This window comes from Mytilus edulis, chromosome 4 (assembly GCF_963676685.1).
Source record: "Mytilus edulis chromosome 4, xbMytEdul2.2, whole genome shotgun sequence".
In the NCBI taxonomy this organism is placed as follows: domain Eukaryota; kingdom Metazoa; phylum Mollusca; class Bivalvia; order Mytilida; family Mytilidae; genus Mytilus; species Mytilus edulis.
The window spans coordinates 9388462-9440758 of NC_092347.1; the positions used below are offsets into that span (position 1 = coordinate 9388462).

The 52297-nt window shown below is 32.0% G+C and overlaps 2 protein-coding genes across 2 annotated transcripts; both read right to left on the minus strand.

The window, feature by feature from the left end:
- Window positions 1-5319: 5319 nt before the first annotated feature.
- LOC139518893 (cytochrome P450 4A4-like) lies at window positions 5320-20866 on the minus strand. Its single transcript, XM_071310568.1, has 11 exons — window positions 20621-20866; window positions 18547-18694; window positions 17393-17574; window positions 16234-16358; window positions 15790-15852; window positions 14170-14293; window positions 12994-13123; window positions 12029-12155; window positions 10683-10961; window positions 9082-9147; window positions 5320-5669 (listed from the first exon to the last, which is right to left on the minus strand). Exons 1-11 carry the CDS (start codon window positions 20801-20803, stop codon window positions 5567-5569), a joined length of 1530 nt encoding a protein of 509 aa, XP_071166669.1. The 5' UTR covers window positions 20804-20866; the 3' UTR covers window positions 5320-5566.
- A 6566-nt stretch (window positions 20867-27432) lies between these two features.
- On the minus strand, window positions 27433-47356 carry LOC139518894 (cytochrome P450 4A4-like). Its single transcript, XM_071310569.1, has 11 exons — window positions 47119-47356; window positions 45052-45199; window positions 43883-44064; window positions 42073-42197; window positions 41626-41688; window positions 40464-40587; window positions 39417-39546; window positions 36205-36331; window positions 31952-32230; window positions 30338-30403; window positions 27433-27776 (listed from the first exon to the last, which is right to left on the minus strand). The coding sequence occupies exons 1-11, from the start codon at window positions 47299-47301 to the stop codon at window positions 27674-27676; spliced, it is 1530 nt and encodes a 509-aa protein (XP_071166670.1). The 5' UTR covers window positions 47302-47356; the 3' UTR covers window positions 27433-27673.
- Window positions 47357-52297: the final 4941 nt, after the last annotated feature.

Sequence of the window (52297 nt, forward strand, 5' to 3'; positions counted from 1 at the left end):
TCTTATTTTGATAAACTGCCCTTTCGATAATTGAACTTAACTCAAAGTTAAACATTTTCACTCGAAGTAACATATTCTGTATATTGATTGATTGATTGATTGCTAAGTCTGAATATGATAAGGATAAGGATACTCTTAATGTAATGACAGTAAAACCTTGTCATCACTTGGGTTTATTTTTTTTCTTTTGGAAATCGTGTGTGTCCTTCGACTTTTATTTTTTGATATTTATTTCCGATATTCTTTTCACCTACAGACCTTTATAATGACATTATATAATTAGTTTGTCTTTATTCTGCGAGTAGCAAAAACTGTTTTATTTCATTTAACTTAATATATGATAAGCTACTGTAAGTTTTAGTTTAATGTTTTATGTTCTGTATTGTCTTACACTGCTACCTGGAGGTGCAATAACTTTCTCAATTTTCTATTGTTTCCTGGTTGGATTATCTTGAATCTTTATAGTTTAAAAATATAAATCTGCAAGCAATTTTTCATGGTACACATTATTGATTTTTTCACAATAAAAGCACAATGTCATTATTTAAACTGTTCAAACTACTAATATGTATTTAGGATATTAAATCACAGTAATGTTTAACATTTATTAGTAGCCGATTCTTCAACATAAATCAACATGATAATTAAAACGTATAACTGGTAGAAAAAATGGGTGATTAAGTTTCCATTTAGATCAAAGAAAAAAGCTCTCTGGTTTTCAGATGACTGCATTTAAATTATTTGTGCACAGAGAAAGGATGACGAAGAAATAATAAATATCCTAAAAACGCCAATATAAGTTAAACTTGTATTTCAAACTAGGAGGATATGTGGACTGCTTTGAGTACCTATAACAATCTTAAAAATTTAACTTAACTCTCATAACATAATGCGCAAGGTTTGGGATATCTTTTAAATGATGATAAAAAAACAGGTGAAGTATTTTAGGCGTTATAATATTCTTGCATAGGAAAGAAAATACGGTGTATCGAATATATAAAGATCTCCTTGTTAGAATAATATCCATAAAAATAAACATTAAAATCTCAAGAGATCACTTGGGTATATAAATATGGTTAACTGGACTGTTCCTATATCTGAACCCATGCTAAAAGAATGGCTTCCAATTGAATCTGTGGCTGAGTAAATACGTCTCATTTTCCAATTAAATACTATGTCTTCATTAGAGAGAGTGCCGCCACGTGTACATTTTGGAAAAAACAGTGCATGTTGGCTAATTATTGCTCATTTTATTCAGAATACCAAACAAGGCGATCATAGATCGAGCATTAACTAAGAATTTCGGTATACTCATCTGAAAAAAAGAACTGATATATTTATAATAAAAAAGATATGTATGCTCTTTGTTTGTATTTGGATAAGGCAAGGACTGTTGCTAGTTTAAAGGTAGATTTAACGTATTTTTTTCGAGCTGGTAAAGAGCTTAAATAGTTATCTGACATCCTGTTTTTATGCTTTCAACCAAGAACTTAAGTTCTTCTACAAAAAAATGTTTATTGCAATTTTCATTGGAACCTTAGGGGTCAACAACGGTACGGAATAATGGATGTTGGATCAGATTACTCATGTAGAGAGAGTGACTTTTCTCTTCAAGTTGAAAACAACTATATGAGGATAACATAGTTAGCTTGTTGCAAGGAAACATTCGGTCCCTCTCTAACTTTGGAGTTTTCCCGTGTCACTCCGTCGTAATTCATGTGGACCTAATTGCAGAACCGTCATTAGTTTACATGAAATAGTGACTACCGTAAGTTAAACAGAAAACAACAAATCTATCAATCAATTTGGTCAGTCTTTAGTTGTGTTTTTGTACTACCGTTTGTCTGATGGTCTTTTATTTCTTTTTTTTTACCACGGTGTTGTCAGTTTATTTTCGACTTTGCTCATTGCTGAAGGATGTAGTGACCTAACATTCTTAATTTTTGTATCATTTTGGTCAATTATGGAGAGTTGTCTCATTGGCCATCATACCACATCTTCTTTTTTATATTATGAGTTCGAATGTCCCGCTGGTATGTTTGCCCTTGTATTTAAGTGCTGGCTTTCAAATAAGAATGAGATTGTAAATAAGACCACTTTGCACTAGAGTTAAAATGACGTAGATACAAGCAATTATATTCCACCGCATGAGAAAAACCCTCTTGCATTTTGATGTAGGAAAACGTCAATACATTTATTATTTTAATCTTGTAAATGTTTAATCAAATTGAATTGTTTTTTCTAATAATGGCATTCGGAAGCAATATTAAATTACAACATCCACATGTCTTTTGCGATAAACAAAATTGTATCTGAATTGACTTCCAATCGAGTTTTAATGACAGAAGATTATTGTAATTATACGAATGTAATGTTTGAAACACTGCTTGAACAAAATTTAAACTCCCTCGACAGTTTTACTAGCTCACCTGATTGACGGAAATGTATCAGCTGTCACTTTGAAACAACCGTCTATTTAACCAAATCTATTGTATAAACTTGTTCGATTTGAACTGCATCATTTAAAGTAGGTGACTCTAGTTTATGAAAGATCTACTGGTCTTGAGTAAATTAAATATGTTACAATCGCAATTAGTTTTATTTTGATACGATATCATAATTTGTTTTCTTTTGAATTATTTTGAAGTGCAATTTTGTTGGCATAAACAAAAGTACGAAAGTAAGACGCTCTATGACCTATCAGTAAAGAACTTTTCAACTTTGGGACTTCGAAAATCCATTTGGCATAATGTATTAGGGAGGACCTTTATCGTCTGTTAGTATGCAGGCCTTCTTCTCTAAAATTGTCATTCTCCGTTTCTTCTTACGTTAAATCGGGCTTAATATATCGTACAATGAAAAAAAGTCCGTTATTAAATGACAAAATCAAAAGCTCAAACACATCAAACAAATGGATAAAAATTGTCATATTCCTGGTACTTGATAGGTTTATAGCGAGATAAATCTGTCTCTTTCATGACAATTGTATAAAAGTCCATTATACTAACGATGTGCGAACAAAACAAACAGACATAAACAAAAACAAATGTCCAAAATAGTGGTAAAGCGGTCAACGTTGTGTTATAATCTTTATCTGTGAATTTTTTACTATAAAAACAAAAAAAAACAAAAATATATGTAACGCAGAAATGCAAAAAAGCTTATTGACAAAAAGGAAAAACAAGAATACAAAAAATAATAATAGCACAAAGACGGGATATATATGTGCAGAGTCATGTTATTTGTAAAATAGAAACACAAAAGGCATAAAGACAAAGTACAGTATCGAATATGAAAGAAAAGAATGCAAAATGAAATTTACCTGATGAACTATTTAAGAAAAAGGACGAGACGTTCTTTGACACACTCTTGGTTCGTCAACTTTCTTCTCAGACTGGTGACGTTTAAATTTTGATTTCTTGAATACCAAATAAGATTTGAAATATGTATCCCATATGCAGGTGAAGATAGTATATTGATACTAAGGTGAAGTAACAATTAGGGTTATGTTATTAGTTACACAGTTTGCAATTGTCCTAATACGAGAATTTATCGGGTCAATAAAATTCATATCGGGTGAGGCAAAGCTAAACCCGATATGAATTTTATTGACCCGATAAATTCCGTATTAGGACATTTGAACACTGTGTAATGAATTTATCCTGAATTTGTTATATTACATATTATTGTATAGCAATATAATATTTCCCACAGAACGTAACCAAAAATTAGTGTGCAATAAATTCTAATATTGCACTAGTGCAATAAATCTTCAAAATTTATGACGTCATCAACGTTTAAATCTTAGTTTAAACCAATTTTTACTTTCAAATATTATATTGCTATACAATAAAGGGGTTATTGCATGAATATTGGGGAATATTGTCCCTTGTAGAATATATATTGCACTCGCAAGCTCGTGCAATATAAAATTCTACTCGAGAAAATATCCCCCAATATTCATGCAATAACCCTATTTTATTATATTTAAATTCAATATAAAGACAATATCAACCGAATATATTTTAGATATTTAATCTAAAACTGTGAAAAATTCTAAATATTAGGACTATAAAGCAACTCATTTAAAAAATATATATTAGGTCAATGGTATAATGGAGATAATCCCAATTGACGTAATAAATAAGGGAGATAATTCCTATTGATATAATAAAAAAGTGTACTAAAATTTATTAGGACAATATCAGCCAATCAAATTGCGAGAAATTACTCTAAATCCTGATAATTTAATTATTCACGACTAGTTAAACATATGCGTAATCAATAATACTATTAATAATTATATTTGCATGAAGCAATTATGATAACTCATTACGAGTGATATATAAAGCTCTATCGGGTAATTTCAGTTACAAATGCTACTATTTAATTGCATAAATATTCTGAACAATTTTCAGAAAGAACATATTATTTCATTGTATTCCCTTACACCTGAGTTCATCCTGGCGTTCTATGAAAACAAAATATTGTTGTCTGTCCTTCTGTCGTTTCCACTGTTGAACAAGGTTATGTCTGTTTTAATTGCATATACGTATTTTAGATATTTAAACATTTGTTCACGTAATGTTTTGTTAAAATATCTAAACAACACACTACAAATTTGAAGCGTCCGACTATGTTTCTGACTTAAGTTTAATCAGAATGCCCAAACCCCGAATTTAAAAATCAAACATATAAAAATTATTTGACCAACATTTGATTTCACATTGAAGGTGTTTTTTACACAGTGATTTTTCTAATTTAGGCATTCATTCAAAAATAAATTTACAATGAAGGATTTAATTTCATTAACAAATAAAGGCAGTAATAGTGCACCAGTTTTCAAATCTCATAAATCGATTGAGAGAAAACAAATCTGGGTTACAAACTAAAAACGAGGTTCCTGAATTAGGGAAAAGAATTATTCTTTGTGTCATAGACATTAAACATTAACTGCTGTTAAATGATCCTTTCCAATGATTCTTTAGTATATGTCTAAAGGACAGGATCTGCTTAGCCTTCTGTGCCGCATGATATCACTCAGGATTTGTGCTAGGCTTCGTTTTGTCGATTTGTTCGTTTTTAATGTATCTTATCGTTTTGTCATTTTTGCCAAGGAACTTTCAGCTCTGTTTTCGAATTATGAGTTTGAATGTCCATTTGGAATTTTTCGGCTCGATTTTAAGTACAGAAACACTGACTTCTGGGCTAACGACACCCTTTGGAACTGAAAGTTTACCAGCATCATAATTGAATCAGTGAACATAGTGTGGTTGTTTTGGTTTTTTCTTTTTTTAAATAAAATCAAATAAGTAAAAATAAATCCAACACAGACATTTTTATTCGATATATACATGATTGTATGATTGTCAGTGTTTTTAGATATCTTGATATAATTGTGATATCACAAAAGAATACTTTACAATACTGTTTATAAAGAATATTCAGTCATAATACATCGTGGTAATTTTTTGTTATTTATATTTCAAAATATCGTTCACTTGTTTTGTTCTTTTAAACAACCATAATAGGTATATTGGCTATAAAAGGACGACACACATATCTGTTATTTCCGCCTACTAGCTTTGCAATGAATACCATTTTGAGCTCTCATCACCAGTGTTGTTTGTTCTTCCGCGGTGTGGTTTGGGTCGAGCTTCAGTGTATACCTGAGAGAGATCAAAGGAATATCATGGTAGGATCTATGGCAGTATAATTGTGTTATATAGGATTCAATACGTTTTTCATTTTAATAACTTTCAAGTTAAAGTTACCTACAAAATGCTTTTATATTAGCAATTGTCCTTTGTTGGCTAACCAATCAGGTTTTTAATGGATATGTATATTATACAATACAGTTAAATATCGTCCCATTTCCGAGTAGGCTGAAACATGCACATTTTTCAAATACATTTTCTGTTCTTGTATGAATTGTAGAAAAACATATGCCTTAAACTTTTATATTTACTAACTCGTACATAAAGTTGAAATTTAGCTAAAGAGATTTGACAAACATTAAAAACTATTAAGCGCAGTGGAAAAATGATATGTTTCTATAATGGAGAATTAATCTTCGTTTCCAAAATAATTACACACGACAAAAGCCTTCAAAGAGTTTTACAAGAAAATTCAAACAAGTATTATTTTATATAACAAAACCTTATGCGTGTTTATTTTTACAAAATTTCGTGAATAACCGATGCTTATTTTTACATTAAATCTCTATGAAACAAACATCAGCTGATTCCAATTTACCAATACTTGAAACTTAAACTGTTAACAGACACTCCCTGATTGAGAACATGATAAACAAAACATAACAAATAAAACTATAAAAGATGTCTAGATAATAGTATGATGTTGTTTGTAGAATAAAAGTGTCAATCCAAATGCTGTGAATACTAATGTCTATCGATGTTTAAGTCTAAGTCTGAGTCTAACTTTAGTGTCTGTATATATATAGTTGTCATGGAAATCTCTAGAACATTCTATAAATTGAAAGTTCAAGAGAACTATAAATGTATAACGGAAGTTCCTGGAATAATGTAAAAGTATGAATAACACATCTTTAATTAAGATTATTATGGAATCATTATGCAAGTCAAATGGAAAGTTCCAATTATTCTGTGATTGTTTCAGTGATTTCTAAACTGCACAGCTCTAAGAATATTCTGTAAACAATTATCAGGACACACAACTCAAATCAGGCCAACATAAATAAATACAATAATTACAATATCATAATAACCTCTATCAAGAAAATCATGATAGAAAATGCAAGCACGGGAATATCATATTAATTGGGAGATATATACTCCGTATGCAGGTGCTGCTAGAATGTTGCTTCTTAGGAATGGAAAGTCCTCACAATTGGAAGCTAAAATCATCTCTTTTGTGGTTGCAACCGATCCTTATTGTCAATTTCTACATGTAAGTTAAGATATGAGGCCGACTTAACTGTATCTGTAGTATCCGTTATCTGTAGTTCGATTGGATGGATGCGTTCCACATAGTCACCAAATTTTGAAATATATAGTGAAAGAACATCATCTATATAGCGGAAGGTAGAGTTAAAGGATATTGCCAACTTCTTGTCCTTCTTCCTAAGAAATTCCTGCCAGCCTCATAGTAATAACAACACATGTTGGCAAGAAGAAGAGCACAATTTGTACGCATTGGAATGCCGACAGTCTGTTGTAAACACGTCCTCCGAACGTAACAAATATGTTGTCAATCAAGAAATAAAGCATCTTGATAATGTCAGTTTCAGAGAATTTTTTGTTTGAATCAGAGTGATCCTTTACAAAGCAGAATGTATCCCTCCCTAAGATAAGATACTGGTATCTACGTTGGCCATTCCTTTTTATGAAACAAAGCAATGCTAACTCTTTCAATTTGTATTTTAGTTTGGGATGTGGAATACTTGTGTAAAGTGTAGAAATGTCAAATGTTTTATTACTATTTCACGAAAAAGAGAGTTAGATTGTATGTACTCTACAAGATCTTTAGAATTTTTTAAGTAACTACATCTGATTCACGCCTCCTCTAGAATAGGCAGTTTCACAATAACTTTGAAGCCCGTCTTTGATTGCTGATAAAAATAGATGTTAATAATTTAGAAAGAGGTTTCGTGGAGCACTTGGAAGACCCAGCAATATACCGTTGTTTCTAAGGACAGTTATGTAAGAAGAGACATTTACGAGTTAATAAGATCCTACCAAACATGACATTCTGTTTCCTGCGGCAATATAATTTCCGGTTCCGGTGTCACCATTTTATAGAATGATGAGAAATTTCGGAATCTTTCAATTTGACTACTGTTAAATTGATATACTTCAATTTCGTACTTTGGTTAGTTTTCTTCTTTTATTCGGGCACCATCAATTAGGTTTTTTGGTGACGAGCACAAAAGTCTGGTATCTATGATGTGAAATCGTACGGTAAAACTTTGAATATCAAACAATTTTTTCGAGTAAGCTTGTTTTAAAACGCTTATGTTTTTTGTGTTACTTTGGGGTAATTGCTTTTTAACTTGTGATACGTTTTAATCGCTTAAGTTTTGTTTCAAGGTCCACTTGAGAATAAATTTTCGAAATGAGCATATAATGTATTACATGGTTTTAGGCATCTCTTGAAATAATGATCAATGAAATAGAAGCTAAAGAAGGAAACACAACATCATGATCAAAATATAAACAATAGTCCATAAAAATCACAATACAGAAAAGTAAATATTGAGCAATATAAGCCTACAAAATCAAAGGGGAAAGAACTTTCTGTTTCAGTATCAACCGTTATGTGGCTCATGACTAAAATATATTCCATGCTACCCATCAGAATCCCATTTGGTGATATTCAAAAACGATGAAAGAAAAGAAAGGATTCTTACTGTAATTAATAAAACATATGAAATATTCTAGTATATATGTTATCATTAAAAGCTATGGTTGTAACGCTAGAAGGCAAGGTTAACTCGGTTGTTCATGGTCATACCAATTTAATGGTTATGAGTTCAGAAGTTTTTATAATTATAAAAAAAGAACATGTGGTATGATTGCCAAGAGACAACTCATAAGCAAAAAAACTCAACTGTAAAACTATAAGGGCATACACTACAGGCACTAGGGACACATTGTACTGCATGCACACAGCACGAGTAACAAACCCTGCAGTAAATATAAAAATAAAGATGTGGTATGATATCCAATTAGAAACACCAAGTTTGACTGCTCAGACTTTTGATCACAATTATACTTGATGACTTTAATTACAGAAACACGTATTGTGGGCACTTAAATCATATACAAGTATTTACAACTATGAAATGAGAGAGGTGACCTCTAACGAATCACTTATGTGCATTATGTAGAATGAAGATCAATTCATTTTGTGGTCTTTGATTGCATTTCCAGAAGAACACACATACTCACATGATGACTACGTTATATAAGTATGTCGTATTTTGAGTTCTTACACATCGATTGGTTGACTGTTTTAAAAAGTTTTATTTGCACAGCCAAAAAGATCTGTTAATTAATACACAAGATGGTCATTGGTCTTTTAAAAAGATACTATACGTACCTTTCAAGAATTCTAGCAATCACAGTTTTTTCTTCATTCATAGCAAAATTTTGTCCAATGCAGTTTCTAAAATAACAATAGTTAATTCTACGATTAAATAGTACGAAAATCTATAGATTTTTTTCAGAAGGGATGAAAATAATTGAAACATAATGAATATAAATTTACAAGTAATTACTAACATCTTTTAAAGTGTAACGACCTCTGTAAAATCTTCAGACAATTTGTCAAACCTTATTGTTAATACAGTTCTGTGAGTGAGTCTTCCTTATCGGAGAAAAAATGAAACTATAATTGTAATGATCTCCAAGAACAGTTTTATTTAGTCAATTTCAATACAAAAGACTACTACAAAATTATCCCGACAACAACAATAAAATGTTTAGGCAAGTACAAAATGTATTGAATACGTTGTCACTGAAATGCAAAAAAAAAGCTTGTTCTGAAATAGGAAATTACACACAAAAACCTACAAACAGCTGCGATGGTCCGCCTTTTATCGAATTTAAGTATCAAATCTTTACAACAATAAATACGAAAATATTCCAAAAACGAAAATATTTACAAAATGAAATGGAATTTCATTGTTTGGTGAATAAAAATAGATTTATGCATTTAACAGCGAACTTTATAAAAATAGTTAAAATAGATGAAAAGAACTTTTTACCATTAGAGTCTTATAATTAAGGAAACTCTCATAACCTCAAGTGGCTTTCTTAATGAACAAAACACTGTAATATAATCAGAAAGATCGAGTTGCTTTGGTTATAATGATCTAAACTAAATATATTTTTTCATGTATTCCAAAGGACCCATACCGCAGGTACGCCAAAAACTTAAAATTGTGTCAAAATAAATACGAACCGCTTATCAGACTGTCTTTCTTTATACTTATATGTTGTTGAAGAACTATACAATTACTTTGATATCCATTTGACGTGGCTCTGTACTTATACATCCCGTAATTGTGTTATTGTTCTATTTTATGATAAAAAAAATATATTCTTGTCTTTCATTGTTTGCTAATGTGCTTTGTCTATATGCCTTGTTGTTTCTTTGTTTCATATGACGTGGCTCTGTACTTAAATATCCTGTCAATGTGTTATTGTGTTAAGTTGAATTTTTGTATCCTTATCTTTCATGTTTGCTAATGTGCTTTGTTTACATGCCTTTTTGTGTTTCTTTGTTACATCATTGTTTGTTTTAATGGAAATTTAGTTTATAAACCAATGTTGACTGATGTACCCTTTTTTGGCATTGTTAACTATTATGTCTGTTTTGTTCACACATCGTTGTCAATATAATGGACTTTTATGAGTCTGTCAAACCGTAAGAGGTTTAGTTAGCTATAAAACCAGGTTTATTACATTATGTTCTACACAAAAAAAATGATTGTACCAAGAGAGGAATATGACATGTACAGTTGTTATACGTTCGTTTCATGTGTTTGAGTTTTTGATTTTGCCTTTTGATTACATATTTTCCGTTTTTAATTGAACGTGGAGTTCGGTATTGTTGTTTTTTTTTACTTTTTAAATCAACTCCCAATGTACAAAATGAATTATGTTACAAATGTTGAGACAGCAAGAAAACGTCACTACCTTGGTCCAGCTGAAAATGGTATAAAGGAATACGAGTCCAGCACTGAGTCTCTGTCCTTTGAAAAACGACTTGGATCATAGGTCGTGTGGTCCTTCCATACAGCTGGATTATGGTGTAAACCGTATATATTGACAGAAAATGAAGTATCTGGAGGAAATGTCACGCCCTCTATAGTCACTTCCTTTGTTGATTGTCGTGATACGATAGGCACTGGTGGGTGTATTCTCATTCCTTCCTTTATACACTGTGTTAAAATATCAAATTGGCTTAGGTTTTCCCTAAATAAAACACAAATGATATATTTCTTTAACTGGTTAAGCATCGCTTAAAATTATTCCCCCGAGTTAAAATATCAAATTAGTGAAGGTTTTTTTCCCGAAATTAAAAACAGATGAAATATTCTATTTATTGGTTAAGCTTCATTTAAAATTATTCCTGTGTTAAAATATCAAATTGTAGCAGGTTTCAAATATTTTGGCCACGAGCATCACTGAAAAGACATGTATTGTCGAAATGCGCATCTGGTGCAGGAAAATTGGTACCGTTAATGTTATTATTTTCCCTAAACAAATATAATATTCCTATATTGGTTAAGCTTCATTTGAAATTAGATTTGATCATGTAGATCTGAAAATATATTGACTACATAATTATATTTTCGAATATAAACATAAAAATCAAATATATTGCTTTTACAATTTCACATGCGTGTACTTAAGTGATACCGGTTTACACCACTGACGAGAAATACATGTTCAAAATGTGCTTTCATGCAACAAATTAAATCCGTTTTGTATTTTAGAGGAATGGGTCAAACTTTATAACAAATAGTTAAGATATTTCAGTTGACAAAAAATATGTTAGACTTGATGAATTTAAATGTTATATCTCCAAAAGGATACTAGATTTTTAGTTATATGAGTCACCCTGTTTGCCATGTTTTACATTCTTTGCTTTTTGACATTTTTTAACCTTGATTCTTTTAAATAACTATTCGGTACATATAATTTTTAACTTGGTATCTTTTTTGCATATTCCAAATTATGTGCTTTTGTGATACGAAAGCAGAGTGGTTCATGACTTGGGGTTCTTTTTCCGCGTTCTGATTGCATACTGAGTATATAGGAATTATATAAGGAATGTTATATAGGCACATCACCGAAATGGACTCTGGAGACGAGCCCTTTCGTCATCCGATAATATTATTTCAAGGAAGAGATCCACATTTTCTTTTGTTAACGCCTATCATGGTTATTTTAGTTTATTTAAATAAATAAAATGTATGAAAATGTCTATTAAATTTTAAATTACTGTAAAGTGAGTTACTAGTTCATAAAGTACTTACCAAGTAACAAAGTCATTACTGTCCCTCAGCACATTATCTACCTCTTGTTGACATAACTTTTGATATGACTGATTTTTTGCCAATTCATATAAAATCCATGATATTCCACTTGTTGTTGTATCATGTCCTAGAGGATTTAAATTAGAAAAATGTTAATAAAATCTTGTCTATTGAAGGTAGCCGATTGTTGCTTACATCCCTCCCCTCCATTTGAACTCCTTTAAGAAGTTGTCACCTAAGCAATAACGTCATCAAAAACTACCTCTACCAAAAACTTTAACCTGAAGCGGGACATACGGACGGACGGACAAACGAACGGACGGACGAACGAACGGAGACACAGACCAGAAAACATAATTCCCATAAATGGGGCATAAAAACAAGTTAACATACACTGAACGAATAAATTTTATCTATGACACAATACATAATTGATAAATAAATGGTTGAGATGGGAAAATACAGAAATTACATTTGTGGGATTTATGTGTTCTACTGTTTTGTATTAAATCATGGTAAATTTGTTTTACGAAACAGGTTAATTTTAAAACAATGGAAAGATCAATAAAATGCACTCATTATTCATATTTCAAAACACAACATGTAAATAGCGATCATAATGCATTATTGGAATTTCCCAACACTACATGTAAATGTAGATCATAATGCATTATTTGAATTTCCCAACGGTACATGTAAATGTAGATCATAATGCATTATTTGAATTTCCCAACGTTACATGTAAATCTATTCCTATTTTTATTATTTAAAAAGGAACAGATAGGCATGAAATACAATTATTGAAGATTTAAATCATACAAGCTAAGTAAACATAAATTACATTAATTTCCATTTTCCATTCCTGTTGATTGCATGGTATTCTTTGTATAGAAGTTCAGTTATATATCACTCGACTTGAATTTGTAAATTTCAAAAAGTCATCTCTTAAGAGAAAAGATACGAACCTTCGAACATGAAAGTATCTACTTCAGCTCTGATATCCGCTGGGGAAAGTCCTATTCCTGTCTCATCTTTTGCAGATAATAGTATATCTAAAAAATCTAAATATTTCTTCTTTTCTTGTTTTCCTGCTGCCTTAAAAAGCCATGGTAAAACTGATATTACTAAATGTGATTTCAAAATTTAATCATCGTCGAATTATTTTTTATATTTTCGGTTTGTTCCGTAAAATTGAAAATGAACACTATATAAAAAAGAAGATGTGGTATGATTGCCAATGAGACAACTATCCACAAAAGACCAAAATGACACAGACATTAACAACTATAGGTCACCGTACGACCTTCAACAATAAGCAAAGCCCATACCGTATAGTTAGCTATAAAAGGCCCCGATAAGACAATGTACAACAATTCAAACGGGAAAACTAACGGCCTTATTTATGTTCTGTTTTAAATTTGTTTTTTTGTCGTGCATACACTTAGTATTTCTTTTTGAGACCCCAATCTCCGTTAGCCATACACATGTGTGTAACGTAGTACTGTCATTAACTGTATAACGCTTTAGATGACAAATGTGTATGAAATTGCGCGCTTATGCCCTGTTGGGGAACACCACAGCGTGAAGTTTAAAGTCGAAGTGATTTTGATTGTATTCTTTTGTTTTAATACTATAATTATTGAGTCAAGTTTTTGTTTTCAATTTTACTATTAAGTTTTATTGGTTAAATCCAACCTCCATAACTAGTCTCCAACTCTTATGTTTTAACTAAATTGCAATAATTAAAGCAGTTATTTAAAATTAAAAATCATATAAAAATCAATGATTGTTTGTTCAAAATTTCATGTTTTCTGACTAAATTATATGCAAGTTTGAGGAGCACGTACTCTCACAACACTGTCCAAACTTTAGCAAATTTCAGGAATTTCCCCGTGCATGGCTATATATGAGTTAGAACTGTCTATTAAGACTTAAAATTTGATGTCTGCAAATACAATAATTAGCCATCACCTCGTAAAAGATAAGTGATTCAGACATTTTTTTTTATGTTTCGGACGTTGGACCATTTTTGAACGTTTATACTTGTGTAATAAACAAAAGAACTTTAAATACATTAAAAAAACTGAATATTCAATATGTGAAAACATAAAAAGCCCTTTCTCTAAATATTTCACAATTACCAAAACCTGTTTCCTACTTTCAATCACTTCATCAGCAACCCCATGTATATAATCACAGTCTTTATTGAAGGATCTCCCTGGTTTACTCATATTCCATATGAAGTCAATAACATACAATACATTTCTGTAAAAAAAGATAAATTAGGAAAACAGCTTGAAATTCAATGAATATATATATACAATGTATAATATGTATGGGTGACCAGTTCACAAGTTTTAAAATAACTATTAACTTACTTGATATCAAGTTGTATATAATTAACTAATTCCTACAACTGCGTTCAAATTGGACAGTTGGTTGATAGGTGACTTATTTTAAGGGCATACAATACAGTTACAGAGGAGTTAGTGACGTCAAACTGTGACGTATAGCGAAACATACAATACAGTTACAGAGGAGTTAGTGACGTCAAACTGTGACGTATAAGGAAACATACAATATAGTTACAGAGGAGTTAGTGACGTCAAACTGTGACGTATAGGGAAAAGATGCATTTTAACCATATTTTCATCATGCAATCCGATTGAACTTAAAAACGAGCTCTTGGTTTTAAAAATGACATTTATCTTGATTATGCATGGAGATTATTTGTGTAATTTTTATGAGCAAGTCACCGATGTTTTTAATTCTATGTAAGATGCTAAACAAATGTGGTTTTTCAGATCAAACCATGCAAATTTGATGAAAAATAATAATTTCCAAAGCATATATACTTATGTAGAGAACATCTGTTTATCTTTCGATACAAAAAGTTAAGTATGTCTTGTTTACAAATTTTGAATTTTTTGAAATACTAAGGCTTTTCTACCTCAGGCATAGATTACCATAGCTGTATTTGGCAACACTTTTTGGAATTTTGGATCTCAATACTCTTCAAATTCTTACTTTATTTGGCTTTTTATAACTTTTTGGGATTCGAGCGTCACTGATGAGTCTTTTGTAGACGAAACGCGCGTCTGGCGTATATATAAAATTTAGTACTGGTATCTATGATGAGTTTATTTCCGAAGGATAGAAATTCCAAAAACAAAAATTTTCAGTAAATGTCTATCATTTATTTCTAAAAGTAGCTTATGAAGGTATATTTCTTGTTACATATTTTAATTGACTAGGTGAAAATAGCTTTCGTAAAACATTCACAGCTATGTCGTATGGTAAAGAACGTCAAGTGAAAATTACTGTTCATATTCAGGTAGAAATCATTATGTTTATAAGATATAAAGAGGAAATTATAATCCTTAATTGATAATGACAGACAATATAAGCCAATAACAGTTAACAGTTAACAAAATCTTATACACAAAGTAATTTATTTATTAATAAATTTCCTGAAAGGTTAATGATTCCAAATTATTGATATATTAATGCCATATAATTACATTAGATGTACGTTTCATTATAATACTTCCGCGCTTCATACAAAATGTACTTCGGTCAACGCTTTTACACCTCAATAAATTTACAAAAAGAAGCATTCAATTCTTAATGAAAATGTTTTCGAATTGGTTTTGGCAAATAGAACGTAATGTTAATTTCCCAACTGAATGTGCATAAAAAAAAACACTTGGACATGGACTGTTTTGTTTTTTTTTATTTCTTTAAGTTTCTTCCAAACTTGCCTGTGTCTTGTCGCTACCAGATTTGCTACATTAGATATTGCTCTGCAGTATGGGTGTTGATCTCTGAAATAAAAAAAAAAGTAAAGCAAGTTAACATACAGCAAAGTATGTATTTCATCAAACTAAGAATAAATTAATTTAAAAGTTTAAACATGATCTAATTTATCTACGCAAAGTTGCTAGTTACTTTCAATGGGAAACAATGCAGTGATTTCAATCAATATAATTATTCATTGATATAATTTGGGTCAATTTCTATAACGTTTGTTTTCCAAAGTTATCTAAAGTTTTTGGCGATGCATGCGCTTTCAATCTGTATAGTATATTTTTTAATTAAATTAAATATTCAGAGACATAATCTACATACTTAAAAAATGTATGTCTCATTGACATTCGATCGACATTTCCGTTTATTCATATGTACAGTATATAGTGTGCATGTACCTGTCTTTTTGGCAATCTGTTTGGTACGAAAAGGCACACTGAAGTATGATATCTAATGTACAGTTACTAATTAATTGGAATAACTCAAAACTTTCCCCAGTCTCTGCGTATGTGTCTATAAGCCCCTGAAATTGAAAAAAAATACTAGTATCATAACATTCATTATATGTCAATGATTCCAAATTTCCAATGGAATACAATTTTCACATTTACAACATGTTGAAATCATGAAAAATTGATTACACAAAAAAGTACATGTTGAAACATGCATTCATTACAACAGAAAATGTCTTAAGCTGGTCTACGCAGGTCCCGTTCTCAATGTCTCGGAAACTTCGGGAAAACTCATTTCTTTGTAGTGCCTGCTTCAAAATACCATAAAACAGTAATACTAAAGAGCAAGGGTAAAATAGAGGCATAACGAAAAATCACGACAAGACAGTCTTCAAAACACAAAATATAAAAAAAAATCAAAACTTAACATCCCGAATCCCAGATAAAATTTGGAATGACCTCAAGTGTTCTGTCACCCGTAGTCATCATTTATACATTCAGTGATACATGTAAGTCTCATTCGTATCGATAGTTAGTGGTCCGAGACCACAATTAATTCGTAGTGCATTTCTTTTAGAACATAAATGAAAATTAAAAATTCCCACCTGTGCTTTCTCAATGAAATTTTTACAGTGTGTTGTACTAATTTTGGGACAAATTATATCAGAATTATAGAAAACTTCATCGGCTCTAACTCCAAATATGGACAATTTTATGTTTAGGACGTCTTGAAATCTTTTGACAGCTTCCGAAGTGCTTATTTTGAACCTTTTTCAGCTGGACCAAATCACTACTTTCCTTTGAAATTCTGGACCCAAATTTTTTTACAGTGTAATTTCACCCCCTACTTCCAATTTGAGGCATAAAACATGGTGAAATAAATTTGGAAGAGGTATGAAAAATATTGGCAAGTAACCCACTGTCAACACTAGGGACTATATTCGCGAACAACGAAAATCAAGGGACGACAATTGTGGTCTCGGACCAGTAGAGGTCGATAATATGATGACGTGTGCATACCTCACCCGTTTTAGTTCTTGACCAGAATCCTGTTACCTTGTGTATCCTTGTAGAAAGAATAAATATTGATACTGTGCATACATACTAATAATTTATCTGTACAGCTGTTATAGATTGTCTGATATGGTTTCAGTATCTCGAAGTGAAAAGCCGGGGTTAATAATCTACGGGAACGTGCCCACTTGGCTCCTCCGGCTAGTAGCAGTCCTTCTCCTAACCATGGTAAGGCAGGTCTATAGTTACCACCAATTCCAAGAGGTTTGGGCTCTTAAAAAAAGTTAAAAGGCGTGATTATTCGTATCTAAAGTTATGAAAAACTTATGTCGAGTTAGTAGGTTAACACAATGTTTATAAAATTTTCTGTTTATAAAAATAAATTGATTGTAAAGTCTGCCAACTGTAAGAAATAGAGATGAAAGTATTTTTAAAGACATTTATTTTTATTGCTTATTATTGTTTGTTTTCACTAAAGTAAGATGCAAGCTCTGTCGTGGTTTTTTTTTTTATGTCTCGTGTTATTCCGCTGGCTCAGTTTCTGTTTCTATTCCTTTACTATTCGATTTGTCAGATTGAAAACGTGTCTAGTTGAAAATGAACTCCATGAGGGCGACCGTACTTTGACCTATTACGATTTACTTTTTATAAATTGTAACTTGGATGGAGAGTTTTCTCATTGGCACTCATACCAAATCTTTATATTTATTATCCCAGCAATTTATCTAAAGCGGAACAACACGATACTTCTTGAACAACACGAGACTTCACAAAAACGACTGAGTTTGCATCTTACATTGGTGAAAACACACAATAATACGCAATAAGTATAAGATGAGAACCACTAAATCTCACTTTAATATTCCCGTTAAGGATTGTTATAAATGAAGTAAACCAAGGATTCTTCCTTAATTTGAACAGGGCGATTTTTTTTTAAACAATTGATGTTAAATTTCAATAGACCATTATTGAATAATTTTTTCACAGATGACCCAGAATATTTTCCATCTAAACTCCTGAAGTGTCCATCATTTTTTTTCTTTAAGCACGATGTCGTCACGATTTTAAACAGTAAGAGTAGAATATAACATATATTGAAGGACAACCTCTTTTAATTCCATTCGAATCATTTTTCATTTTCATTAAAATTTTCAAAAATCAAAGAAGAAACAAAAGTTTTATATTGTATTAGCTTGTATAATTTTTCATCCTGTGATCATTCATATAACATTTTTCATATCATACCTGATGTTTTTAACATGATTTTAATGGTATCTGGGTGAACAAGTTGAATACTCGGTCTAAAAAATCCAAACCATATACGAAAAAGTTTGGGAAACCGTTTGACGAGAGATTGAAGTTCCTCTAAATCGATACTGTTATTCTTAACATACTGAAATAGAACAGTTAACAAGGATTATTTCACAGCAACCGAACAGCAAACTAATTAATAGACAGATAAACATATATGTTTTAGTATTCTTTTGTTGACATATATAAGGCACAAAAGTTGCAAATGGAAGCTTTTTCGGATACGTTAACAAAAAGTATCCGCATTTTTATTTTACTGCAATGATATTTTTTTTGTTAAGAAAATCTTTCATTATTTCAATATCTCCACAAAGTTCAACATTTTTATATTTGTAGACAACAAAAATTTAAATATATGGTTTTTTAAAACAGATTTCTATTAAGCCTTGAAGTAACCAAAGATCATGTCATTTTCCAATTTATCCTTAAAAAAAATAAACATTGCTTTTATCTGTCAAATCTCTTTTTTCTTAAATATTTATAATGATTACCAATCTTTAAATTATTTCACCATTTTTCATATATTGCCAGTGTTAACTTGAGATTTTTCATGTTAATTTTGAAGATCATTTTAAGTATCGAATACTTTTTTCCAAAATGTATTTCATCAGCTTTTATAAGGGCCATAAATCACATTAGCAAAATGTTCAAACTTTGTGAAAGAGGAATAAATACACAGTCAGTCAAACAAGAAGGTGATACTACAAACGAGAGTACTTATAGAGAATCAAGCATCGATCCATTAATAGGGAACCAACATGATACAGGGCTCTTTTCTAGGATTACATGTGTAAGAAACACTTTTCAATAGTTATTAATACAAAAGAGTGCAAGGGGAATAATATATAACAAACGATGAGTAATTTGTTATTCACTATTTTCAGTTCTTGTACATTTGGTTTTGTTGGGGTTTTTTACCATTGCTATAATATATACGTTTACAATTATTTCAAGCTTGAATGTAATGTTACTTTCTTGTAAGTACGTTTTGGTTTTCCGTTGATTTTAATTAAAAACTTAGAGCGATAAGAACTCATAAAACCAGATTAACCCTGGTACTGTTCAAGCCTATCTCATACAAGGATTGTTTTATTCCTAAGCAATCCCGGTTATTTATTCTTCACTATCCGGGTAAAATAAATAACTGCTGGTATATTAACGACCAGTGGCAAATATCTCATGCATGTTCAGGATCAGATCAAATATTTTCAACCTTTAAGTTGCGGTTACCTGGATTTTTAACAGCCATTATTGGCTTATAACGGTAAATGAATCAAAGTACTGAACATTGGATGGTCCGACAAGCACTTGTCTCCAAAAATAAATCACATCTCTCTACCTGATAGAAAGGTTAATGTACAGATATTTTTTTTCTGGGACAAGTTCGTGCTTGGATGGTAAATTATTGACAGGGGATTCATCCTCACCGCAATGGCTATTATAGTGTAGTGATACATATCAGTATACTATGGTTTATTGTTATATATTATATTACGGTAGATCATAGAATGGATTGAGTAGACATTCGTACTTTCCCGCAAAAAAATGTTCAATCATCCATGCAAAGTTATCGTTCCTTGAGATTGCAAACGTTCTTGGGATATTTTCCGCCTGCGTGTGCATAAATATTAATGATTTTTTATTTAAACATTTTAATATTATTAATGATTTTTTATTTAAACATTTTAATATTATTAAGTTATCTTCTTTAAAAAGTATTTAATGAGTATTCATCGAAGAAATGAATTTATAACAAACGATAAGGAATGTTAGTCTGCACTTGATGATGTCTACGTATTCACCATGTGTCGGTTTTGAAACCCAAAACGAATATTATGTGATGTAATCGAAATCTAGGCGATAGAAATACAGCGGAAAGCCCCCATGGTCATCCGCTGTAAAACAAAAAGTTCTTCTTCCGATGTAAAAAGGGGTAAATCAGAGTCTAACATTTATGTATGAAAATAAGAGGTACAAGAATAGTATTGTTTATTATAGCTTTACTTACCAGTGATATATGTCCAGTAAGCCAGTGTTTTTCTGTCACACTATAACCGGGAAGATTATCAAAAAACTTCTTTTTCCGCTCGAAATTAACATAGAATCGAATGCATATGACTAGAAAATACACCAATATTCCAATTACAAAAGTAGATGCCACAGATCCCGAGAGTAAGTTGAAATACGCCATTTCAAATCAGTTAAGGTTATACAGGCCATCACCTTTAATCGACGCGGTTGTGGTAAAAATAGATTATTTAGCTTAAATATTATAGGACAACTGATTATAAACAGGTAGAATGAAAAGATATAGAGTTAATGTGTTGACCTAGGTAAATCATTTATAGAGATGTAGTACCTGATTGCACAGGTACTTGTACTTGTTGCATACGTTAGTAAAGATTTCCTCCTTCTTTCTTTTGTGGCAACAAGGAGCCACATGTGATTGTATTTTGTTTACAATTTTACCTCTTGCTTCACATAGGAATGTTACAAAGTGTTATCAACTAAAGCATATCGTATTGAATTGTCCTATATATTTTAACCTTATATTTTGTTCTATATATTTTAACCTTTATAGGTATGCATTATCATTGGGGTCAGAAACTCGCTCTAAAATAAAATAATAATACAGATACATGTGTATGAATCTTTTTTCTTTTTTTTTTTTAAAGTTTCCATATTATCAAAGGCTGGTCTTATACTTATGGAAATAAAAGATTTAATATTTTATTTTTTCAAACAGAAGATGATGCATCAAGCCCATCATCATAATAATTGGGGAGGAGGGATTATATAAAAAATGCATATACCTTTATAATGACCATGTCTAAAATGTCAAATGTCAAATTTAATCCATGTGGATATCCTCTCCAGAACATAGATTTAATCTTGTATGTTTGATAGTGTATTTTTCTTCTTTTAAAAGAGGTGCAAAAAACGATTTAAAATTTAAAGTTTAATAAAGACAATTCTGGAATAAAAGAGATAATGGTGATTTTTTTAAGATAAGGAAATGTAAAATGGAATTTAATATATCTTGGCGTTAAGATCAGGAAATATGAAATGAAATGATAGTTAATGCGATAATTATCCATCAAAGATTTTCAGGATTTTCAACGATTCGTAGATGCAGTTTTCAAATTTGACATTGTTAAATGTATTTTATTTGAACATTTGGATTTTTTTTTTTTCGATTTTTTTTTTATTCCTTAATATTATTGATACACATAATTTGTAATTATTATATGCCTGATGATTTTATCTAAAAATTAAAATTTTAGACGGAATTATAAAATATACTGTATTTTATTATATAGCATATGCAAAGCGAACTGTTTGTTTTACTAGTCATTTTCTATATATTTTAGTTAAGTCGGCTATTTTGTAATATTTGGTGTGTTTAAGGTTTTTTTTTTTTTTTTTGCAATTTTGACGATTGGATATATAACAAAAGTCAAGAGGCGAGTATGAAATTCACATTCATAGCTATTTCATCCTTATTTCTCATGGATATCCATTTAAGTCAAATAATGAACGATTTTCTCACAGAGCAAATACACTCCACAGAAAGAAATGTTCAAGATAACCCTCTTATTTGTAATCGCTGTGCCTGTCCCAAGTTAAGAGTGGTTGTCGATTTTTGTCAGAATAGTTTGATATAAATGTGGTCATTAGTTTTCTCAGCTGCATTGTGTCACATTATCAGGACCTTTTAGAGCCAACTATACAGTATAGTATTTTCTCATTGTTGAAGCCGTACGACTGCCTAAAACTGCTTACATCCACTTCATTTGAACTTTGGTGAATAGCTATCTCATTTGCAATAGTACCCTATCTTCGTATATATTTGTTCCCTAAAAGGGTATGATTTAATCTTAGGTATTTAGTTCACTTTCATTACAAGATTTAACAATCTGATAACAAATTGAAATGGGAGGAATATGTCAGATGTTGTCCTTTCGTTTCATATGTTGCAATTAGGGACTTTTGATTTTGATTTTTCCTCAGAGTTCAGCTTTTTTTTTTGTGATTTTACTATTAATGGGGTAAAAATGGCTTTAAATTGTGCGCTCAATTAAAAAACAATCATGTAAAATGACATTGCAAAAAATCAAATCAAATCCTGAAAGGCTGTTAAAGAAATTGCTGTCTAGTTTAATTTAAGTCGTCATTTGAGATCACCTGGGCACGCCCACGCTGATCTCTACATCTTACCATCACAACCATAGACAACAACGAGGGTTGGTCAAAGATCAAAAGAGTCGGTCGGGAAAGATTTTGGATAAGAAAATTAAGGACAGTTTCCCCAGAGGGCATAAATGAATAAAATAGAATGAATCACTTTTTTCCTACTATCACTTGTTTCCAGTAGCCACGTTCAATTATTTTACCATATTAAATAAAATTTTACTTATTTTTCTAATCATTATTAAACAACTTTTCGTTAGGGAGGCTTAAATATGTAGTTTCTGTTGCAATTGCCCTACCGTTGTCAAATTTGAAACATTAAACCAACTTGGATCGGTAAGGGCATTTTTGGAATTTTTATTTGGGGATTGCTATCCATGCAGTTGTTTTAACATCTTAACTGTGCCAGTTCACATCGCAAATAAATAGTTTTATTTTGGCATATCTTTGTAGTCCTTGCGCCATGTTTGGGAATTTCAAAATTATACCAGCGTCTATGATAATCGATTAAATTGTATAAATTGTATAAATTTCAAGATTTTGATAGTGTTTTAATTTGAATAGATTGACATGATTCATTTTACATCGTGCTATTGCCAAAGAAGGATATCTGTTATCCGAAATATCTAATATTTGTTCATTTTATAGTTATTTAATTTTTTGACTTGTTATGTATTATATTTTGTAGTGCACGTGCTGTATCATATTACATGATCCATCACCCTGTAAGATTAATCGTTGACTATTTATTCAGCCACATTATATATATATTTAAGTATGGGTGTAATAGTAACTTTATTGTCCCGATGAGCAACTATTGTTCTAAGGCGTAGCCGATGACAATAGTTGTATCCGGGAGACAACAAACTTACTATTCCACGAATATCCAGTCAGTAAGTGTTTTATTATATCGAAAAAGACAAAAGTTTTAAGACAATTAAAGGCGGTGGTAAATCAACTATCGTTATATTAAAAAGAGGTAACCAAACCACAACGTTTACCTCATAGATATGTTCAAATGCTAAGACCCCGTCTTGCACTGACGTCAACTCTATACTAGATAAAATAGGTAAAATACGACGTCGTTACTCTCGCGTCATTATTTGACTTTTCTATCCTTTACACAAGGATTCCACATTCCAAACTAAAAGACAAATTGAAACAGTTGTTATTGCTTTGCTTCATAAAAAAAGAATGGCCAACTTAGATACAAGTATCTTGTCTTAGGGAGGGATAAATCCTACTTTGTAAAGGATCACTCTGATTCAAACAAAAAATTCTCTCTCAAGATGCTTGATTTCTTGATTGACAACATATTTGTTACGTTCGGAGGATGTGTTTTTTAACAGACTGTCGGCATTCCAATGGGAACAAACTGTGCCACTCTACTTGCCGACTTGTTACTTTATTATTATGAGGCTGACTTCATGCAGGAACTTCTTAGCAATATCCTTTAACTCTACTTTCCGCTATATAGATGATGTTCTTTCCCTAAATAATTCAAAATTTGGTGACTATGTGGAACGCATCTATCCCATCGAACTAGAGATAAAGGATACTATAGATACAGTTAAGTCAGCCTCATACATTGTATCTTCACTTACATCTAGGAATTGACAATGAGGGTCGGTTAAATCGGGCTTAATATATCGTACAATGAAAAAAAGTCCGTTATCAAATGGCAAAATCAAAAGCTCAAACAAATCAAACAAATGGATAAAAATTGTCATATTCCTGGTACTTGATACATGCATTTTCTTATGTAGAAAATGATTGATTAAACTAGGTTTATAGCGAGATAAACCTGTCTCTTTCATGACAATTGTATAAAAGTCCATTATACTGACGATGTGAGAACAAAACAAACAGACATAAACAAAAACAAATGTCCAAAATAGTGGTAAAGCGGTCAAAAATATATGTAACGCAGAAATGCAAAAAAGCATATTGACAAAAAAGAAAAACAAGAATACAAAAAATAATAATAGCACAAAGACAGGATATATATGTGCAGAGTCACGTTATTTGTAAAATAGAAACACAAAAGGCATAAAGACAAAGTACAGTATCGAATATAAAAGACAAGAATGCAAAATGAAATTTACCTGATGAACTATTTAAGAAAAAGGACGAGACGTTCTTTGACACACTCTTGGTTCGTCAACTTTCTTCTCAGACTGGTGACGTTTAAATTTTGATTTCTTGAATACCAAATAAGATTTGAAATATGTATCCCATATGAAGGTGAAGATAGTATATTGATACTAAGGTGAAGTAACAATTAGGGTTATGTTATTAGTTACACAGTTTGCAATTGTCCTTATACGAGAATTTATCGAGTCAATAAAATTCATATCGGGGAGGCAAAGAAAATGGTATGTGATATAGATACAATGGATAAGCGTTGATTCTTGAGAAAAAAAAACCATGAGCCCGCAATGCAACTCCCTCATGCAAAGCCCTGATTCCTTTCTCGGATTTGGCTATACTTTTTGGAACTTTTAGATTATAGCTCTTCATCTTTTATATAAGCGTTGGATTTTACATATTTTGGCCACGAGCATCACTGAAGAGACATGTATTGTCGAAATGCGCATCTGGTGCAGAAAAATTGGTACCGTTAATGTTATTAAACTATTGTGATATTGTATTTTGAAAATTAACGCCTATCCTTAATAAGTGTTGTAAGTGAGTTTAATTAACCATGATATTGTGTCAAATGATCCATTACAATAAATTAGATATCACAATTAAATGGGTAAAAAAATACAAATATTATAACTAAATACGTCTGCCCTTAAAGATCTTCATATCCTCAGGCATCCGAATGTTATCTGTTTTTACAAAATAAGATATATTCGAACTTATTTCTATTTGAATTGATCTTAATGGAAATGGAGAATGTGGCAAAGGGACAACAACCCGACAAAAAACATTATATATAGTGCATATAATAAGTATGTTTCCGAAATTTCTAGCAATAAGCCTAATTCAAGACATATCAAGATTTTCTAGCATAGGAATTTGCAAATTAAAATTTGTAAAATTATGTAGTAAAACAGATAAAATCATATAATATTAATTTATAAAACAAAAATGGACCAATATTATTCAATCCATTTTTGTTTTGTTTCGAACATATGGCATAGCCAACCATTATCCGATAATAAACGACCCAAATCGCTTTTTTTACACAAAAACGAAACGCGCGTCTGACGTAATAAATTATAGTTCTGGTACCTTTGATAACTATTAAAAAGAATTCCATTAGTGAACAGAAATCAGGAAATTAGTCAATTCAAACTTAATGATATTAGGCACACAAAGGAAACAATGAGTCCATTTCAGCGACGGATTTAGGAAGCGTTGATTCTAGAAAAAGAATCCACGGTAAATAAATAGGCTGACGTCACCACAATGGTTAAAAAGGGAGATAATCCCAATTGACGTAATAAATAAGGGAGATAATTCCCATTGACGTATTAAAAAAATGTACTGAAATTTATCAGGACAATATCAGCCAATCAAATTGCAAGAAATTACTCTAGATCCTGATAATTTTAATTATACACGACTAGTTAAACATAAGCGTAATCAGTAATACTATTAATAATTATATTTGCATGAAGCAATTATGACAACTCGTCACGAGTGATATATAAAGCTCTGTCAGGTAATTTCAGTTACAAATGCTACTTTTTTAATTACATAAATATTCTGAACAATTTTCAGAAAGACAATATTATTGTATTGTACTTCCTTACACCTGAGTTCATCCTGTCGTTCTATGAAAAAACAAATATTGTTGTCTGTCCTTCTGTCGTTTCCACTGTTGGACAAGGTTATGTCTGTTTTAATTGCATATACGTAGTTTAGATATTTAAACATTTGTTGACGCAATGTTTTGTTTAAATATGTAATCAACACACTACAAATTTGAAGCGTCCGACTATTTTTCTGACTTTAGTTTTATCAGAATGCCTAAACCCGGGATTTGAAAATCAAACATATAAAAATTATTTGATCAAAATTTGATTTCACATTGAAGGTGTTTTTTACACGGTAATTTTTCTAATGTAGGCCTACATTCAAAAACTAAATTTACAGTTAAGGATTTAATTTCATAAACAAATAAAGGCAGTAATAGTTTACCAGTTTTCAAATCTCATAAATCGATTGAGAGAAAACAAATTTGGGTTACAAACTAAAAACGAGGTTCCTAAATTAGGGAAAAGAATTATTCTTTGTGTCAAAGACATTAAACATTAATTGCTGTTAAATGATCCTTTCCAATGATTCTTTAGTATATGTCCAAAGGACCGGATCTGCTTAGCCTTCTATGCCGCATGATATCACTCAGGATTTGTGCTGGACTTCGTTTTGCCGAGTTCGTTTTTTATGTATCTTCTCGTTTTGTCGTTTTTTGCCAAGGAAAATTCCGCTCTTTTTTCGAATTATGAGTTTGAATGTCCATTTGGAATTTTTCGGCTCGATTTTAAGGACAGAAACACTGACTTCTGGGCTAGCGACACACTTGGAAACTGAAAGTTCACCAGCATCATAATTGAATCAGTGAACATAGTGTGATTGTTGGGTTTTTTTTTGAAATCAAATAAATAAAAAAAATACAACACAAAGACATTTTTATGCGAATATACATGATTGAATGATTGTTAGTGTTTTTGGATATCTTGATATAATTGTGATATCACAAAAGAATACTTTACAATACTGTTTATACACAATATTCAGTCATAATGCATCTTGGTAATTTTTTGTTATTTATATTTCAAAATATCGTTCACTTTTTTTGTTCTTTTAAACAACCATAATTGGTATATTGGCTATAAAAGGTCGACGCACATATCTGTTATTTCCGCCTACTAGCTTTGCAATGAATACCATTTTGAGCTCTCATCACCAAGGCCGTTTGTTCCTCCGCGGTGTGGTTTGGGTCGAGCTTCAGTGTATACCTGAGAGAGAACAAAGGAATATCATGGTAGGATCTATGAAAGTTCTAGAGAACTATAACGGAAGTTCCTGGAATAATGTAGAAGTTGGAATAACACATCTTTAATTAGGATCATTATGGAATCATTATGCAAGTCAAAAGGAAAATTCCAATCATTCTGTGATTGTTTCAGTGATTTCTAAACTGCACAGTTCTAAGATTATTCTGTAAACAACTATCAGGTCACACAACTCAAATCAGGCCAACATAAATAAATACAATAATTACAATATCATAATAACCTCTATCAAGAAAATCATGATAGAAAATGCAAGCACGGGAATATCATATCAATTGGGAGATATATACTCCGTATGCAGGTGCTGCTAGAATGTTGCTACTTAGAAATGGAAAGTCCTCACAATTGGAAGCTAAAATCATCTCTTTTGTTGTTTCAACCGATCCGCATTGTCAATTTCTAGATGTAAGTCAAGATATGAGGCCGACTTAACTGTATCTAGTATCCGTTATCTGTAGTTCGATTGGATGGATGCGTTCAACATAGTCACCAAATTTTGAATTATTTAGTGAAAGAACATCATCTATATAGGGGAAAGTAGAGTTAAAGGATATTGCCAACTTCTTGTCCTTCTTCCTAAGAAATTCCTGCCAGCCTCATAGTAATAACAACACATGTTGGCAAGAAGAAGAGCACAATTTGGAATGCCGACAGTCTGTTGAAAAACACGTCCTCCGAACGTAACAAATATGTTGTCAATCAAGAATTAAAGCATCTTGATAATGTCAGTTTCAGAGAATCTTTTGTTTGAATCAGAGTGATCCTTTACAAAGTAGGATTTATCCCTCCCTAAGATAAGATACTTGTATCTACGTTGGCCATTCTTTTTTTATGAAACAAAGCAATGCTAACTCTTTCAATATGTATTTTAGTTTGGAATGTGGAATACTTGTGTAAAGTGTAAAAATGTCAAATGTTTTATTACTATTACACGAAAAAGAGAGTTAGATTGTATGTACTCTACAAGATCTTTGGAATTTTTAAGTATTTACATCTGATTCACGCCTCCTCTAGAATAGGAAGTTTCATAATAACTTTGAAGCCCGTCTTTGATTGCTGATAAAATAGATGTTAATAATTTAGAAAGAGGTTTCGTGGAGCACTTTGAAGACCCAGCAATATACCGTTGTTTCTAAGGACACTTATGTAAGAAGAGACATTTACGATTAATAAGATCCTACCACACATGACATTCTGTTTCCAGTGGCAATATAATTTCCGGTTGCGGTGTCTCCATTTTATAGAATGATGAGAAATTTCGGAATCTTTCAATTTGACTACTGTTCAATCGATATACTTCAACTTCGTACTTTGGTTAGTTTTCTTTTTTTACTCGGGCATCATCAATTGGGTTTTTTGGTGACGAGCACAAACATTTGATATCTACGGTAAAACTTTGAATAAACAATTTCTTCTAGTAAGCTTGTTTAAAAATGCTTATGTTTTTGTGTTACTTTTGGGTAAATGCTTTTTACCTGTGATGCGTTTTAATCGCTTAAGTTTTGTTTCAAGTTCCACTTGAGAATAAATTTTCGAAATGAGCATATAATGTATTACATGGTTTTATGCATCTCTTGAAATGATGTTCAATGAAATAGAAGCTAAAGAAGGAAACACAACATCGTGATGAAAATACAAACAATAGTCCATAAAAATCACAATTCAGAAAAGTAAATATTGAGCAATGTAAGCATACAAAATCCAAGGGGAATGAACTTTCTGTTCAGTATCAACCGTTATATGGCCCATGACTAAAATATATTCCATGCTGCCCATCAGAATCCCATTTGGTGATATTCAAAAACGATGAAAGAAAAGATAGGATTCTTACTGTAATTAATAAAACATGTTAATCATTAAAAGCTATGGTTATAACGCTAGAAGACAAGGTTAACTCGGTTGTTCATGGTCAGACCAATTTAATGTTTATGTTCTCAGAAGTTTTTATAATTACAAAAAAAGAACATGTAGTATGATTGCCAAGAGACAACTCATAAGCAGAAAACCTCAACTGTAAAAATATAAGGGCATATACTACAGGCACTAGAGACACATTGTACTGCATGCACACAGCACGAGTAACAAACCCTGCAGTAAATAAAAAAATAAAGATGTTGTATGATATCCAATTAGAAACACCAAGTTTGACTGCTCAGACTTTTGATCACAAGTATACTTGATGACTTTAATTACAGAAACACGTATTGTGAGCACTTAAATCATATACAAGTATTTACAACTATGGAATGAGGAGAGGTGACCTCTAACGAATCACTTATGTGCATTATGTAGAATGAAGATCAATTCATTTTGTTGTCTTTGATTGCATTTCCAGAGGAACACACATACTCACATGATGACTACGTTATATAAGTATGTCGTATTTTGAGTTCTTACACATCGATTGGTTGACTGTTTTAAAAAGTTTTATTTGCACAGCCCAAAAGATCTTTTAATAAATACACAAGATGGTCATTGGTCTTTTAAAAAGATACTATACGTACCTTTCAAGAATTCTAGCAATCACAGTTTTTTCTTCATTCATAGCAAAATTTTGTCCAATGCAGTTTCTAAAATACCAATAGTTAATTCTACGATTAAATAATACGAAAATCTATAGATTTTTTTCCGAAGGGATGAAAATAATTGAAACATAATGAATATAAATTTACAAGTAATTACTAACATCTTTTAAAGTGTAACGACCTCTGTAAAATCTTCAGACAATTTGTCAAACCTTATTGTTAATACAGTTCTGTGAGTGAGTCTTCCTTATCGGAGAAAAAATGAAACTATAATTGTGATGATCTTCAAGAACAGTTTTATTTAGTCAATTTCAATACAAAAGACTACTACAAAATTATCCCGACAACAACAATAAAGTGTTTAAGCAAGTACAAAATGTATTGAATACGTTGTCACTGAAATGCAAAAAAAAAGCTTGTTCTGAAATAGGAAATTACACACAAAAACCTACAAACAGCTGCGCTTGTCCGCCTTTTATCGAATTTAAGTATCAAATCAATACAACAACAAATACGAAAATATTCCAAAAACGAAAATATTTACAAAATGAAATAAAAATTGCATTGTTTGGTGAATAAAAATAGATTTATGCATTTAACAGCGAACTTTATAAAAATAGTTAAAATAGATGAACAGAGCTTTTTACCATTAGAGTCTTATTATTAAGGAAACTCTCATAACCTCAAGTGGCTTTCTTAATGAAAAAAACACTGTAATATATTCAGAAAGATCGAGTTGCTTTGGTTATAATGATCTAAACTGAATATATTTTTTCATGTATTCCAAAGGACCCATACCGCAGGTACGCCAAAAACTAAAACTTGTGTCAAAATAAAAACGAACCGCTTATCAGACTGTCTTTCTTTATACTTATATGTTGTTGAAGAACTAAATAACTATACAATCACTTTGATATCCATTCATTTGACATGGCTCTGTACTTATACATCCCGTAATTGTGTTATTGTTCTATTTTATGGTAAAAAAATATATTCTTGTCTTTCATTGATTGCTAAAGTGCTTTGTCTAAATGCCTTGTTGTTTTTTTTTGTTTCATATGACGTGGCTCTGTACTTAAATATCCTGTCAATATGTTATTGTGTTAAGCTGAATTTTTGTATCCTTATCTTTCATGTTTGCTAATGTGCTTTGTATACATGCCTTTTTGTGTTTCTTTGTTACATCATTGTTTGTTTTAATGGAAATTTAGTTTATAAACCAATGTTGACTGCTGTACCTTTTTTTTTGTTGGTATTGTTATCTATTATGTCTGTTTTGTTCACACATCGTTGTCAATATAAAGGACTTTTATGAGACTGTCATACAGTAAGAGGTTTAGTTAGCTATAAAACCAGGTTTAATACATTATGTTCTACGCAAAAAAAATGATTGTACCAAGAGAGGAATATGACAGTTGTTATACGTTCGTTTCATGGGTTTGAGTTTTTGATTTTGCCTTTTGATTACAGATTTTCCGTTTTTAATTGTACGTGGAGTTCGGTATTGTTGTTTTTTTTTACTTTTTAAATCAACTCCCAATGTACAAAATGAATTATGTTACAAATGTTGAGACAGCAAGAAAACGTCACTACCTTGGTCCAGCTGAAAATGGTATAAAGGAATACGAGTCCAGCACTGAGTCTCTGTCCTTTGAAAAACGACTTGGATCATAGGTCGTGTGGTCCTTCCATACGACTGGATTATGGTGTAAACCGTATATATTGACAGAAAATGAAGTATCTGGAGGAAATGTCACGCCCTCTATAGTCACTTCCTTTGTTGATTGTCGTGATACGATAGGCACTGGTGGGTGTATTCTCATCCCTTCCTTTATACACTGTGTTAAAATATCAAATTGGCTTAGGTTTTCCCTAAATAAAACATATATGATATACTAGTATTTCTTTAACTGGTTAAGCATCGCTTAAAATTATTCCCCGAGTTAAAATATTAGATTAGTGAAGGTTTTTTCCCGAAATTAAAAACAAATGAAATATTCTATTTATTGGTTAAGCATCATTTAAAATTATTCCTGTGTTAAATTATCAAATTGTAGCAGGTTTCAAATATTTTGGCCACGAGCATCACTGAAAAGACATGTATTGTCGAAATGCACATCTGGTGCAGGAAAATTGGTACCGTATTCCCTAATGCCCGCGTCACACTGTCCCGATTTTTACACCGATGGCAAAATGATTATGGAAATGTTCAAAATCGGGACTGATCGTATCCAGATCGGGCTATTCGTAGTGCCATCTTTAACCATCTTTATCCATCGGCCACTTTTTCTAGCCTTCGGGGACAACTTCATGAATGCCCGCGTCACACTGTCCCGATTATTATATGCGATGGACACCCGAATGCGAAAATTGTAAGTTCGTACGAAGTTGGTCCCGATCTCGTTAAAATACCAAAAAGTGACCGAAGCAAGTACGATGAATAACGAAGTCTATACGATGGTGCCGAAATTATATACGATAGCAAAAGATGGACGTACAAAGGTTAACCGAAGACGGGTATTTTAGCTTCATATATCAGCCGAAGCCTACACGATGGATCACGAAGGCTACACGATGGATTACGAAGGCTACACGATGGATTACGATGATGGTGCGATGGCCATACGATGTCTAAAAGATACGAACAGAATTTCGACAACATATCGTTTCTGTACAAGTCTGCCATGCATAATGTCTAATTCTTATAAAACTTAGTTTATTATCCCCTCGTCTACTACATGTAAGTTGCGTATAGATAAAATTGTTATGGACACTCTAGAACCAAAATGCTCAAAACTTGGTATGGTGTTACTTGTTAAGAATATCTTAAGCGCTATTGACTTTAAAGTTCAAAGGTCAAGGTCACAGTGGTTTTTATAATACAAGGCGATATCACCCTTGTGGACACTCTAAAACCAATATGCTTCAAAAGATTTTAACCACATTTGGTATATTGTTTCTCCTTGTAATGATCTGACATTTTTTACGTTCAAGGCCAAAGGTCAAGGTCATGCAGATGGACTTGTTTTTCCTCCTTGAAATAGCATAATACAAATATTAAAGGTATTTCCAGTAACTGAATGTTTTGGAAAAAATAGTTTATGTATCAAATATGCATATTCAATTTACCATTTTCTGCATGTTTCATATACAAATATAGTGTTCATATTTGAGCCCCAATATGTTACATACGAGGGGATGCCACGCATTGCCTTGTTTGAACTGTACAATGTGTGCACTAGTCTGAATAATCACCCATAATTATGCACATGTTTACTCATCTATCTTAAAGGTAAGGTAATGGGTTCGTTGATCCCTTTTATTCAAAAAGAGCTCTTTCCAGGAGAATATCATAATAATATAGACAAAGGGAAGGATGTGCGGAAAGCAACAAATGCGGCAAAATATGACATATAGAAAACAAAATGGTTATGGAGTAAACATTCGTGTGACAACAACTCAGACGATACATAAAAAATCAGAATAATGAAGAAAAAGTTGGTTTCCCTTTATACGTGTACCTGCAGTGTTGGTGTACGAGGCGCGTTTATGATTTTCATTATGTTACTTGATATGAAAAATTGACAAAAATAATATTTTACTTGTAAAAGTAAATCCTGAGCCTGTAATAGCTGCTCTTCTTGTTCCATTTGAATTAATAGAAACAACGCTGTCGCCTTTCTTGTTCTCATAGAATCATATGATATGATCTCCATGTTTTGTGAACATCTTTCTTAACTGTCGTATTAGACTGACCAGTACATATCGCGCATGGCACTTTAAATGTATTTTAGCGCGAAAATTAACCTACATTTAGCTGGATTTATTGCCGTCGTAGTTCCATCTTGTCGCCTTCGTACTTTTATTTGATGGCAACACGACGGGATTACGAGGTCTTCACGAAGTCGTGTTGCCATCGTAAGACCTTCGGGTATCTTCGTGATTCATTCGTGTAGACATCGTTATGTCAAAACTGCCCGATGGAAACGATGGAAACACGAATGCAATACGATGTGCAAAGATGCATTCCCGGTGACATTACGATGGCGAGGATGGTGATACGAACTCAATACGAACTCTCAACATCGGACGCACCTTCGGGGATTTTTTAACATGTTAAAAAATTTAGAACCCTTCCCGAAGTTGTCCCCGAAGGCTAGAAAAAGTGACCGATGGTTCTACGATGGTTAAAGATGGCACTACGAATAGCCCGATCTGGATACGATCAGTCCCGATTTTGAAAATTTCCATTATCGTGTTGCCATCGGCGTAAAAATCGGCACAGTGTGACGCGGGCAGAAGGGTTCTAAATTTTTTAACATGTTAAAAAATCCCCGAAGGTGCGTCCGATGTTGAGGGTTCGTATTGAGTTCGTATCACCATCCTCGCCATCGTAATGTCACCGGGAATGCATCTTTGAACATCGTATTGCTTTCGTATTTCCATCGTTTCCATCGGGCAGTTTTGACATTACGATGTCTACACGAATGAATCACGAAGCTACCCGAAGGTCTTACGATGGCAACACGACTTTGTGAAGACCTCGAAATCCCGTCGTGTTGCCATCGAATAAAAGTACGAAGGCGACAAGATGGAACTACGACGGCAATACATCCAGCTAAATGTACGTTAATTTTTCCCCCTAAAATACATTTAAAGTGCCATGCGCGATATGCACTGGTCAGTCTAGTACGACAGTTAGGAAAGACGTTCAAAAAACATGGAGCTCATATCATATGATTCTATGAGAACAAGAAAGGGGACAGCGTTGTTTCTATTAATTCAAATGGAAGAACAAGAAAAGCAGCTATTACAGTCTCAGGAGGAACAATTTACCAAATGTAATTAAAATCTTTGGAAGCATATTGGTTTAAGAGTGTCCACAAGGTTGATATTGCCTTGTATTACAACTGCCACTGTGACCTTGACCTTTGAACTTTAAAGTCAATAGCCCTTTAGCTATTCTTAACGAGTAACACCATACCAAGTTTTGAGCATTTTGGTTCTAAAGTGTCCATTACAATTTTATCTACATGCAACTTACATGTAGTAAGCGAGGGGATAATAAACTAAGTTATATTTAATATTGATCAAACAATTTAAAACGCGTGATGCCTTCGGCATATAATTTAAGTGCATCGTAAGCTGTCTTTTAGACATCGTATGGCCATCGCGCCATCATCGTAATCCATCGTGTAGCCTTCGTGATATGTCGTGTGGCTTCGGCTGAGATATTACACCACTGACGAGAAATACATGTTCAAAATGTGCTTTCAAGCATCAAATTAAATCCGTTTTGTATTTTAGAGGAATGGGTCAAACTTTATTACAAATAGTTAAGATATTTCAGTTGACACAAAATATGTTAGACTTGCGGAATTTAAATTGTATATCTCCAATTGAAAAGGATACTAGATCTTTAGTTATATGAGTCACCTTGTTTGGCATTTTTTTTATTCTTTGCTTTTTGATATTTTTTTAACTATGTTTCTTTTAAATAACTAATCGGTACATAAAATTTTTAACTTGATATCGTTTTTGCATATTCCAAATTATGTGCTTTTGTGATACGAAAGCAGAATGTTTCATGACTTGGGGTTCTTTTTTCCGCGTTCTGATTGCATAGGAATTATATAAGGAATGTTATATAGGCACATCACCGAAATGGACTCTGAAGACGAGCCTTTTTGTCATCCGATAATATTATTTCAAGGAAGAGATCCACATTTTCTTGTGTTAACGCCTGTCATGGCTATTTCAGTTTATTTAAATAAATGAAATGTATGAAAATGTCTATTAAATTTTAAATTACTGTAAAGTGACTTTCTAGTTCATAAAGTACTTACCAAGTAACAAAGTCATTACTATCCCTCAGCACTTTATCTACCTCTTGTTGACATAACTTTTGATATGACTGATTTTTGGCCAATTCATATAAAATCCATGATATTCCACTTGTTGTTGTATCATGTCCTAGTGGATTTAAATTAGAAAAATGTTAATAAAATCGTGTCTATTAAAGGTAGCCTTTTGTTGCTTACATCCCCTCCATTTGAACTCATTTGAGTAGTTGTCACATAAGCAATCAAAAGAACATATCCTTATTTTCATATCAGAAGACAACTGCGTATTTACATGTAACTACCACACTTCTACATACAGCATTTGACGTATACCACTCGGTATGTCACTGTAGCTATATATAAGCAACGGTCCCATCTTAAAATTCAAACAATCAGACAATTTGTGCTAACATGAACATTTGTGGTAACATGAACAACACCACCGATGCCACATGTGGATCAGGATTTGTTAACTGTTCCGCAGAAGCTGAGATCCCCATTTTTATGAGTATGGGGTTGGTGTTGCTCAGACCTTTCTATGGTGAGTTTTGTAGAGTGATATTCGTCTGTTCGTCATTTTTTGTTTTTGTTTACCATGTCGATGTCTGTTTGTCTTAAACTTGTGAGTTTGAATATCCCGCTTTTCTTGCATAATTTTCTTTTTTTGTTTCAAGAATTTTGATAAATTGATAAAACAAATCAAATTGATCTTGGCTCATCAATGAGATCTAAGAAAACGAACTCACAGATTGTATTTTAATTAGATTGGATGTTTGAAATCCTGTTTAAGACAAGATTAAGTTGAAACGTACATTTGTACATATGCTTCTCACATGTGAAAAACTAAATTTGTCTCAAAACTTTATGGAAAAAGATGTGTTTATATATACACCTCGCCAAAAGTTAAGCAACATCTGATAATTTTACAGAATCGTTTTTTACTGAATTCATAACTAATTGAAATATCGATACAATGAACTGAATTTGTGTTTTTATATGATAACATAAAGAATGTTTATTGAAAAGTTAACAAACGTTCATCCACACGTCGTCCTATGCTTTGAACTATAAAGCGTCGTGATGTTCTAACAGGAATTCCTTGCCATTTTTCAATCAAAACTGCTCGCAATTCCTGTTAATTCTTACTAGCTGGAACCATGTTGTTGATTGTCAACCAATATCATCCCAGACATGCTCAATGGGATTCATATCCGGTGTCATGGGTGGCCAAGGAATACTGTCTGTAACCTTCTGACGTAAATAATCTGTAACAATGCTTGCTCTGTGTGGCCTAGCATTATCGTCAATGAATATTGGTCTAGTTGCAAGATAATAATAGTCAAAATGTGGCTTAAAGATATCCCGGGTGATGTTATCACGATATATTTTACCCTTCATAGTCCCATCCAGTACATAAAGGTCCTTTTTGCAGTGGAATAAAAAGCATCCCTTAGCTGTCAAAAGCATCCCTTAGCTGTCCCTACCACCAAACGCTGTAGTTCCAAGAATGTACTGTTTCCTGAATGCTGTATTCCGATGACGCCATACGCGCATGGGCTCATCAATATGATGTTGGAGGAATCTTCTCTCGTCAAAACAATGGATATGACGCAACTGTGTAAAAGTCATATAGTTGTGACAAAGTGACCACTGATGTCGAGCTTGACGATGCCTACGAGTCAGTAATGGTCTTTTGACTGGCCTAAGGGCACGTTAATTGGCACAATTTAGTCTGCGGATTAGTTACATTTCATTGCACAAAACTTGCAAGGGAAAAACTTGTATGTAGCTTTATTAAACCTGTTTTTAAGGAACCTAGGAATAGAATTTATACCTGAATTCTTGCCTGTCGATTAACAACAGATTAACGAAAAATATGGAAACAAAGCAGTATCAAATTTAATTTTAAAACATAAAATAGAAGCAAAAACATTTAGGTGTTGCTTAACTTATGGCGAGGTGCTTTTCTCGCTAATAAAGATTTTTTTTCAAAACAAAAAAAGTTTTGATTTTTTGCTGGTCCCTTCATATCTTGATATTCGGTGTGAGCCAAGGCCCCACGTTGAAGGTGGTACTTTGACCTATAATGGTTTACTTTAAAAATTGTGACATCGATAGAAAGTTGTCTCATTGACACTCATACCACATCTTCTAATATCTATAAATTGAAGAGAAAAACTTCACATATTCCATAATAGTATCTGTGAACCCATTCAAACTGGAAAACGAGAAACACGTACGAAACACATAAACGAAAAACATGTTTCTGACTTAGAACAGGTGTAAACAAATGTATCGCTTAAACATTTTAACAGGCGCCAACCTTCACCCTAACCTGAAATAATAGTTAAACATCACAAAATAGAAACTACACTATAAAATTTTAGTTGATATGTCTTAACTTGATATATAATAACAACTAGAATGTGTCCCAAGTACTCGAATTCCCCACCCGCACTATCATTTTCTATGTTCAATGGACCGTAAAATTGGGATAAAAATCTCTAATTTGGCATTACAATTAGAAAGATAATATCATAGGGAACTAAGTTTCATGTTGATTGGACTTCAATGTCATCAAAAACTACCTCTACCAAAAACTTTAACCTGAAGCGGGACATACGGACGTACGGACGAACGAACGGACGGACGAACGAACGGAGGCACAGACCAGAAAACATAATCCCCATAAATGGGGCATAAAAACAAGTTAACATACACTGAACGAATAAATTAGATCTATGACACAATACATAATTGATAAATAAAGGGTTGAGATGGGGGGAAAACAGAAATTACATTTGTGGGATTTGTGTGTTCTACTTTTATGTATTAAATCATGGTATTTTTTTATTATTTTTTTTACGAAACAGGTTAATGTTAAAACAATGGAAAAATAAATGAAATGCACTCATTATTCATATTTCAAAACAATACATGTAAATGTAGATCATAATGCATTATTGGAATTTCCCAACGGTACATGTAAATGTATTCCTATTTTTTATTATTAAAAAGGTACAGCTAGACATGAATTACAATTATTGAAGATTTAAATCATACAAGCATAGTAAACATAAATTACATTAATTTCCATTTTCCATTCCTGTTGATTGCATGTTATTCTTTGTATAGAAGTTCAGTTATACATGTATCTCATTCGACTTTAATTTGTCAATTTTAAAAAGTCATCTCTTAAGAGAAAAGATACGAACCTTCGAACATGAAAGTATCTACTTCAGCTCTGATATCCGCCGGGGAAAGTCCTATTCCTGTCTCATCTTTTGCAGATAACAATATATCTAAAAAATCTAAATATTTCTTCTTTTCTTGTTTTCCTGCTGCCTTAAAAATCCATGGCAAAACTGATATTATTAAATATGATTTCAAAATTTAATCATCATCGTTTTATTGTTTATATTTTTGGTTTGTTCCGTAAAATTGAAAATGAACACTATGCTCTGTTATAATTTTTTTTTTTTTTTTTTTTTTTTTTTTTTTTGTCGCGCATGTAACGTCGACGACTAACTGAAACGAAAACCCCCATGTTTCTGTGGTCACGTGTGTTCTACACTATCTACACTTAGTATTTCTGTTTGAGCCCCCAATCTCCGTTAGCCATACACAAGTGTGTAACGTAGTACTGTCATTTACTGTATAACGCTTTAGGTGACAAATGTGTATGAAATTGCGCCCTTATGACCTGTTGGGGAACACCATAGCGTGAAGTTTAAAGTCGAAGTGATTTTTTAATACTATAATTATTGAGTCAAGTTTTTGTTTTCAATTTTACTGTTAAGTTTTATTGGTTATATCCACCCTCTATAATTAGTCTCCAACTCTTATGTTTTATCTAAATTGCAATAATTAAAGCAGTCATTTAAAATTAAAAATCATATAAAAATCAATGATTGTTTGTTCAAAATTTCATGTTTTCTGACTTAATTATATGTAAGTTTGAGGAGCACTTACTCTCACAACACTGTCCAAATTTAAGCAAATTTCAGGAATTTTCCACGTGCATGGCTATATATGAGCTATGTTTATTAAGACTTAAAATTTGATGTCTGCAAATACAATAATTAGCCATCACCTCGAAAAAGATGAGTGGTTCAGACATTTTTATATGTTTCGGGCGCTGGACCATTTTTTAACGTCTATACTTGTGTAATAAACAAAAGAGCTTTTAAATACATTCAAAAAACTGAATATTCAATATGTGAAAACATAAAAAGCCCTTTCTCTAAATATTTCACAATTACCAAAACTTGTTTCCTACTTTCAATCACTTCATCAGCAACCCCATGTATATAATCACAGTCTTTATTGAAGGATCTCCCTGGTTTACTCATATTCCATATGAAGTCAATAAAATACAATACATTTCTGTAAAATAAATTTAAATGATTCAGAAAAAAAGATGAATTAGGAAAACAGCTTGAAATTCAATAAATATATATATAATATATGTATGGGTGACCAGTTCACAAGTTTTAAAATAACTATTAGCTTCCTTGATATGAAGTTGTATATAATTAACTATTTCCTACAACAGTTGGTTGATATGTGACTTATTAAAGGCATACAATACAGAGGAGCTAGTGACGTCAAACTGTGACGTATAGGGAAAGATGCATCTGGCCTTTGTTAGTCTTGTATTATTTTAATTTTAGTTTCTTGTGTACAATTTGGAAATTAGTATGGCGTTCATTATCACCGAACTAGTATATATTTGTTTAGGGGCCAGCTGAAGGACACCTCCGTTAGCGGGAATTTCTCGCTACATTGAAAATCTGTTGGTGACCTTCTGCTGTTGTTTTTTTTTTCTATGGTCGGGTTGCTGTCTCTTTGGCACATTCCCCATTTCCATTCTCAATTTTATTTTAACCATATTTTTATCATACAATCCGATTGAACTTAAAAACGAGCTCTTGGACTCCTGTTTTTAAAAATGACATTTAGCTTGATAATGCATGGAGATTATTTGTGTAATTTTTATGAGCAAGTCACCGATGTTTTTATTTCTATGTAAGATGTTAAACAAATGTGGTTCTTCAGATCAAACCGTGATCAACCATGCAAATTTGATAAAAAATAATAATTTCCAAAGCCTATATACTTATGTAGAGAACATCTGTTTGCGTTTATCTTTTGATACAAAAAGTTAAGTATGTCTTTCCAAAGGATAGAAATTCCAAAAACTAAAATGTTCAGCAAATGTCTATCATTAGACAAATAGCTTTCGTAAAACATTCACAGCTATGTCGTATAGTAATATATTAATGCCATATGAAAATGTTTTCGAATTGGTTTTGGCAAATAGAATGTAATGTTAATTTCCCAACTGAATGTGCATAAAAAAAACACTTGGACTCCATATCGACTGTTTTATGTTTTATTTCTTCAAGTTTCTTCCAAACTTGCCTGTTTCTTGTCGCTACCAGATTTGCTACATTAGATATTGCTCTGCAGTATGGGTGTTGATCTCTGAAATAAAAAAAAATAAAAAAGTAAAGCAAGTTAACATACAGCAAAGTAGGTGTTTCATCAAACTAAGAACAAATTAATTTAAAAGTTTAAACATATTATATAATTTATCTACACAAAGTTGTTAGTTACTTTCAGTGGGAAACAATGCAGTGATTTCAATCAATATAATTATTCATTGATATAATTTGGGTCAATATCTATAACGTTTGTTTACCCAAGTTATCTAAAGTGTTTTGCGATGTATGCGCTTATCTTTTTAGTATATTTTTAAATATAATTCAACATTCAGAGACATACTCTACATACTTAAAATGTATGTCTCATTGCCATTCGTTCGACATTTCCGTTTATTCATATGTACAGTTTATAGTGTACATGTACCTGTCTTTTTGGCAATCTGTTTGGTACGAAAAAGCACACTGAAGTATGATATCTAATGTACAGTTACTAATTAATTGGAATAACTCAAAACTTTCCCCAGTCTCTGCGTATGTGTCTATAAGCCCCTGAAATTGAAAAAAAATACTAGTATCATAACATTCATTATGTGTCAATGATTCCAAATTCCCAATGGAATACAATTTTCACATTTACAACATGTTGAAATCATGAAAAAATTGATTACACAAGAAAGTACATGTTGAAATATGCATTCATTGTGTCACAGTGGGAAAATGGACAAAAATTGATTTGAGACTTTTCGGACATTTTGTAAAAGATTTTGTAAAATCACTGTTTTGTTATAATTGCAATATTTCACTAAGGGATTTTGTTATTTTTATTGTGCAAGATTTAAGTCAAGTTTAGAAGATTAAGCTAATCTAATTTCATGTTTTAATTTGTTTTTCAATTAGCGACATTTTACTTGAAATGATCTATTATTCGTATGTGACAATCCAAGACTTTAATTCCATAAATAAGTCTGTATGTTCTATTGTTAATTATTATCTATGTGCTAAATTTTCCTGTAATCTCTTAATTGAATTTTCTCACTCATGTAGAGAATTATGTGTCAAGTCTATTCAAGTAGCTTTTGGTTTGTTATATAAACTATGTTATTATTTTGATGTGGCAGATTGGATTTAGTATTACACTGAGCAGTTCCAACTCTGTACAATTGTATTCCATGCTGAACTTATTAAACTATACATCGCGCTAACCAGAGTCGTCTTTTGTTACAAGAGCTAGTCCCAGAGTTAAGAGTCCGTGCAGACTTGTCGTACTGTTTATTGTGTGTGTGTGGTTCCAGGCCAACACATTTCCCAGTCACAAATACACCCAGTTTCTATTTGTGACAATTACAACAGAAAATGTCTTAAGCTGATCTACGCAGGTCCCGTTCTCAATGTCTCGGAAACTTCGGGAAAACTCATATCTTTGTAGTGCCTGCTTCAAAATGCCATTAAACAGTAATACTAAAGAGCAGGGGCAAAAGAGAGGCATAACGAAAAATCACGACAAGACAGTCTTCAAAACACAAAATATAAAAAAAATCAAAACTTAACATCCCGAATCCCAGATAAAATTTGGAATGACCTCATGTGTTCTGTCACCCGTAGTCATCATTTATACATTCAGTGATACATGTAAGTCTCATTCGTTTCGATAGTTAGTGGTCCGAGACCACAATTAATTCGTAGTGCATTGCTAGAACATAAATGAAAATTAAAAATTCCCACCTGTGCTTTCTCAATGAAATTTTTACAGTGTGTTGTACTACTTTTGGGACAAATTATATCAAAATTATAGAAAACTTCATCGGCTCTAATTCAAAATATGGACAATTTTATGTTAAGGGCGTCTTGAAATCTTTTGACAGCTTCCGAAGTGCTAATTTTGAACCTTTTTCAGCTGGACCAAATCACTACTTTCCTTTGAAATTCTGGACCCAAATTTTTTTACAGTGTAATTTCACCCCCTACTTCCAATTTGAGGCATAAAACATGGTGAAATAAATTTGGAAGAGGTATGAAAAATATTGGCAAGTAACCCACTGTCAACACTAGGGACTATATTCGCGAACAACGAAAATCAAGGGACGACAATTGTGGTCTCGGACCAGTAGAGGTCGATAATGTGATGACGTGTGCATAGCTCACCCGTTTTAGTTCTTGACCAGAATCCTGTAACCTTGTGTATCCTTGTAGAAAGACGAAATATTGATATCGTGACATATACTGTGCATACATACTAATAATTTATCTGTGCAGCTGTTATAGATTGTCTGATATGGTTTCAGTATCTCGAAGTGAAAAGCCGGGGTTAATAATCTACGGGAACGTGCCCACTTGGCTCCTCCGGCTAGTAGCAGTCCTTCTCCTAACCATGGTAAGGCAGGTCTATAGTTACCACCAATTCCAAGAGGTTTGGGCTCTTAAAAAAGTTAAAAGGCGTGATTATTCGTATTAAAGTTATGAAAAACTTATGTCGAGTTAGTAGGTTAACACAATGCAAAGAAAGATAACTTTTTTTCTGTTTATAAAAATAAATTGATTGTAAAGACTGCCAACTGTAAGAAATAGAGATGAAAGTATTTTTAAAGACATTTATTTTTATTGCTTATTATTGCGTGTTTTCACTAAAGTAAGATGCAAGCTCTGTCGTGGTTTTTTTTTATGTCTCGTGTTGTTCCGCTGGCTCAGTTTCTGTTTCTATTCCTGCACTACTCGATTTTTCAGATTGAAAACGTGTCTAGTTGAAAATGAACTCCATGAGGGCGACCGTACTTTGACCTATTACGATTTACTTTTTTATACTTTGTAACTTGGATGGAGAGTTTTCTCATTGGCACTCATACCAAATCTTTATATTTATTATCTCAGCAATTTATCTAAAGCGGAACAGCACGAGACTTCTTGAACAACACGAGACTTCACAAAAACGACTGAGTTTGCATCTTACATTGGTGAAAACACACAATAATACGCAATAAGTATAAGAAGAGAACCACTAAATCTCACTTTAATATTCCCATTAAGGATTTTTATAAATGAAGTAAAGTAAACCAAGGATTCTTCCTTAATTTGAACAGGCCGATTTTTTTTTTAAACAATTGATTTTAAATTTCAATAGACCATTATTATTATTGAATAACTATTTCACAGATGACCCAGAATATTTTCCATCTGAACTCCTGAAGTGTCCATCATTTTTTTCTTTAAGCACGATGTCGTCACGATTTTAAACAGTAAGAGTAGAATATAACATGTATTGAAGGACAAACTCTTTTAATTCCATTAGAATCATTTTTCATTTTCATTAAAATTTTGAAAATCAAAGAAGAAACAAAAGTTTTACATTGTATTAGCATGTATAATTTTTCATCCTGTGATCATTCAAATAACATTTTTCATATCATACCTGATGTTTTTAACATGATTTTAATGGTATCTGGGTGCACAAGTTGAATACTCGGTCTAAAAAATCCAAACCATATACGAAAAAGTTTGGGAAACCGTTTGACGAGAGATTGAAGTTCCTCTAAATCAATACTGTTATTCTTAACATACTGAAATAGAACAGTTAACAAGGATTATTTCACAGCAACCGAACAGCAAACTAATTAATAGACAGATAAACATACATGTGTAAGTATTCTTTTGTTGACATATATAAGGCGCGAAAGTTGCAAATGGAAGCTTTTCGGATACGTTAACAAAAAGTATCCGAATTTTTATTTTACTGCAATGATATTTTTTTTGTTAAGAAAATCTTTCATTATTTCAATATCTCCACAAAGTTCAACATTTTTATATTTAAAGACAACAAAAATTTAAATATATGTTTTTTTTTAAACAGAATTCTATTAAGCCTTGAAGTAACCAAAGATCATGTCATTTTCCAATTTAAAAAAAATATATACACTGCTTTTATCTGTCAAATCTCTTTTTTCTCAAATCTTTATAATGATTACCAATCTTTAAATTATTTCACCATTTTTCATATATTGCCAGTGTTAACTTGAGATATTTCATGTTAATTTTGAAGATCATTTTCCAAAATGTATTTTATCAGCTTTTATAAGGGCCAAGAAATCGCCTTAGCAAAATGTTCAAACTTTGTGAAAGAGGAATAAATACACAGTCAGTCAAACAAGAAGGTGATACTACAAACTAGAGTACTTTTAGAGAATCAAGCATCGATCCATTAATAGGGAACCAACATGATACAGGGCTCTTTTCTAGGATTACATGTGTAAGAAACACTTTTCAATAGTTAATAATACAAAAGAGAGCAAGGGGAATAATATATAACAAACGATGACTAATTTGTTATTCACTATTTTCAGTTCTTGTACATTTGGTTTTGTTGGTTTTTTTTACCATTGCTATAATATATACGTTTACAATTATTTCAAGCTTGAATGTAATGTTACTTTCTTGTAAGTACGTTTTGGTTTTCCGTTGATTTTAATTAAAAACTTAGAGCGATAAGAACTCATAAAACCAGATTAACCCTGCTACTTTTCAAGCCTATCTCATACAAGGATTTTTTTTTTCCTAAGCAATCCCGGTTATTTATTCTTCACTATCCGGGTAAAATAAATAACTGGTGGTATATTAACGTCCAGTGGCAAATATCTCATGCATGTTCAGGATCAGATCAAATATTTTCAACCTTTGAGTTGCGGTTACCTGGATTTTTAACAGCCATTATTGGCTTATAACGGTAAATGAATCAAAGTACTGAAGTACTGAACATCGGATGACCGCAAGTTCTTGTGGATGGTCCGACAAGCACTTGTCTCAAAAAAAAAATCACATCTCTCTACCTGATAGAAAGGTTTATGTACAGATATCTTTTTTTCTGGGACAAGTTCGTGCTTGGATGGTAAATTATTGACAGGGGATTCATCCTCACCGTAATGGCTATTATAGTGTAGTGATACATATCAGTATACTATGGTTTATTGTTATATATTATATTACGGTAGATCATAGAATGCAGTGAGTAGACACTCGTACTTTCCCGCAAAAAATGTTCAATCATCCATGCAAAGTTATCGTTCCTTGAGATTGCAAACGTTCTTGGGATATTTTCCGCCTGCGTGTGCATAAATATTAATGATTTTTTATTTAAACATTTTAATATTATTAATGATTTTTTATTTAAACATTTTAATATTATTAAGTTATCTTCTTTATTACTTTAAACAGTATTTAATGAGTATTCATCGAAGAAATGAATTTATAACAAACGATAAGGAATGTTAGTTTACACCATGTGTCGGTTTTTAAACCCAAAACGAATATTATGTGATGTAATCGAAATCTAGGCGATAGAAATACAGCGAAATCTAGGCGATAGTCATCCGCTGTAAAACAAAAAGTTCTTCTTCCGATGTAAAAAGGGGTAAAGCAGAGTCTAACATTTATGTATGAAAATAAGAGGTACAAGAATAGTATTGTTTATTATAGCTTTACTTACCAGTGATATATGTCCAGTAAGCCAGTGTTTTTCTGTCACATTATAACCGGGAAGATTATCAAAAAACTTCTTTTTCCGCTCGAAATTAACATAGAATCGAATGCATATGACTAGAAAATACACCAATATTCCAATTATAAAAGTAGATGCCACAGATCCCGAGAGTAAGTTGAAATACGCCATTTCAAATCAGTTTAGGTTAGACAGGCCATCACCTTTAATCGACGCGGTTGTGGTAAAAATAGATTATTTAGGTTAAATATAGGACAACTGATTATACAAAGGTAGAATGAAAAGATATAGTAAGAGTTAATGTGTTGACCTAGGTAAATCATTTATAGAGATGTAGTACCTGATTGCACAGGTACTTGTACTTGTTGCATACGTTAGTAAAGATTTCCTCCCTCTTTCAACAAGGAGCCACATGTGATTGTATTTTGTATACAATTTTACCTCTTGCTTCACATATGAATGTTACAAAGTGTTTTCAACAAAAGCATATTGTATTGAATTGTCCTATATATTTTAACCTTATATGTTGTCCTATATATTTTAACCTTTATATGCATTGTCATTGGGGACAGAAACTCGCTCTAAAATAAAATAAATATACAGATACATGTGTATGAATCTTTTTTCTTTTATTAAAGTTTCCATATTATCAAAGGCTGATCGATCTTATACTTATGGAAATAAAAGATTTAATATTTTAATGTTTTCAAACAGAAGATGATGCATCAAGCCGATCAATCATAATAATTGGGGAGGAGGGATTATATATAGAATGCATATTCCTTTCCAATGACCATGTCTAAAATGTCAAAAGTCACATTTAACCCATGTGGATATCCTCTCTAGAACATAGATTTAATCTTGTATGTTTGATAGTGTACTTTCCTTGTTTTAAAAGAGGTGCAAAAAACTTTAAAAGTTTAATAAAGACAATTCTGGAATAAAACAGATAATGTTTTTTAATATAAGGAAATGTAAAATGAGATTAAAATGATATTGGTGTTAACATAAGGAAATGTAAAATGGAATTTAATATATCTTGGCGTTAAGATCAGGAAATATGAAATGATAGTTAATGCGATAATTATCCATCAAAGATTTTCAGGATTTTCAATAACCGCCCGACTTCCGCTTCTTTGCTTGGGTAAGGAACATTTTTAATGTAGTTCCAATTTGTTTTTGTGCGATCTAACCTTTCCTTTGCATTGGACAACGATGTAACAGTTCATGATCCATAGTAAGGTTGGTTTTTTTTAAAGTATTAGGACTCACTCATGTGGGAAAAATCGTGTAATAATTTCAAGAATAAGGCAAATTTTCTGAAATATTAATTTTGGAAATATGAATGATATAAAACAATTTATATTACTCTGGCATTTACAAAAGGGAAGATTTTTGATCATCTAGAAAAAATAATAAATTATGATCTGAATATGTTTGCCACGTTACGAATACATCCTTCTAGAATTACCAAGTATGTACGATTCGTAGATGCAGTTTTCAAATTTGACATTGTTAAATGTATTTTATTTGAACATTTGTAATTTTTTTTCGAATTTTTTTTCGATTTGTTTTGTACATCTTATATTCCTAAATATTATTGATACACATACTTTGTAATTATTATATGCCTGATGATTTATCTAAAAATTTTAATTTTAGACGGAACTATAAAATATACTGTATTTTAGTATATATAGCATATGCAAGGAGAACTGTACTAGTTATTTTTTATATATTTTAGTTTAGTCGGCTATTTTGTAATATTCGGTGTGTTTTAGGTTTTTTGTTGTTTTTTTGTTGTTGCAATTTTGACGATTGGATATATAACAAAAGTCAAGAGGCGAGTATGAAATTCACATTCATTGCTATTTCATCCTTATTTCTCATGGATATCCATATCTTCTTGGTTGACACTTTTAGTCAAATAATGAACGATTTTCCCACAGAGCAAATACACTCCACAGAAAAACATTTTCAAGATAACCCTCTTATTTGAAATCGCTGTGCCTGTCCCAAGTTAAGAGTGGTTGTCGATTTTTGTCATAATAGTTTGATATAAATGAGGCCATTCGTTTTCTCAGCTGCATTGTGTCACATTATCAGGACCTTTTAGAGCCAACTATACAGTATAGTATTTTCTCATTGTTGAAGCCGTACGACTGCCTAAAACTGCTTACATCCACTTCATTTGAACTTTTGTGAATAGCTATCTCATTTGCAATAGTACCCTATCTTCGTATTTTTATATTTGTTCCCTAAAAGGGTATGATTTAATCTTAGGTCTTTTATTCACTTTCATTACAAGATTTAACAATCTGATAACAAATTGAAATGGGAGGAATATGTCAGATGTTGTCCATTCGTTTCGTGTGTTGCAATTAGGGACTTTTGGTTTTGATTTTTCCTCAGAGTTCAGCTTTTTTTTTTGTGATTTTATTATTAATGGGGTAAAAATGGCTTTAAATTGTGCGCTCAATTAAAAAACAATCATGTAAAATGACATTGCAAAAATTTAAATCAAATCCTGAAAGGCTGTTAAAGAAATTGCTGTCTAGTTTAATTCATGTCGTCATTTGAGGTCACCTGGGCACGCCCACGCTGATCTCTAAACCTTACCAACACAACCATAGACTAAAACGAGGGTTAGTCAAAGATCAAAAGAGTCGGTCGGGAAAGATTTTGGATAAGAAAATTAAGGACAGTTTCCCCAGAGGGCATAAAAAAAAAAAAAAAGAATGAATCACTTTTTTCCTACTATCACTTGTTTCCAGTAACTCCGGCTTCCGTACTGGATTTGCAGTTTGAAGATTTTTTTTTTTAAATCATACCAGTTTAAACACAAGGGCTCCATTCATTTGGGATGGATGTACAAGTACGTAGCCACGTTCAATTATTTTACCATAATATGAGGCAGGCATAACCTGTGAATGGGGACGAAGTTTGTTTAAATTAATTTTTGTAACTTTTAAATATTTGTTAAAAAAAGAAACGGAAATACCGTAACGTTTCCGATTTTGGTTCTGTTGTTAGGGATATTACTCGTGACGGTATTTAATTTATGACGTCATGTTCAATGTAAACAAAGAAACGCAATGCATCAGGTAACGTCTATGCATACCAAAGACAAAGAATGATTAAAAATGAAATATATTAGTATTGTGTTCCTAGAGTTCCTATATTTTACTAGACTAATCAAAGTCTCACAACAACAAGACCGGAAGAAGGAAGTAGAGTTATGTGTTCTGCGCAGATCCGGAAATTAAAAAACCCGACAAAAAAAATTTAAACGATTTTGAGTTCATTAGTACAATGAAAAATTCGGGAAATTTTCCCAATTTTTTTTTTTTTTTTTTTTTTTTATTGAATTTTCTACTGTAATAGGGGACGAAGTCCCCATATTAAATAAAATTTTACTTATTTTTCTAATCATTATTTTAAAAACAACTTTTCGTTAGGGAGGCTTACATATGTAGTTTCTGTTGCAATTGCCTTACCGTTGTCAAATTTGAAATATTATACCAACTTGGATCGGTAAGGTCATTTTTGGAATTTTTATTTGGGGATTGCTATCTATGCAGTTGTTTTAACATCTTAACTGTCACCTACCACCTTTGGAAATTAATAATTGTGCCAGTTCACATCGCAAATAAATATTTTTATTTTGGCATATCTTTGTAGTCCTTGCGCCATGTTTGGGAATTTCAAAATTGTACCAGCGTCTGTGATAATTGATTAAATTGTATATTACATGATCCATCGCCCTGTAAGATTAATCGTTGACTATTTATTCAGTCACATTATATATATATAGAACAATAGTTACTCCTCGGAACAATAAAGTTACTATTCCACTCATACTTATATATATTGTCCCGAGGAGAAACTATTGTTCTGAGGCGTAACCGATGACAATAGTTGTATCCGGGAGACAACAAACTTACTATTCCAAGCCACAACGTTTACCTCATAGATATGTTCAAATGCTAAGACCACGTCTTGCACTGACGTCAACTTTATACTAGATAAAATAGGTAAAATACGACGTCGTTACTCTCGCGTCATTATTTGACTTTTCTACTCTTTACACAAGGATTCCACATTCCAAACTAAAAGACAAATTGAAACAGTTGTTATTGCTTTGCTTCATAAAAAAGAATGGCCAACTTAGATACAAGTATCTTGTCTTAGGGAGGGATAAATCCTACTTTGTAAAGGATCACTCTGATTCAAACAAAAAATTCTCTCTCAAGATGCCTGATTTCTTGATTGACAACATATTTGTTACGTTCGGAGGACGTGTTTTTCAACAGACTGTCGGCATTCCAATGGGAACAAACTGTGCCACTCTACTTGCCGACTTGTTACTTTATTATTATGAGGCTGACTTCATGCAGGAACTTCTTAGGAAGAAAGACAAGAAGTTAGCAATATCCTTTAACTCTACTTTCCGCTATATAGATGATGTTCTTTCACTAAATAATTCAAAATTTGGTGACAATGTGGAACGCATCTATCCCATCGAACTAGACATAAAGGATACTACAGATACGGTTAAGTCATCCTCATATCTTGACTTACATCTAGAAATTGACAATGAGGGTCGGTTGAAAACAAAACTTTAAGACAAAAGAGATGAATTCAGCTTCCCAATTGTGAACTTTCCATTTCTAAGTAGCAACATTCCAGCAGCACCTGCATACGGGGTATATATCTCCCAACTGATACGATATTCCCGTGCTTGCATTTCCTATCATGATTTTCTTGATAGATGGTTGCTGCTCACAAAGAAGCTATTAAACCAAGAGTTCCAAATGGTGAAGTTGAAATCATCCCTTCGTAAATTTTACGGACGCTATCACGAGTTGGTTGACCGTTATGGAATAACCGTTTCACAAATGATATCGGATATGTTCCTTACGTCGTAACTACAATCCCCTTCCCTTTCATGATTGTGACCCACCGAATAAGACTATTTACCGGATTTATTATCACATAAGCAACACGACGTGTGCCACATGTGGAGCAGGATCTGCTTTCCCCTCCGGAGCACCTGATATCACCCCTAGTTTTTGGTGGGGTTCGTATTGTAAATTCTTTAGTTTTCTATGTTGTGTCATGTGTACTATTGTTTGTCAGTTTGTCTTTTTCATTTTTAGCCATGGCG

Coding starts and splice junctions, on each gene's coding strand:
- LOC139518893 (XM_071310568.1), bottom strand. CDS start 20,803: ATGGCGTATTTCAACTTACTCTCGGGATCTGTGGCATCTACTTTTGTA. Junction 17,575..18,546: donor AATCATGTTAAAAACATCAG/GTATGATATGAA, acceptor ACTTTTTTTAAG/AGCCCAAACCTCTTGGAATT. Junction 10,962..12,028: donor AGTAATGACTTTGTTACTTG/GTAAGTACTTTA, acceptor TGTTTTATTTAG/GGAAAACCTAAGCCAATTTG.
- LOC139518894 (XM_071310569.1), bottom strand. CDS start 47,301: ATGGCGTATTTCAACTTACTCTCGGGATCTGTGGCATCTACTTTTATA. Junction 45,200..47,118: donor TTACTGGACATATATCACTG/GTAAGTAAAGCT, acceptor GTTCTATTTCAG/TATGTTAAGAATAACAGTAT. Junction 39,547..40,463: donor AAAGTAGGAAACAAGTTTTG/GTAATTGTGAAA, acceptor TGGATTTTTAAG/GCAGCAGGAAAACAAGAAAA.